Source organism: Henckelia pumila, unplaced genomic scaffold (genome assembly GCF_033568475.1).
Source record: "Henckelia pumila isolate YLH828 unplaced genomic scaffold, ASM3356847v2 CTG_461:::fragment_3, whole genome shotgun sequence".
Lineage (NCBI taxonomy): Eukaryota > Viridiplantae > Streptophyta > Magnoliopsida > Lamiales > Gesneriaceae > Henckelia > Henckelia pumila.
Window position 1 is genome coordinate 8,863,900 of NW_027331831.1, and position 72,089 is coordinate 8,935,988.

General features: G+C 32.9%; 4 protein-coding genes across 4 annotated transcripts; 1 reads left to right on the forward strand and 3 right to left on the reverse strand.

Annotated features, from left to right (window-relative positions):
- Nucleotides 1-1,283: 1,283 nt before the first annotated feature.
- On the reverse strand, nucleotides 1,284-4,494 carry LOC140872164 (uncharacterized). The gene is made up of 5 exons (XM_073274946.1): nucleotides 4,358-4,494; nucleotides 3,584-3,785; nucleotides 3,171-3,259; nucleotides 2,742-2,849; nucleotides 1,284-1,643 (listed from the first exon to the last, which is right to left on the reverse strand). Exons 2-5 carry the CDS (start codon nucleotides 3,759-3,761, stop codon nucleotides 1,422-1,424), a joined length of 597 nt encoding a protein of 198 aa, XP_073131047.1. The 5' UTR covers nucleotides 3,762-3,785; nucleotides 4,358-4,494; the 3' UTR covers nucleotides 1,284-1,421.
- An 11,082-nt stretch (nucleotides 4,495-15,576) lies between these two features.
- On the reverse strand, nucleotides 15,577-20,937 carry LOC140871682 (actin-related protein 3). The gene is made up of 8 exons (XM_073274311.1): nucleotides 20,425-20,937; nucleotides 19,788-20,253; nucleotides 17,756-17,902; nucleotides 17,119-17,211; nucleotides 16,846-16,965; nucleotides 16,543-16,653; nucleotides 16,205-16,429; nucleotides 15,577-16,095 (listed from the first exon to the last, which is right to left on the reverse strand). Exons 1-8 carry the CDS (start codon nucleotides 20,472-20,474, stop codon nucleotides 16,015-16,017), a joined length of 1,293 nt encoding a protein of 430 aa, XP_073130412.1. The 5' UTR covers nucleotides 20,475-20,937; the 3' UTR covers nucleotides 15,577-16,014.
- Nucleotides 20,938-31,781: 10,844 nt separating this feature from the next.
- On the forward strand, nucleotides 31,782-35,195 carry LOC140872225 (protein terminal ear1 homolog). The gene is made up of 5 exons (XM_073275028.1): nucleotides 31,782-32,726; nucleotides 33,125-33,773; nucleotides 33,960-34,079; nucleotides 34,206-34,347; nucleotides 34,659-35,195. The coding sequence occupies exons 1-5, from the start codon at nucleotides 32,048-32,050 to the stop codon at nucleotides 34,995-34,997; spliced, it is 1,929 nt and encodes a 642-aa protein (XP_073131129.1). The 5' UTR covers nucleotides 31,782-32,047; the 3' UTR covers nucleotides 34,998-35,195.
- A 25,156-nt stretch (nucleotides 35,196-60,351) lies between these two features.
- Nucleotides 60,352-61,701, reverse strand: LOC140872313 (vignain-like). The gene is made up of 4 exons (XM_073275133.1): nucleotides 61,257-61,701; nucleotides 60,934-61,172; nucleotides 60,712-60,852; nucleotides 60,352-60,606 (listed from the first exon to the last, which is right to left on the reverse strand). The coding sequence occupies exons 1-4, from the start codon at nucleotides 61,699-61,701 to the stop codon at nucleotides 60,352-60,354; spliced, it is 1,080 nt and encodes a 359-aa protein (XP_073131234.1).
- Nucleotides 61,702-72,089: the final 10,388 nt, after the last annotated feature.

Genomic DNA, 72,089 nt, shown 5'->3' on the forward strand with positions numbered 1-72,089 from the left:
CATATGCATGCTAAGTCCTTAAATCAAGAATGAAAGAAAATATTTTTATGAACGAAGTGAGATGGTTGTGACTATATGAAAGTATGTGTTTGGACGAGCTGAGAGACGTCTTGGCTTCCCTTACCAAATTTATGGGTTTGGACGAGTTGGGAGAAATCCTGGTTTTCCTTACCACCGTATGGGTTTGGACGAGCCGGGAGAAATCTTGGCTTCCCTTGCCACCTATAGGGCAAGACGAGTTGGGAGATATCCTGACTTCCTTGCGGCATAGTATACTGCAGCCATGATCGAGATCGAATGTTCAGAGTCACAATCCAAGGATCTAAGTTCAAAATTTATATGATTATGTTTCAGTACAGTTTATGCAGTTACATTAATCATGTTCGACTTAGCCATGCATATGTTATTTTCATGTTCTCTTTCTTTTCAGAAGTCTTTTTGTTTAAATATAAGGACACAGTATTTTTAGTACAAGTTATTTTTAATTGTGTGTGCATGTATGTATATATTACTCGTTATTTCCCCCATATTCTTGATGGACCCCAAGGCTCACTATATCTACTTGGTGCAGGTATAGGTTATCATGGAGATTGAGGGGCAGGACTATCGATTGGACTGCGATGCGGGCACGACACATCCCTCTGACCTATGTCAATCTTTCGCAAATGTTTATCTTTAAAGTCTTTTATCTCGTTACTCTAGTAAATGTAAATGTAAAGATATTATTTTTAGAATTATTTGTGGGCACGCATGTATCAAATCATTAAACTTTTGGATGTTTGGAATATCGAGTCTTTTTCTCAAGTTTTCGTTTATTTTTTCTCTCGGTCTAGTTTATTTAATGTTGTTGGTTGGGTTGTTATATAAATAGATAGATCAAGCCGAAAAATTCTTTGAAAATCCATATTTTATTCAATAATTAATTATTAGAAGTAAGAGGTCGTTTCAAATTTATCTATAGTGTTTGGCCAAAATCCCTCTTTTTAACTCTGCATCATTGATTCCACTATTATTAGTGAGGAATGTTTCATTTGTATTTATAAAGATATGATACATAATTCACATGGATGTAGTAAGTCTCGCTTGGGCTGCTTTAACGGTAATCTCTTTAGTGTGGGAAGATGGATGAGAATGACTTTCAATGGGAATGAGAACCAAATATGGATATAGGGAATGAGATATGAATGCTCATTATATTCCCACCCCATTCGCTAATACCAAGCATAACCTAAAGATTTACCATTTTGTCTCACACAGAGCTAGAATAGCCAGAAATACCAGTATAATACCAAACCATTCATTACCATAGCAACACAAATAGTGTAGGAAATCCTCGTTCGTTATCTAGATGGGCAAAATGGGAAAAAACACAATCCCCCACCACCTCCTGAAGAAAATATCATTACTTCTGATGATTGAACTCAGTTCCTTCTACCTTTATTACGTCTGGAGGTAACTACGGTCCATCCATCAACTACTTCGGGTACATTTTCTTCGAGGCTAGAGCTTCCATCAGTTACGGTGTTCTTTTGATTGAGGATAGACTGGCATTCTGGTGCATCAACCTCCATTTCAGATGTGGTAGCTTCCCCCAAAATCTCATCATCATCATCTTCACTATCATCTTCGTCTTTGGAGCCAGCCTGACAATAACCAAGATAACATTTCAGAAATTACAATGACTAATACTAGATTTTTTCAGAAATTACGACGACTAGCACTAGATTTTTTTGTCATTGCCTGACCAACGATGCAAAACGAAGTGAGAGTAATTAACATTGATCCATGTATATAAAAGTTGAACTTTGAGATACATCTCAACAAAGAGATCATGAAATCATGAAGATCGAAGCATTTTTAACTTGCCCAAAATATCATAAAAATTCATACCAAGTTATAGGTGAAAAGGTATTCTTTTTTCATCAAGTGAAACATCAAAGTAATAAAACTAGTATCTATAATTGAATGATATCTTCGGACTCGTGCATACAATTGATGAGTGCAATTTACACATTCACAGAAATTTAGTTGAGAGTTGAGACATCGGGAGACTAAAAGCAATAGAACTTGAAATTTTGAAGTGGATCTAAAAAATATTACCAAAACATCCTTTTTATCTATTTGTCTTTTTTGTTAAAAAAATTGAGTTGGGAGTTTATGGCAATTTGGGCGAAACATATTTGGAAAACAACATTGATCAAACTTGTTTTTGAAAAATAGTCCTCTAGAGGATTATTTCTAGAAGAAAAAAAAATTTAACCAAGGTAATTTTACCAACTACCCCATAATTTGTGCATACACAACATTTCATACCAAAACATAAAAGACAAAATATCTTGATATGATTGTTCTTCTCGTATACAAAGTGACAACTTGGGGGAGATAAAAATTAAGTGGAAGCATGGAAGTTCAAAATGGACAGCTATATTCTCATATCGCATGGCAAATTTAACCCAAGTACCAGAATCACAAATGCTTTTTAAATACCCATAGATTAAATCGTTAAATCTCATGGTATAGTTTCCCCGTCCTCCCTTCGTCGGGCGGTGCTTGTAACATGTAACAATATATACAAGCATGTTACCCATCTCTTAACTCATGGTTGTGAGAAAATAAAAATGCATAAATCTGATAACTGCTTCCTCACTAATAAAACATCTAACAGAAAACATACTAACCAAACAAACTTGAATTTTTTTTCCCAAAGCGAAGAATCAAGCCCCAAAAAGAGCGATAATTACCTGTCTGACATAAGAAATACGAGGAGCAACTGCTTCCTTCAACTTCTTAATTGTGCTGAAATTGCCTTCTAAGCACTCTTCACGCATTATCATTAACTTTTCTGCTATCTGCAAAATATGGAAATTGTGACAACTGTTCGTCAGCCATTGTATCGCCAACAAATAGGAAAATTTTCAACCGATCTTAGAGAAACTGAAATATTGAAATTTGAATCAAGTTAGCACCCAAACCATACATTATAAAATAAAATATTGACAGTTTTTTTATGCACAAATTCAAGCTTTCTAATAACGTATGATGCAAGGAACATGAAGTTTACATATGAAAATTTGCTTGGAGCTACTATCGAGATCGAGATATTTTTCCTTCTCCTATTCATTAAACACAAAATTAAGGTGTCTGCGGATGTGGGTGTATTGAAAGATTACCTCTTCAATGCTACCATCTCCTATCTCCGTATTGAGAGAAAGCATGAATTCATCAAGCATATCTTCTAAATCATCAATGTATACTTGTTCTGCGCAATGAAGAAATCAATAGTGACAAATGGAAATTGAGTTAAAATATATATACTCACATTCATCAGCAACAAGCATACAATTTTTAACTACTACACAATTCAAGCTTGAACTAAAGTTTCGATTCCATCAAAGTTTCGAAAGAGTTTTAAAATGTATTTGGAAACTCAAATGAGTTCTCTGAAACTTAGCATTCTAGAAAACATTAAATTCAATTATTTCTACTCCATTTACACAAATTTTTAACATCTCAAAGAAAACTTAACGAAATTTTAACCTATGTCTCTAAGAGATGTAAGAATATTAAAACTGATTAAAGATACCTTTGGATTGACAGAGGCGATGAAAAAGATTGAGGCCGAGCTGCTGAGATTTCTGTAGTGAGTCATGGCCGCCCCAATGATTCTCCACGGCCATTTGAAGAGCGGCCCATCGAGAAAGCACCAATTGTATTCCCTCTTGGAGCTGCGCCGCCGCGTCTGCCGTCAATGTGCTGTTCATCTCGTTCTTTACAGCGATGCGCGGCTGTTCGTGAATTTGTGTTTTGAATCCAAAGGGGAGAAAAAAAAATATCATTTGTGAGGCAGATTTTTAGATTTTGGGCTTTTTTTAATTAGACTCAATGTGATAACAAAAAAAAAATTGTTGCTGATATATTTTACCCAGTGTTCTAAAATGTGCAACACAGTAAGCGGGCGGGGCGGCTACCCACTGCCTTGCGCCTAGGCTCCTCGGCAGTTTTTTTTAATAGTCTAAATAGTAAATACCTTGGACATTCATGAGTTTACTGTGAAAGTGTTCCTCTCATTTGCACTTACATCTCAATTATTTATTATTGATTAAAACTAAAAAAGTACCAACAATTTTGCTTTTTCATATCTTAATTGATAAGACAATCAAGAGCCGGCATGGAGAAAACCTTAAACCCACGAAATCCTCATATCACACGCTCAAATAATAATGCAAATAAAAAAGATATCTATCTTTTAAATTTTTAATCGATAAATGTTAGCTCATAGTGCACCATTATTTTTCTGTATGTGAAGAATGAAGATTATATCATTCAAAATCAAATATGAAATTAACATATCTCTTACCTAACGGCAGGAGCGACGGCTACCGATGGGAGAAGTTGGCCGGCGGTAACAAGGGCGGGTGGCGGCAGCGACGGAGTCTGGAGGCTAGAGAGTCTCTGCAGTCTCTCGCTGGGTCGGTAGCAGTTTGAGAAGAAATAAGAAAGGGGGGAATTGGGGCGCAGGGGCGGAACCCATTATTTGTTGGGCCAAGATAAAAATAAAATAAAAAGCCTAGGCGGCCCAATGGGCCCAGCGCCCGATTAGTCTCCTTACGCCTAGAGGCTACCATTACGGGAAAAGCGGGGTAGTGATTAGTAGAGTTTTCATAATATTTTATAAAATTTCAAATTTTTGTGAAGAAAAAAGCTGAGAAATTTTGTTTAGAAGCTATCCAAAATACTACCTTAGACCACGCTTTTTGGAATATTGATTTTACCATGTACTTTATCTTCTTTTGAGAGTTTTGATCTCCGGAAAGTGTGGAGTGAATTTGTGGGCGATTGATAAAATATGTAGTGTATTTTAACATTCTCTATAACCAAAAAATAAATAATAAAAAAAACACACTATTGTATTTTATGAGTCGCCCACAGATTATTTACACAATAAAATGTTAAAAGACACTAGTGTAGTTTAGCAGTTTCTTACAAATTTCCTGCACACTTTCGTGTGTGGTATCAAAATTACTTCTTTTGAAACATTATTTAGCATAAAAGTTGTTTGAAATTTGATGTTTGCGTTAAATATTTTCGAAAGAAAAAATTTAGGGGTGTAAATTCAGGTAGGTTCGGGTCAGGTTGACGTAAGGTATTAGCAAAAAAAAAAAAACATCACAACCCAAATCGAGCCGAATCCAATTGAACTAAAAAAACGACCGACTTGAACCCGACTGAACCAAACTAATCTGATTAACCCGAACCAATCCGATTTACTTTTTTATTTTATTAAAATTAACAAAATAAAAATTTAAATCATAAAATAATAATATAAGTAATATTTTAATTTAAACACATAATAACAATATTTCGCTTATATATGATTTAAATTTGAATTCTAATTGTAGAAAATTTAAGGTATACTTAGTACACAAAATAAATATTTTCTTCAAAAAATCAAAATTTTACAAAATAAATATGACGTGACGATATTTTTCGCGTCAATGGGTCCAATCCGATCTGACCCAAACCTGAGAACCCCCAACCCAAATCTCAGACTTTTTGTTTATTTTTGACATCCCTGTAAAAACTCTTATATGATTGACGATTTCATTAAGTTAATTTTGTGTGATAGAGATCTTATCCATAAAAATATTAATTTTATGTTCAATATATATATATATATATTTATTGTTAAAAAATAAAAATTTATGGTAAAAAGCAAAAACTTCAAAACTCAAAATATATCAAGCTCTACACTTTATAATATTTTTCTCTCAACTCAATTTTATTTTTCATCACAAATAAAGACTTATTTATAGATCCACATTTGAGATTAGTCCAAAAATTAATACATCATCATCTACATCATCACACACTAATTTTTCACATTTTACAACTCAATATTCAACATTCAATATTCAATATTCAACATAATAATAATAATAATAATAATAATAATAATAATAATAATAATAATAATAATAATAATAATATATTTTTCAACACTCCCCCTTGTGATGATGATTGTGATATGACGACAGTCTTCATTACGTGTTTTATACTGCCTCGTTAAAAACCTTACTAGGAAAAACCCAGTGGGATAAAAACCATAGTAAGGTAAAAAGAGTGCAGCCACGTAAACTCTCCCTCATGTTAACATGAGTGATTCTTCACATATTCCGCAGATTGCGCATCCCATTGTTGTATATATGTTTTCTGAATATCGTCGTGGGAAGTGCCTTTGTGAAGAGATCTGATGAGTTCTCACTTGATTGAATATAACAGATATCAATATCTTTATTCTTCTCAAGCTCTTGAGTGTAGGCAAAAAACTTTGGGGGTATATGTTTTGTTCTGTCACTTTTGATGTATCCTTCTTTCATTTGAGCAATACATGCAGCATTGTCTTCATACAACGTCACAGGCTTCTTGTCTACTGATAATCCACAAAAAGTTTGGATATTTGTGTCATTGATTTTAGCTAAACACATTCACGGCTTACTTCATGTAGCGCAATAATCTTAGCGTGATTTGATGAAGTTATTACGAGTATTTGTTTCTGTGAACGCCAAGAAATTGCGGTGCCTCCACGAGTAAATACATATCCGGTTTGGAAACGTGCCTTATGTGGATCAGATAAATATCCAGCATCTGCATAACCAATGATACTTTGATTGGTGTTTTTGAGTACAAAAGTCTCAAATCTGTCGTTCCTCGTAGATAACGAAATATATGTTTAATTCCGTTCCAGTGCCTCTTTGTTGGATATGAACTGAATTTTGCCAATAAATTTACAGCAAAAGATATATCTGGTCTAGTGCAATTTTCAAGATACATAAGGGCACCAATGACACTTAGATATGGTACTTCTGGATCAAGAATAACTTCATCATCTTCACATGGACGGAATGGATCATTTTCTATGTTTAATGATCTTACAACCATTGGAGTACTTAATGGATTTGATTTATCCATATTAAAACGTTTAAGGATCTTTTCTGTATAATTTTTCTGGTGAACAAAAATTCCATATTCTTTTTGTTCTATTTGTAAACCCAGACAGTACTTGGTTTTTCCAAGATCCTTCATTTCGAATTCTTCCTTCAAGTACATCATAACCTCTTAAATTTCTTTATTCGTTCCAATGATGTTTAAATCACCGACATATACAGCAATAATTACACATCCGGATATTGTTTTCTTGATGAAAACACAAGGGCATATTGGATCATTTATATATCCCTTTTTCATCAAGTGCTCACTTAGCCGATTATACCATATTCGGCCGGATTGCTTCAACCCATATAATGATCTTTGCAATTTTACAGAATAAAATTCTCTGGGTTTTGAACTTTGTGCCTCAGGCATCTTAAATCCTTCAAGGATTTTCATGTATATATCACTATCAAGTGATCTGTATAAGTAAGCCGTAACAACATCCATCAGACACATTTCCAAATTTTCAGACACTGTCAAACTAATTAAATATCGAAACGTAATTGCATCCATAACAGGAGAATACGTTTCTTCATAATCAATTCCAGGCCTTTGAGAAAAACCTTGTGCAACAAGTCTAGCTTTATATCTGACTATTTCATTTTTCTCATTTCACTTTCGAATAAAAACCCATTTGTATCCAACAGGTTTTACACTTTCAGGTGTGAGGACTATAGGTCCAAAACATTGCGTTTATTTAGCGAATCCAATTCAACCTGGATGACATCTTTCCATTTTGCCCAATCATGACGAGTTTTACATTCACCAAAGGATTTTGGTTCATGATCCTCGTTTTCATTTATGATGTCACATGCCACATTATAAGAAAATATCTCATCAATATCTTCTATATCTTTTCGGTTTCATATTTTTCCAGTATTAATATAATTGATAGAGATTTCACGATTCTCATCAGTTTGTGGTTCTGACAGAACATTTTCATCATCAGGTGTTTCTTTTGGAACACCATTTTTTATTTTATGATCATCGTGTTTCTCTATGCATTTTCTTTTCCGAGGATTTTTATCATTGGAACCGGCCGGCCTTCCACGCTTCAAGCGTTTTATGACATCATGAGTGTCTTCAATTTGTTTCTTTGGAATTTCAATTCGAGCTGGGGCATTTACAACATGTATATATGATTTTGTTACCCCTTTTGTGTCTGCAAATTCATCTGGCATTTGATTTGCAATTCTTTGCAAGTGCACAATTTGCTGTACATCTTTCTCACATTGTTTTGTCCTTGGATCCAAATGTAACAATGATGGTACATACCATGTGATTTCTTTTTCGATGTGTTTCTTTTCTCCCCCTAACATTGGGAAGATTTCTTCATTAAAATGACAATCAGCAAAACGTGCTGTAAACACATCGCCTGTCTGAGGCTCAAGATATCGAATGATTGATGGGCTATCATAACCGATATAAATACCAATTTTTCTTTGAGGACCCATTTTTTATCGTTGAGGTGGTGCAATAGGCACATACACCATACATAAAAAAATTCTCAGATGAGAAATATTTGGTTCTTTACCAAATGCAAGCTGCAATGTGGAGAATTTATGATATGCACTTGGTCTGATGCGAATTAATGTCGCTGCATGTAAAATTGCATGTCCCCATATAGAAATAGGGAGTTTTGTTCTCATAATCATTGGTCTAGCAATCAGTTGTACGTTTAATCAATGATTCAGCTAATCCATTCTGTGTATGAACATGAGTAACAGGATGTTCAACAGTAATTCCCATTGACATACAATAGTCATTGAAAGTTTGGGAAGTAAATTCTCCAGAATTATCAAGTCTTATTTTCTTGATTGTATAATCGGGAAATTGATTCCGAAATTTTATTATTTGAGCCATTAGTTTGCAACTGCCACATTCCGAGTTGACAATAAGCATACATGTGACCATCTACTGGAGGCATCGATCAATACCATAAAATATCGAAATGGTCCACATGGTGGATGAATTGGCCCACAAATATTACCCTGAATACGTTCAAGAAATATGGGTGATTCTGTTTGGATTTTAGCTGGCGATGGTCTTATAATAAGTTTTCCAAGAGAACATGGTTTACATTGAAACTTATTATTCTGAAAGATCTTCTGGTCTTTCAATGGATGACCATGCGTATTTTCAATAATTCTTCGCATCATTATTGAACCAGGATGTCCCAATCGATCATGCCAATTGATTAATATTGAAGAACTATTAACCAACATATTTGATTCGATTGGCCTTATATGTGTATAATGCAATCCAGTAGGGAGCATTGATAATTTTTCAACCACATATTTATTTCCTGATTTATATGTGGTAAGACACATATATTTCTGATTTCCATCAGTTATCATCTCAGTATCATATCCATGAGAATATATGTCATTAAAACTCAACAAATTTCTTTTCGATTGTGGTGAATATAAAGCATCATTTATCAGAAATTTTGTACCATTTGGTAACAAAAATTGTGCTTTACCACAACCTTCAATCAAGTCTACAGGACCTGATATTGTATTCAACATTGTTTTTGTTGGTTTTATTTCCAAGAAATATCTTTCATCTCGCAGAATAGTGTGCGTTGTACCACTATCCGATATGCAAATTTCCATGATATTATTTCCATGTTTGCTCATAGCATTTTCAATATCAAACTTCACAAAAATGCAATAAAGAAAAATTAAGTTCAATACAAATGCAAAATATAACATGATTTATAATACAAGAATGCATGAAAAATACAAATTTGTTACAATCTAGTTCCACCAATCTTTAATCAATGTCTTCGAAATCATTCAAAAAATCTGCAGCATTGAAACTAGTTGAACCAATTAAATGGTCACTATTTTCAACAAAATTGGTCTCTTTTCCTTTCCCCTTTGTCAATTCTTTATAGAGCTTACATAGGTGCTCAGGGGTTCGACAAATATGTGACCAATGTCCTGGAGTGTCACATCTATAACAAACACTCTCAGTTCTTTTTGAGTGATTTTCATTTTCACTCGTATTTTCATGCTGCCTTTTTGGTGGGTGGTTCGTGACATTCTTTTGAGATGAGTTATTGAAGTAACTATCTCGATTATTTTCATATCAACGGTCGCGACCACGACCGCGATCATTTTTACGTCCACGCCCACATCCTCGACCTCGTCCACGACCAAAATCTGGTCTATGCCTTTGATTTTGATTTTCATTTTTCATTACGACATTTGCTTCAGGAAATGCCGTTGATCTAGTGGGTCGGGATTGATGATTTCTTATTAACAATTCGTTGTTATTTTCTGCCACAAGAAGACATTCAATGTGAAACGCCTACTACTAATAAAATGCGGAAAAACTTTTTTTTTTATTTTATTTTAATATACTAAAAATAATACCATACATATACGCCCATACATATATGTATATAAAAATAACATACTTTTCTTAAGTAACCTAAAAAAAATATTAAATAAATAAATCCTTAAAAATGTTTCATGCATCAATTTAAAATAATAAATAATACTGCTGAAAAATCTCATACGCGGAAACAATAGTAAAATAAATCATGTTTCAAAACTCAATGCAATAATCTAAATAACTGCGACGGTCACGGGGTCCACTGCCATGCTCGCTCATACGTCCTCGCCACCGGTAGGAGCTACATAGACATCATCATACTCACCTGCACCATATAAGCGTAGTGAGCCTAGAGGCTCAACATGTCTAATCCTTGATAACGAGGTTTAAAATAATGCATCACATAATCATACTAATACATATAACTTACGTGGACATGCATGCATGATCTTAAAATAAATGCATCATACAAATTATTCATCATCAGTCGTACATACATCATAACTAATCATACATAACATAATTGAGCATGTCATAATCATAAAAACTGAGTATGGTCATATCCATGAATGTGACTAATAACTGTGCCGACTGATCAGTCTAGAAACCATCGTACGTGGCGGTGGATAAATCCACCTCTATGCTGGTAGTAAACTACCTCTGTGCCAGTGGTAAAACCACTTCTATGCCGGTAGTAAAACTACCTCTGTGCCGGTGGTAAACCACCTCTGTGCTGTCACACAACTTCAATTTCCATAAAAATATTTTTTCATGCTCAATTCATAATCATAAACACATCATAAAATATTTCATGTATGCATGCACTTAAAATATGTCCGTAATATATATTTAATTAATTTTAATAATAAATATACTTATACTTAAAATAAACTTCATGCATAAAAAAAAGAATTAAATATATATTCCGGACTTAGTTAATTTTCATGGGTTGGTCCAGACTGCTGATCACTCACTCTAAGCCCATTAAACTTAAATAAAATCCAATAATCATATTTTAGCCCAAATAACTTAATTAAACTTAACTTGACCTAAATAAAATATTTAAGCCCAATTACTTAACTTAAGCCCAATAAAACTCTAGACTGGCCCAAAATCCACTGACTGGCCCAAAAATTCTCATGGACTCCTAAGCCCATAAAAAATCATTGTGCTAACTTAAATAAATTATTTAAGGCCCAAATAAAATTATTTGGAGGTCCAAATAATTTTCTAAACATTAAACTGGCCCAAAAACCAATTAAACTCTTAATTACTTAAAAATTAAAATACCCGAGCCCGACCCACCTAACCCGGACCCGGACCCTAATGACCCGATCCATGACAACACAGACCCAACCCGGACCACCCAGCCCAAGCCCAGCCCGAAATAAAACCCAAATGTTCAAAACTTAACCCAAGCATATTTCTGCACAGAACCAACTCCGTGCAGCTGTACTAATTCCTTTCTTTCTCTCTGATCAGACAATATTTGACCATGAAACCACTTCTAGAACTTAGATAACATCAAGACGTTTCCATCAAGCTAAAAATAAGCCCAAACGGTGGTTCGAGGAAGAAGAACGAAGCCCTGCAACAGGCTGTTCTCCCAGCTCGCGTCCAGCCCTGAGCGGCTGCCGTAAATCCGATCGTTCTCCATACTCCTGCCATATATTTCCATGAAACCACTTCTCAATCCTAGAAAACATCTATGGGGTTCAAACCCTTCAGACCTCATCCAAAACCATTGCCTGAGGAGTGAGAACGAAGCTCTGCACCAGACGCCTTCCTCCTCCTCGCGCGCAGACTGAGCAGTCGCCAAACTTTCGTTCGTGCGGCTTCCTCCGACAACCAAAGACCGTGAAACCACTTCCAAAACTTAGAAAACATCTAGGAGGTTCTAACCCAACAAGCTTTACCCCAAGTTGTGGTCTGAGGAAGGAGGATGAAGCTCTCTTCCCCAAAACCCTAATCTGCGTTCCTGTGCAGAAAACTCCATCTTCGATTTTAGCCTACCCCAGCTTCAAATCCCGACTTAGCTCTACCCTAGGGACCCTTACTCACCCTCTGAACCATGGACCATCAATTGGTTCGAACCCATACCATAAAAACGTGATGAACATGCATCAAACAAGAGCAAACTCATGAATCAAAGGAAAAACCATTAAATTCTTGCATGAACTCATAAAAATCAGTGTCAAACTCATACATTCTTATAAACGTGAGTAGTAGCTTATATGGTGGTAAAGAAAAGGAATTAAACATGCTTTTTAAATTGATTGACGAAAGTGGATGCGTATACGGGTCCCCGGGACGACGAACGAACCAAAATCTTCAAAACTAGAGCTTGATCGGCTATGGGAGATGAGTTTTCTGCTAAGAGGCGTGAAAAGGGGTTGAAGAAAAGGGTGGAGGCGTCTGATGGGGTTTGGAATAGATTAGGGAGTGTTTTAGGTTTAAATTTTGGGTAGATAATATATTAATAATAGATATTACTCAAAATAAAGATATTATACCTTAAGCAAAATCTTTAAAACTCTTAAAAATAATAATAATCTATACTAAAAACCATTATCCCGAAATTAAGACTTAAGAGATTTTTAAATATTAATAAAAGTCAATAAAATGATTTATTTTGGCTAAAAATAAACCCCTAAATAAATATATAATTAAATACTAAAATTTTCTTGACAAAATACCTTAAAATATTATTTTAAGGCTCATAAACTCATAAAATATTTTTGGCTAAGAATTTTGGTATCTCGTCCGTCCACGGTCCCGTCTACGCGATCAAATAACTTATTTACTCAAAAATCTAAAAATACAATAATTACGGGTTAAATGCTAAAATAAATTTTAAATCATGCATATAATTCACATAATAACACATAAATGTCATTTAAACCAAATATAAATTTTTAAATAATTATTTCCCTAATTATGCATGCGAATTTACGTATTAAAATTTTCGGGTGTTACACAATGAGTTCAGAATATCTCGTAAAACCACGCACTCTATACTGTTGCTGTAGAGTTATATTTGATGCATGAAATGTGAAAAATGTTTTCTCAAGCATTTCCATCTCTATGACTTCAAGTCCACAGAATTTTAATTGCGAGACTATTCGATACATCGCAGAATTATAATCACTGACTTTTTAAAGTCTTGGAATCTCAACGTATTCCATTCATCATGGGCGGTCGGGAGTATCACTTCCCTTATATGCTCAAATCTTTCTTTCAACACTTTCCATAAAATCATTGGGTCTTTTTCTGTGAGATACTCACATTTCAACCCTTCATCAAAATGTCGGCGTAAGAAAATCATTGCCTTTGCTTTATCTTGTGAGGTTGATATATTAATTTATTTGATGGTATCACTTAGACCCAATGACTCAAGATGCATCTCAACATCAAGAGTCCATGACATATAATTTTTTCCAGTGATATCGAGTGCAACGAATTCAAGCTTTGCCAAGTTTGACATGGTGGTACTAGAAAAATAACAATGCATTTTATTAGTTAATTTCCATTAATATGACAATACAAAATAATGGAAAAATAAAAATTACAAGTGCGTATACAAATAGATAAAAAGTATGTGGTGGAAAATCGCTGGTGAGTACAAGACTCGTGAGCATGATGATCATAATCGTTATGAAAAATAGTCTTATAAATGTCATCATCTCCATCTTCGAAAAATCGAGTAAAAATATTTTGAGAGAAAGAGTGAATTTTGGTGTGATTGAAAATAAGTTTGAGTGAACATATTTATAGGCAAAAAACTAGCCGTTTGTGACCGTTGAGGGTAAAGAAAAAATCGAGTATATGTTGAATAAAAATTCGTGATAATGATACAATGCATATAATGATAATCATAATTAAATAATTATGTATATCATATCACATTATTATAAGGTCAGTGTCGTAGACAGCCTTTTATATAATATTGTGAAATTATACCAATATAGTTAGTATAAAGCCAGGTATAGTATATCATATCACATTATTATAAGATCGGTGTCATAGACAACCTTTTATATAATAACATGAAATTATACAAATATGATTATATTGTTTAAGAACCTTAGAAGCTTTTATACTTGTCGTATTCCTTACCGGGAGTGTGGGATGTCGTCTTAACATCCTCCCAGGATTTATAACAAGTTTTGAAAAAAACTTATTTTTTTTCATAACATGATATTATATATTAATATATACACAATAAAAATATATAAACAATAAAATAAAAATTCTTACTTGTTGAATATTTTTGACTTTTTCTTGTATTTTGAAGCGTCGGAAATTATAGAGAACCTTCGAGCGATCATGCTGATAACGTGTTGTGAAAAAGTAAAAATTTATGGTAAAAAGTAAAAACTCCAAAACTCAAAATATATCAAACTCTACACTTTATAACATTTTTCTCTCAACTCAATTGTATTTTTCATCACAGATGAAGACCTATTTATAGATCCACATTTGAGATTAGTCCAAAAATTAATACATCATCATCTACATCATCACACACTAATTTTCCACATTTTACAACTCAATATTCAACATTCAACATTCAATATTCAATATTCAACATAATAATAATAATAATAATATATTTTTCAACAATATTTATATATTTTAGCGTAAATATTAATAACATATATAACTTGCCACTATAAAAAGATCAACCATTTTCACAACAACTTGCCACCGTCTGATAGAAGACATGTTCTTTGAGAAAAATAAAAATTTTAAAGAAACAAAAATAATTTGAACAAACTAAAAAAGTTGAGACATCTGTCACATCTTCCGACAAAGACAAATTTGACTAGAAGATTTCACTTTTCAGGGTAGATTCGAGCCTACGTTGGTCTGCCATTTTCCGTAATAGTTTGATATAATTTACCTAGTTAAAGAGAGTCAAAATCATAAATAATTTGATAATTTCACAATATTAAGGTATGCAATTAGGGCTGATTTTTCGATATAACGTAACAAAAATATCGATATGAAAAAAATTCATATCGATATCAATACCGAAATTTTAAAATTTTGGTATGAAAAAAATTCATATTGATACCAAAAAAAATTCGATATACCGAAAAAAGTCTGGATATCAAAAAAATTTCGATACGATATTGGTATAATTCGGTATTTTTGTACGGTATGTCAACCTTATATGCAACAATGGATGATACTGCCAGAAAACTAGTACGATGAACTGAAACAGGGAAGATGAATGGTACAAGTGTGTAGTAACTAAAATCATCATCAAAAAAATGTTTACATTATCCCAAAATATATGATTATATTATTCTCCAAGAAGGAAAATATATGCTATCAGACCGCAACACAGTGACCAATCAGACAGACAATCCAGTGACAGAACTAATGAATTTCAAGGATTTAGAGTCGTTCCTCCCAAAGAAACAACAGTGGCTGCTTCCCTTTGAAAAGAACACAAGAAAACCTCCATTTTTCACACTATAGACTGAAATCGTATAATACATTGCTTCCTGGAACCCAACATGTGAGAGAGATGAAAATTGAGCACATTTGGCAGCAGGACTTTCAAAAAATCAAACCCCGGAACAAGATGGTGTGATACGAACTGACCCGTCATGTTCCAAGTCCAGCCATAGTGAAAAATGCCTTTGATATTTTTTAGTTTGGTTCGTCTTAATGTCAATACATTCCTTTGAATACAGGATTCGTTCTGCATATGCTCGCTCCATGTTCCTCGTACTCTGCTTTAGTGTGGCATGCCTGAGTCGAGCAAAACAAGCAATTTCCGACGTTCATGTCAACAAAAGACGGAAAAATTGTGCCAAGTATTGTTCCACATTGAACTCATATTTGGGAAAATAAAATTTACCGTGAAAAATTCGGAAGTGGAGGCAAGTACCGAGCCTCCAAACCAAACTGCATATCTTTGGATAGGATGGCTGGTGACATTTACTTCCACGGGTTTAGCCTTTACTTCTCCGCCAAGCCGAGCATCTGATGCAAGAACTCGGGTGTCAACAATCTTTTTTAGGTCCCGCTGCAACCTTCTGTGGAAGTCTTTAAACATGGTCGATCCACCGGATAATACAACATTCTGCAATATCATGAAAGCAACTCTCAAAAGTCCCCAGAAGCAATGAAATCGAGAAATGAGGAACAAATAAAAAATATAAACACAATAGAATTTGATCAAATAATTATTGGCACCTTGTACAAGGCTCTTCTTGTATCTATTGGTGCTGACTGAATGCATTTGTCAATAACATCGGGTAAAGGGGAAGTGAAATCACTGCTATAAATTTCGGGATTGAAGAAGATCTGCAAGCAAAAGCCAAACAAACCATCAGATGATAGGCTGCCGAACACTTTACGTGGAATTCTAAAAAATGATGTTCCAACATGCAAAGCGTGAGCCATCCTTCTCAGAAACTTTTTAAGGAAATTGCCACATTGTGTCACATATCGTACTTGTATAGGTAGTCAAGCTTAAAGTGAGTGAATAAAGTAAACCTCAGGGCCAAGGAACCGCTCATAGCCTATGTCACAAGAATATGGAGCCCCCGTCTTTGGCTTAGTACCTCTCCACTGCTTAATGTATTTTGCCGGTTCTTTGTCATGCTTATTGAACTCCTGAATTTATCAAAATCAAAGACCAGTTAAAAACTATTTTGAATGTCACTGAAAAGTTAAATATTATAAAAATATTTCTTAGCAATTGCTAATTTAGGTATAATACATGGAAAATTTGATCCATACTGAATACTGTCATAGAACAGACTATACCTTGACAATGTCGGAAGATGTGTAACAATGCATTTCCTTCACCTTCCGGGCTACTTCGAAGGACTCCTCAGGTGGAACATGTTCTCCTCTTTCCTAGATGAAACTACATCAGGAGTAATGACAGAAACAGTACAGGAATCACAAAACGTAATGGTTCACTAGACTTCACCTCGAGGATAAGCAATACATCTCTCAAGATTCAACAAAACAGCAACAAAAATAAAGCATCAAAATTTTGTTCCTTGAAAAAGACATCTCGCAACATAATTTTCAATGAAATATTAAGAAAAACAAGATATTCTTGGAGACCATGAAAAATGAGCAAACAGAAAAGAGGACAGATTTTAAATCATGGTGAGTATTTCGTCCTGCTTGCCAACTGAGATCACTCTTTATAAGCTTATAATTATGGGTCCGCAATCATGCCAGTTGTGAGCACGACATTCGTAGAAAGGTAAGTTGAAAGATGAGGCAGTAAAGCAATTATCAGACCAGTATGGTGAAAAGGAAAGAATGCAAAGCTCGACAATAAAACAATTTCCTCTTATTCAAAATTTACAGAAATCTTCTTCAGAAAATCAATGGATATACTATCAATAACATTACTGCAAGACGTGAAATAATCAAGAAGCCGTACCCGCATAAGCTGCTGCACAAAAAGAGTGACATCTTTTCCTGCAATGGGAATCGACTTAATGCTGCTTCCAATAACATAACCATCGGCAACTGGTACAACATGAGTTGCTCCATCTCCCACATCCACTACAACTCCTGTCATCTCACACTAAGAAAAAATGTTTAAGAAGATTAAGTAGGCAACTATGCATGATGGTATTAGGGAAAACCACAGTTTAATATGATAAAGAATTTTTTCTACTGGTTTTCTGTTTCTTATGCTCATCATATCTATGCCACTGAGAGGCTGCAACTAAAAATTGCATGGAGAGAGACTGAGGGAAGTGTAAATGCACGATGCAGATTAGAAATGTGACCTCTGATTTTTTTTAATGTCAGATTCAGAATATCTAAATTTTTTGCAGTCCAAAGAAAGTATAAAACTTCAAAATCAGTGAATGGCAGAGTATTTTCAAATAACCTATCCACATTAGAAATACTACAGAAAAACACAAATCTTTGCAATATCGAACCCTCTAACGTCCCTACTCAATGGCAAATACAAATTCAGGAGTTGATGATGCACATAACAAGTACAACCGCCCGATTTGTTCAGTGCTACAGCTAACAGCCTCATCCATTAATAGAACGATCGTTGATTCAGATCTCATCCCCTTCCCCCTTGCTAAAAAACGAACGAGGAAGTCGGCCACTGCATTTAAAGATATGAGAAGAACATTCCATAAAAGAATATCAAACATCTCTACAAAGACTTCATGTTGGACCCTTGTTCCCAGCGTGGCACCAGATTTGATTAGATGAGCACACAATATGGAGTTAACGGTATTTTTTTTTACATCGGAAAACTAACGGAAGATGAGGATCATTCCTGTACCCTCAAAAGAATAATTTCCACCATACGTCATATAAATGCCCAAAGTTGTTGCAACAGTAACCCTTTCTGTTAGCTTATAAATTCAAGTGGTGTTCCATCTTAAAATGCTTCTAATGGGTGGTATAATCTCATGGGTTTGTTTATAAGCTACTCTTTATTAGTTTAAATGTTCGAAGTGGGAGATTTTAACGTTGCTGACCCCATGAGAAACCGACGTTTACGGCGGCCCACTCTAGATAGCATTCACACACTTTCAGTATTCAATGCATGCACTATGCACCTTAGTCCAACCTATAATTATGCTTTTAGGATACAACTGTCGACACTAATCCGATAATAGACCTTTTCTAGGTCACCTCTTCCGCTACGACATATATTTATGCCTTTTTTTACAAGATTATCGGTACTGATCTGATGGTAGTACTTTTCAAGGTCAACTCTTCCGCTGCATAGTCTCTCGAGAGCACCAATGTTAGGTTATAGAACCAAGAGGTGTTCCAGCCCAAAAGGCTTACCTAACGGGTGGAATAACCTTAACGTCACGGGATTATAAGCTACTCTTTGTTAATTTTAATGTTAGACGTTTGACATTTGTAACACTTTCTTTGACAGTATACTTTCTCTCAAACTTGTTTTCCTTCCATGATTGATTGCTATCTATTCTCTGTCATATCAAGCTTCAATCCTACAAAATATTAAGGCTTCTTATCACTTCATCTGTTCATCACCCAAATGTAAAAAAAAAAAATTTACTTTAAATGTGGCCTATACTAATACTTTTGTGAATGATAATTGACAGATTATTCACAGCTTCTGTACAAGATCAGGCGAGTCAGTATCCTTTAAGAAAAGGGGCCAGCTCTCAGACCAAAATGTTCAGACAGACAGCAAATACAAAGACTCCATTCATGTTAACAGCTGTCTATATGCATGTTCAGGCAATTCGATCGGACACAACTTTGTTGACAATTAATCAAATAAAAACTTCCCAGCTCTTTAAACCACTTCTCACAGTTTTAACGCAAATTCTGGATCTGTAAGTTTTATGACTCAATTCTCCAAACAACAGATCATCAAAAATCACAAAAACAAATCAAACAATCTAGGGAAGGGAAATAATTGATTTTATAATTCCTAAGCAACCAAAATGAATCCTAACCTTCGATGTTGTATATCCAGCAGCCAAAGCAAGCACAGGCTGCACCGCGATATACAGTCCTGGAACATTAAATGTCTCAAACATGATTTCCCCAGTATACTCTCGACTCTCCGGAGCTGTCAACGGACTCTCTGTTAACAAGAAGTAGTGATCTTCCGGATTGCAGCGCAAATAATTGAATATACATTGCTGCCAGAATCTCTCCATTGAGTCCCAATTATCCACCTGACCATTCTTGATAGGATAGCTCAAGTTATAAATGCTATTAGATTTAGATCTAGAAAAAGCTTCGTCTCCTATATTAAAATCCAGATCCGCCATCACACCAGCACTATGCTGCGCCAACCAATTGCTTCCCTTAGAAGAAGTAGCTCGAGGCTGGTTGAGAAATGACTCGTTTACTGCAACTACGGTAGGAAGTATAAAACTCGGCTCTACATTTCCAGCAAAACCCAATTTCGAATACCTGGAAAAACAGGAAGGGAAATAAAAAGTTCAATCTTTTAAGCAACCCACCTCAAATGAACAAGTACGGCCAATAGCAGAAAAATCAGCGTAATCATCAGGGCATTTCATCGAACACTTTAACTAATTTAGCATAAAGATTGAAAATAAAAACAAAATTTTAACTAATTACCCAGTTCCATTATCGATTACCACAGCCGGGCGACTTGTGGCAGGGTCCATGCGATACAGACAAAAGAATCTGCTGCCGAGTTCTCTGAAGGGATTCAAGGAAACCGGCGATCATGGTCGTTGAGATACCAACGACAGCTTTATATCGTCCATTTCATCGCGAAAACATCAAAATCACCGCCGCCGGAAAAATCATTCAATCATGACTGCCGCCTCCACATAATCAATCGGAGTCAGCAGCAGCTTGGAAAAAACCGATTGAGATGATCCCTGCTGCTCGAAGAAAACGTTGACAATGAATTCCGGGACAGTTATCCCGTGAAAAATGGAAACAGCAGACGAAGAATTACGTGGGTTTAGGTGGTGTTTATGGAAATCTTTGTTGCTTGTGTGGGTGTTGGGTGGGGGAGAAGACAAATAAACGGCGGAGGAGTGCAAAAGAAGGGGTGTCGGCTCTACGGAAATTGAAATGGATCTGAATCTGACGTCAGGTGGGGTGGACACCAAGTTAAGGTTGGTGCAGAACTTTCTCCTTTTTTTTTCATAAAAATGGTTGACCCGAAATGAATTAGAGGCTCATTGACTTTTGCGGATGGTAAATCGTGACTTTTGCGGATGGTAAATCGGGGATGTATACGAGCGACAAGAACATAAAGAAAGGAGCACATGACCTATGAAATCAAAATATATCATTTTGTAACTATAAAATAGTATTTGTAGAATATTTGTTCGATCATATATTTATAATTTATTTATTCTTACAACAAATTTAACAAAATTTGTAACAAAATTGTGAAAAAAAATTATTTTTATAAAAACGTTATAAAATTCATGTTCAAATGAAACTCAAATATACATTAATTAACAAGAAACAAAGATATGTTTTTATTTAAAATAGTTTAAAATTACACTAATGTTGTTGCATTATTACGCGTTGCAATAAATTTTAACCCACCCACATTATGGCATGTTATATATATTTAAGAGATGTTTCATCTCAAAAAATTTGCTTGGTGGGTGATATAAACACATGGATAATATTTAATGTAACACATATATATGTAACATTGAACCAAAAAAAAGGCATTGTTAACATAAAAAAGTTCAAATCTTTTATTATAATTTTGAACCAAATGATTTGAGGTTTGGATTCGAGATTAAAGTAGTGTTTGTGAAAGTTTCTAGTACGCACTTATCAGTTTTATTAAAAAAATACTAAAAAATATTTCTTAAAAACTCTTTCAAATACTACATAACTCCGTTCAAATCCTTCTAACCGAGTTCCGAACACAACCAAAAAGAATCTAACGAAAAATAAATTATAAATTTATGGTACTCTCAAATTTTGGAAGAATGCATTCCGTGGGAAGAATGACGGGTGAAAATAATATTAATGGTAGGTATTGATGGACAAAGAGTGGGTACCTTTTTTAAAAAACAAATACAAATTTATTTATTTTAAAAAAAAATTAGTTGTGTTGTTTATAGAATAGAATCATAGATACAGGAATTATAGTCCAATTATTGGATGGGCTGGAGACGGGCCCACGACTAGCATCTATTAAGCTCTATGCTAAAGCCAGTTTGGGACTAAAGAAAAAGGGCAAGTTCTTATGCTGGGCCAGATTCCCGAGGGGTTTGGCCCAACAATAATAGGATATGTCCATTTAACAAATAAGGCATAGTACACTACTCCAAAAGCATAAGCATATAGTTCAATATGTGGAACATTGTTCGCAAAAACAAGTTCATGTTTTCGAGTTGGTTAAGTAACCAAGTTCTTGAAAAATGGTTAGGAATTCGATTGTTTTTACCAATATTTTCTCGGACGAATCTGTCCCACAAGGCTTCTCCAAGACGGTTTATTTGACTAACATAGTTTGTTGGCTATTGAGCAGTATACAGTTTCTCACATTAATATATATATACATATACATATATATTTATTATTTATCAATAGATCTAAATAGAGTCAAGAAAAATGTTAGTGAACATAGTTTAGATTATAGAGTAAAATTTAATTTGGTACACGAACTTTTGGTTAATGTCAAATTAGTACACGAACTTTTTTAATGGCTTAATTGGTACATGTCCGTCGGATTCCGGTCAATTTTCGGTGACATTTATGTAGAATGTCCAATTTACCCTTTATTACAAAAAATGCATATTTTATTTTTGATTTTAATTAGATATATTTGTATATTATATTTTATGCGTAAAATTGATTTGATTAAAATTTTTATTTGTACATAATATTTATTAAATTAGATTGATTATATATTTCAACGAGAAGGATTAAATAAATTATATTAAGACACACAATATCTAAATAATTGTAAATAAATAAATTGATATCATAGAAAATAAATAAATATTTTTTTAGCTAAAATTCTGATTTTTGTATACATAATTTTCTCAATAATATTTTGAAAAAAAATATTAAATAAATAGTGATTGTGAAAAAATATTTTTTAATATTTGAACTATGTAAAAATTTATTGAATATATATTTTAATAAAAATATTACGTAAGTTTCACTAAAAATTAATTTAATTTTCAAATCATATTTATAATAAAAACTCATCGAAACAACAATTAAACTTCGCTTAACGTGACATATTTTTTAATCAACAAATAAAAAATTGAATTACGTTAGTTCGAAAGTTTATCCCGTTCGCACCAAAAAATAGCAGCTGCGGGTTTCCACATCATAAAAAAACAAATAAAAAATTGAAATTTTATTTAGTCACAACAATTTTATAAGAGAACATGACTAATAAAAAATTTAAAGTCGTTCTCGATTTTTATTATGAATAAAAATGATGAAGTTGGTTTTGAAACTAAAATAATATTAATATTTTAATTAATTTGTATCATTAAAAGACTATTATACCCTTTTGTTCATCATAATTTGGTCAAAATCTGGTGAACATGTACCAATTAAGTCATTAACAAAAGTTTGTGTACTAATTTGACATTTAATCAATAGTTAATGTATCAAATTAATTTTTACTCTTAGATTATATATGCATCACATGCGGAAAATAAAGGTGATAAATTTTTATATATATTGGAATTTATATTTAAAAAAAAGTCAATTAATACTTGATATTTTCTTAGTTTGGCAAATGTGAAACTGGCAAAATGAAAACAATGAATTAGATAATGAAAAACATACACAATGAACACGTACATAAAGTTGTGGGGGGTTTGGCACCGAGGCTACATTCCCAACCAAGATTCCACGAGCACTACTGAAAGTGGTGGTACATCGATCGAGTATGACTAAATATTGAGTAATTTTTTTTTCTTTTTTATACATTTGAAAATAATTTTTTTAAATATTTAAATTCAATCTAATTGAAAAAGATTTCACATTATAAGTTGAAAATATCGAGAACTATAGGTAATTAAAAATAAAATAATATACCACACCTATTAAAATTGAACGGAAAAATTAATGACAAAAACCATGCACATATAGAAATATTTTGATAACTGACGTTGGTCAAATTATTTTTTAGAAAACTAACCCTCTTTCGAGATATTTGAAGTATTTATAAACTACACTAGAGGAAGCTAGTTTTCTAAATAAATGATTGAATTTGGCATTTAAGTTGTACGTACGTAGATATCATATAATACTTTTTTCTAAAAAAAAATAAAAATAAAAATAAAGAAACTTAAAAATGCGAGTGGGCTAGGAGTTGTCTCCATTTACCCATCCTCTAAATGCGCAATTACCTATAAAAATATCACAAGATTGAAGACAAATGTAGGACAAGAGTCTCAAGATTCCCCCATGCATGACCTGCCTGTCTAGGGCAAATCATCAGTACTTGATGATATAGTGGAGCACCACCGGGATCGTGGCGGCCGCAGCCGCTTGTTTCAGCCGTGAACGAGTGACGGATCGGGGAGGAGGGCGGAGATGTAAAGTTTTACGTGTGATTATTGATTTGATAAAATTCCATAAAAAAATTTTGGTGATTCCCTCCAATTAGAGGGGGAGATGGTGGAAGCATCCCTAATAACAAGGGAGGCAAACATGGATGGTCTTTTGGAGCTTTTTTTGTCTGTGTTTTTGACAATTTTTTTATTATTTATTTATTTGTTTGAGGTTTCTTGGCAAATGTACACGTGCGCTAGTGAGTTATGGAGCAAACTGAGACCTTTTTTGTGTTAAAATTAAAATAAAAACAAGAGTTATTAGTGGCTTTTTAACTGTCCTTTTCGCCTACTTTATCGATGGTAAATAAATAATAGGAAAAATAATTATTATATAAATAATAATATGTAGGACGATAAAAGTTTTAGAAAAGTTCGGACATGCATCCTTCAAAACAATTAATCCATAAAATAATTATAATAACTTTCTCAATTTTATGACGTTGTTTGGAACACGAGGACATTGGGTTACGTGGAGTGTGTCTTTTTTTTTTTTCTTTCTATATTTAAAAAAAAATTAATTTTCTACTCCATATATACTAATATACTATTTGAGATACTGATATACATAGTATCATAAATCGTTGAGTATTATAAATACCCTACGTCGAATATTTAAAATAATGAAGAGTATTTATTGGGTTAATAAACTAATATTTGTGCTCTCATTGACGACCTAGAAAAATACTATCATTAGATCAATATCGATAATTAAAAAAAATTTCATATTAAAAGTTACATTATATCAGTGTCAACAATTGTACCAAAAAATGGTATATATTATGGATTGAGTTAAAGTACATTATGCATGTATTGAATTATTTGAATACTTTAATATGTTTTTTTTAAAAAAAAAACTATCAAATTAATACATCACATTGAATATAAAAATTAATAAATAGTAGCTTATAATAAACCATGAAATTCTACCAAATATTATACCATTTTTTGTTATGCAAATGCAACACCTCTTGATTTAACGCCGACTTACAAATTTATACTCTTTCGTAGAATACAATTAGCAATATATGGGAAATTTTTTTAAAGGTCGTTTTGTTTTTGTTTTTGTTTTTGTTTTTGGGGTTTTTTTGTTTAAGGAAATGGTCGCTTAATTTGTTACTAACATATTTGCACAAACGATGTGTGTGACAAAAGTTTTTTTATACTTAATTTCAATTAAAAAAATCTAATAAATTTATAGCAATAAAAATAGATAAATAAAATGATTGTATTGTATATTAAATAGAAATAATTAAATAAAAAAGAAAAAAAATAGAGATAGAGATAATGGAGAGAAACAGTTTTAATGTGTGTGTTTTTTTAAAATATTTTTTTAATATTTTGACATACCAAGAGACCAGCTAAGGATCTCTTACATAATAATAGCATTAGATATTTATATATAATATATACAGATTTTTTCTTAATTTGAATATGAATTTGTCAATTGCTTCGTCTACATAACTTTCAGGAAATATCAGGTTGATTCAATTTTTTTTTGTGCATGCACATTTTACTTTATATAAGTATAATTCTTACTTTCTATTCATAATATATATATATAATAAGTCCGTTTTAATATAAAATAAGCAAAAGTTTTTTTTGTTTGAACCCATAAAGTACAAGTTTTAGAACTGAACTGGTTTTTTTTACCATGTTAAAAAAAAAAAAGAGCTGGTTTTTTACTACCTATATTCTTATAAACTTTTTGCAGGACGTAACGTCAGGTGCATGAAATTTGTATTGAAGAATGTTGGGGCTTTATTTGGTTTTGTTTTCTGGATCAGGGGAAAGAATTGTGTCCAAGTTATTCCTCACTATTAGTCTATTAGTACTGATACATGTAAATATTTTAAAAAAGGGGAATTGCTGTAGATATATATATATATATGTATGTATGTATATATATATATATATGTATGTATGTATGTACGTTTAAATGAAGTAAAAAATATCCTATATAAGAACAAAATATATGGTTTTATACCAAAAAAAAAAACTGCATTATAAAAAAGTAATAGGTTCCACACGTGTAAAAATAATGTGGAATATTATCCATATTGTAAAGTATAGAAAAATGAATAAACACAGAAAATGAACTGCACCAGCTACATTGAGATTATAATAAATATAAAATAGAAGAAAAAACCAAAACCAAATCGAGACATGTAATATTTTCAGTGATCTTAAAACAAATTCATCATCTCAAATTGGTGCTTCGAGGATCGAGATGGATATCACAAACGGAAACTAGGATAATAATGTATGGAGAGAAACAAGGAAGTTGTGACGTGTCCTGACTGTAGATATCGGGTGAGTAAAAAGCCACCGATCAATTTAGGCTAAAAAACAATTTGGATGTAAAAGTTGTTAATTAAAAAATGTTTAAATAAATTCATATTTTTTAAAAAAAATTATTTTACTAAAAAAAAAAAAAACAAAACAAAACCGTACGTGTGTTTGGATATAAAAGTACTTTTGTTTTAATTTTTAAATAAAACTACAAGCAGAAGTCCAAAAAGACAAAATATTATTTTTAAAAAAAGTATCACCAATTTACCCTTATTTTAATTGTCTTTTTAACAATTTTTTTAAACAAAACAACACACATTTAAAAAAACACAATTTTTTAAAAAATAAGTGTTTTTAATCGGTTGACTTCCCCAACCAAACTAACTCCAAATGAGCATTTTTTTGTCTTGATTGATCTAATATTCGACGCACTCAGATCGTGTTCGCGCAATTCGGGCTCTTAATTTAATTTGCACCCTCATGTACATACGTGTACGATATAGCTTATTGAATAATCAATCTTACACCCTCAAAAAATATAACTCAATATAAGCTCGCTCATATAGTCATAAATACTAATTTTATTTTCCTATATGTTACAAAATCGTTATACTATGCTTACACCATCCATCCGATTACGTCATTGCTAATGAACCTGTTTAATATGTTGTTCAATGTCCATTCACATAATTAAAAGGAAAAGCCTTGTAATAACACGAAATCCACCAAATAAAGAGAATTAAATAAATTAAAATCAGAAGGAGAATAAATGAATTAAGGTAGTTTTATCGTATGCTTGAAAACCCTACGTTACCATGGTAACCACTTTAACGGAAAAAGAAGTGATGCAACATAGATCTTATTTTTACTTTTTTTTTGTCAAGTCGATATTTGAGATGTTAGCACTCGTCTTAGAGGTGAGAAAAAATATTGAATTTTTGGTATATCGAAATTACCATATTGAAAAAATATCGAATTTATCGAATTTTCAGTATATCAAAAATTTCTATACGGTAATGATACGAAATTTTTTGGTACGATAACGGTATGAAATTTGAAATTTTCGGTGTATACCGGTATACCAAAATATCGAAACAATATAAAAAAATTAAAAATATATAATATTTATAAAAAATAAAATTATAAATTTTTAAAAATACAAAAGTTTTTTCTGGTATAAAACGGTATATAGCGATACCGTACCAAAATTTTGGGTTACCGTAAATTTTAAGTATGATCGGTATGCTATTTATATGTATCAAAAATTTCAGTATACCAAAAGTTTCGGTACGGTCGATATAACATTTTCTTATACCTAATTTTCGATACGACATACATACGATATACGATTTTCGGTACGATACGATATAATATCTCTAATCTCTAATAGGCAACATATTACATATATTAAGTTATTCAATTATAACCAAAATTTTGAGGTGGGAGCATGTGGTGAGCGATGACTTCGTGTTTAGCATATAATATAATATATTCTATATTTATATTATCTATTCTATCTATTTTATCTATATCTATCTATATTATTAAGTTTGAGGCATATATAGTAACTATTTTTGGTAGGTTATGTTATACCAATTCTTATCTTCAAAATACTCTTACTTCATAACTGCCCTAATTATTTTTAAATAAAATAAATAGTAATAAATTAATAATAAAAAACGTAACATTAATTATAAATTACTCAAATCTTATTATATCTACACTATCTATTAATTTCTTATAAAAGTTTGTTATACATAAATAAAAAATTATATTTTAAATAAAAATTTAATTTATGTGTACACATCATATGCATACGTTTATTAGTTTTTATAATCCGTGATCTCATCTCTTTAGACCCCACTAAAAGCTTCATGGTGCGACAAAAGCAACTTTTACGAGATGAATTATTTGGGTCGAGGAATCGGACCATTTGATCCAGTTTTCAACCAATTTAGTTTTACACACGCATATATATTGCGTTTAAGGTTATTAACATGGTTGGTTGTTGTTCGCCGTTTTGTTTTGTTTTGTTTTTGTTTTTGTTTTTTCTTTTTCGTCTCTGTCTTCGAGGCCTTAAATTTGAATGGATATTTGATACAATGATTTCTCTCCTTCTCCTGTGATTTTTCCTGTCAAGGATTTTTCTAGTAAATCTTGATATTTTTATTCGTGTTTTTGTTTTCGATTTTTAACAATAACAAAAAAATATTATGAGCCGAATATCTTGCTCGATTTTTTGCACAAAAAATATTATTTTTAAGTTGAAAGTATTACTTTTTTAATTATATATATATGGATCGGTAGCCCGACTCATTAATAATTATTCCTAACATCATTTTACAATATATCTATCCATAATATAATTAGAGCTGTGAAACGGGCCAACCCATGGTGGAGTGGGCCGAACCACCATTCTGGTGGGCCGGAAATCCTCAACTCAACCCAACCCAACCCAACCCAAGGTGGGTTGCGGGTTAGGCGGGCCGGCCCGCGGGTTGGTTCACGAAAAATAAAAATAAATTAATAAATGTCAACCCAACCCACTTAAATTGTGTGGCGGGCCGGACCTACCCGACGAGCCTAACCTAAATTGACGGCTCTAAATATAAAATTTAATAATGACATAATATCGTTCAGTTGTAGTATCAAATATATATATATATATATATATATATATTTAATCTTAATAGCATATAAACAATATTTATCCATCTATTAATTATAATTTTACATCAATCAAATCATTAATTATTTATATTATATCAATCAAATTATTGAATTTAAATTACTATATTATCCCTAATAAATAATATTATTTATATTTTATTTATTGTTAAAATGATAAAATGGTAATTTACCATTTTTATATAAAATTTAATCAATCAAATCAAATCAACTATAATCTATCAATCAAATCTAATATTATATTCACTATCATTTCTTATTTATTTTTTATTACAATATATTACTTAACTATATATTATTTATCTCATTATTCGTAACAAACATAGTGCGTAACAAACATAGTGGGCGACAAGTAAAGGATTCATTGATTCAATAATATCTTCCTATTACACGTTTCAAACAAAAAAATAAAATAATATATATCTACAAATGAATAAAATTTTAATCGTTCGATAAGTTTCCAATTATATATAATATTGTTTTTAATGTAGACAAAAAACTTATATGTTTACCTCTGTACGGTTAAATATGTAACAGAGTCGAGTAAAAGACTACTGAAATAAATTCAAAGCACAAAAGAATTTGATTTTTGAATATTATGAAGTGTCGTGTCATTACCGGCAAAGACCTGAACCTAATTTGTACGTGTATGCATGAGCTCCATGTATATATGTATTCATAAAAGAAAATTCATTATATAATTGTAGATTATCAGCTTCCAAAGTCGAAGAACCATAGCCGAACGAGTTAGATCGACTGAATTCGACTCGACTTGATTCGACTCGAGCTCGATTTTGATAAAATTGTGCACTCTTGAGTTGTTTGAGAACTCTCTCAAACCAAACTCAAGTTTTCGTCTACAAACTAAATTGGCCCGAGGATTTAAAATCATCTAAATATTAATTATAGAGGTGGAAGCAGTATTTTATTGATATTATTGTAATGACAGTTAAATTTAGAACTAGAATTTCTGGTTGTTATTATTCAGCTAATAGTTCTATTCAGAAATAAGAATAAACGAATTTTCTCAATACTTATCCAAACATCACTTGTACTTTTTTTAATAATTTTTTTTAAAAAAATTGAACATATTTAAGCGGTTTTTTCTAAAATTATCGGAATTAACTAGTTCCAAATCTGCTACGGACTACAGGAATTAAATTACAAATTATGTTTCTATCGTGACCATTAATTATGCAAAAACTGTCACTGAACCGAGTAGACAAGCTGTGCACATATAGACAACATTTAATTTTTGTAATTTTCCCAACTTTAATATATATGCAAGGACAATAAATTAAATAAAATGAAATGAAATGCAATGAGCAGAGAAAAAGAGAGATGAGAGGCTAGACACAAAACGTTAATATGCACACCAAAAAAAGCAAGAGCATAGTACTATTCATGTAACATATGTAATTATGATTTCCCTTACTTTTGACAAAATATACGTATTTGCCATGTCGTACCTTCTGCAGATCTCGACACGTGTACGGTCGGGGATGAGGGTCCTCCTAGGAATAAGTCAATGGGAAAATTGTTAGTATATTTTTATTTTTATTTGGGATATATTAATTATTATATTATAATGTATAATAAAATAGGTAAGTGTGCTGATTTAGCAATAAATATATCATGTAATATTAACGTGCTCGAAACATTTTTCAAGTCAAGGTTGCCTAGACGGGAAAAAAAATTGTTATTAGTTTGAAAATTTTATTATTATGTTTAGAAAAAGTATTTAAAATTGGATTCATATATGACAATCAATTATTAGTACGACAGAAAATGTTATACGAAATGTTGTCGAAGATTTTCTAATCTCTACAAACTTAAGAGTTTCAGTAATGTCATGTATGAACGAATTTTATTAATTCAAGTAATTTTATTTACCTTCAATTTTTTTTATATTCGGAATCAAAATTTAAAAACATATTAGTTGGCATCTATTCTTATTGTGATAATTAAAACGTTATACGTCGGATCTTATCTGTAACACTGTTCGTAAATCAAATGAAATACTATCTTTATAATGATAATATTCTTTCATTTCAAAATTTTAAATTTTTCGACTTACTAATTACTTTTATTATAAGTGTGAATGATAAATTTTATATGCTCGTGAGATCAGTCAGTTCGACTCATGTCTAAAACGATTATTAATATTTTTTCATTAGTTGATATTGTTACATACATTAAAAATTATGAGAAATTCTAAGATTTATTTATAAATAGTTGAGTGTGGAGACCCTAATTATTCATGGACAAACAAAAATAACTTTTTATAAAAAATAGTTTTTTTGGGGATATTATTTGTTTGTTTTATTTTATTTAAAAAAAGGCGAACTCGTGTAAAATAGGATACCCCCATGATTTCTTGATAATAACATTCTCCCCCTCCCTCACTCTCTCTCTCTCACACACATACCAGGCCAGTCCACCACTAGACACAGAAAAGGGATTCAATATAGAGTCTAGAGAGAGAAAGAGAAGCTGATAGATACAGAGTTATATGCTTATATACATGAAAGATTGTCTCCAGAGAGACAAGGAAAGAACCATAGGATATTTGCTGAATCTTAACTACGCAAGATTCTCGAGACATCTATATATCCAACGTTTCTTTTTGCAGGAACAGACTCGTCGGAGACTCTGATTTTTGCGTCGGTTTTCAAAGCGAACCGGGTTTTCTGACGATGAACGAAGGCGGTTTCCGGAGTTTTCCGGCTCACGGCCACCTGGATCCCGGTGCTCAAGAGTTTTTCCCGGCCGTCGGTGTGCGTTCTTTTCCGCCGCAGGTTTACTGTCAGTACCCGCTGCCGGTGTACGACGGCATGGGATACCCGCCGCTGCCGTTTTCTTCGGTTCCGGCGTATGTTAGCGTTCCCGCCGATCCTACGCCGCCAGTTTCCCTGCCTCCTTCCTTGGCCATGCCGTCAAGAACTCTGCTGCTGAGCTTGGTGCCACCTGGCGTGAGCGAATCAACGGTACGGCGAGAATTGGAGGTCTTCGGCGACGTGAGGTCGGTGGAGATGGAGCGGCGGCGGGAGGGGTTGGTGACCGTCCATTTTTACGATGTGAGAGATGCGGAGGCGGCGTTGGTGGCGATTCATGATCAGCACATGCAGCAGCAATGCAGGCTGGGGCGCCACTACGACGCCGTGCTGAACAATCCTCTGGGTTTGATGGCGGTCCCGCCGCCGTTGCCACCTCCGGCTGCGCGTGGTCTGATTTCAGGACAAGTGGTGTGGGCCCAGTTCTCCATTCCAGTAACTTCGTCTCTTCCCGATGGAAACAATCAAGGCACACTTGTTATATTCAATGTCGATCCCGTCGTTTCGCCTACTTATCTCCGACAGATTTTCGAAGCCTTTGGTATGATAATAATAATAATAATAGTACTATGTTGATTCATATTCTCCATTTTAGTTCACTTTTTTTTTTTAATCTAAACATTTATCTCCCAAGATTTCTTGATTGGAGACATTATTTTTCGTGTGGTTAGTTCTGTACAAGTGTTTCTTGGATGTGTTTAACAGAGGTTTCAGGTTGTAATGACCAAAGATTCATGAGATCTACTGAGATTTTGTGGGGCAAATTCTTGTTTTAAGTGTGCTCCTTGTTTGATGGGTCGTTTTCTTGACTGCATTTATGTGAAAAAAGAAATGTCTTTTGTGTCATTCTAAGTTGACCCAAAGATTTTAATTAATCAAACCGACGGTACAAAACTTGATATTTTTTTAATGTTTTTGTTACCACATTTGCCTTGGAAGGGCCCATCAAGGAATTGAGAGACACGCCAAGGAAGAGGAACCAAATGTTCGTGGAGTTCTACGATGTCAGAAATGCGGCAAAGGCAATGGCGAGCATGAATGGAAAAGAAATCGGTGGCCAACAAATTGTTATCGAATTCAGCCGCCATGGTGGCCAAAACAAGAAATATTATTCCAAGTTCCCTCAAAATGGATCGCTCTATTCTCCAAACAATACCCACACATCATCAAGAAACTTGCAGCCACCATCGTCCCCGTCAACTCCACCTACGCCGCCCACGGACCGGAGATTCTCCGGCCGGTTCGCACCGACTCGCAGCTACCAATCTAAAGTAACCCCTGGAGGAGGGAGCAGCGGGAGCAAGAGTACTTCCCGTGGATCATCACTTCATGGATCGATGGCAGCTGTCACCATTAGCGGATGTGATCAGAAGATGAAGTCCCATAATTATAAGAAAAATATATCATCATGTACTACTACAGTAAAGGGCGGCGGCGGCGGCAAGGCGTGGAAGGGCGGCGAAGACGGCGGGAGACAGGGAAAAGATTATGATCCTCGTTTCCTGATAAAGGTGGATGCAATAATGGAATCCAACTACAGCGATTCTAGAACTACGGTCATGATCAAAAACATCCCCAACAAGTACAGGTAAGTAATCATCGTCTTGTCTTTCATCCATTCTTTCAAGTTTGCTTGCTTGTCCAGCCAAAATATTCTGATTCTACCATACCCCCCCACCCCATTTATTCAATATATCTTTATATTTTAATAATAAATCATAAATATAATATAATTTGAATTATATTAATATAATCTATTTATATGAATTGGCAGTCAAAAGCTGCTGCTGAACATGCTGGACAACCACTGCATTCACTGTAATGAGCAGATTGCCGACGGCGAAGATCAGCCCTTGTCCTCTTACGATTTCGTCTATCTACCCATCGATTTCATGTAAGCTAAATCTATAATACCATCTTTGTAATATTTTTGCAAATTTTTTCTAATAATAAAATGTGATGTTTGAAATATTTTTCTAGAAATATATATTTCATGATCCATCGTATGGTTTTATTTCAGCAACAAATGCAATGTGGGATATGGGTTCGTGAACATGACTTCCCCGGAGGCAGCACTTAGACTGTACAAGGCATTTCATCATCAAAGCTGGGAAGTTTTCAATTCAAGGAAAATTTGCGATGTTACCTACGCAAGATTACAGGTAATAATGGCTTTTAACGAGGCTAAAAATTATCGATAAATCTCTTATTTAGTGTGTTACACTCTTTGGATTGATTAATTTAGATGTCCATTGAGGTTGAAAAAGAAGAAATGGATTTTAAGATTTTACGTACTTTATAATTGGTTTTAAACATATCATGGTTTTTTGGATCATGTTAGAGTGTGTTATTTCGACTCGAAATTGAATGGTTAATTACGAGTGATGGGAGATGTTAGGCAATCATGCATTTGATGCTAATTTCTAAGGTTCTTGATTTGTGTGTGGGCATGCATGGGATGTAAAAAATGAAGGGATTGGAAGCATTGAGAGAACACTTCAAGAATTCAAAGTTCCCTAGAGATGCGGAGGAGTACATGCCGGTGGTGTTCTTGCCGCCTAGGGATGGGCGGAGGCTGACAGAACCGGTGCCGATAATCGTACATGCTGCCGGAGATCCAGCAATAGTTCGTTCTTCTATGCAGTCTACTTCCATCGGCAGTTCGAAGGATAACGAGTCCGAAGCTCCGACAACTGGATCAAATAGCTATGGAAGCTCCGACGAGGAAGGCAGGCTTCTGGCAACTGGATCAAATAGCTGCGGAAGCTCCGATGAGGAAGGCGGCGGCAGTGATCGCAGCGGAGAACAATGAATGATCACTGTATGAGGCCAAGATTTCGTGGATTATTTGTTATGGCCTTGAATCGCTCGTGAACGGAGGGCTTTTGTGCTTGTACAATATTTACTTAGATAATTAATGTTTTTTGTATTAGCCAGTCAGTCATATATCTCCCTGCTTACTTTGTAGCTACAACTTATTTTAGGGAAAAAAAACTTGGAAAATATTGAGTTTTATAAGGTTTTTATTGGCGTGATTTTTTTATTTTTATTTTTTTATGAAGTGGCCGGGGACCAAAGAGTTGATTGCGAGCTATTATTGATATTATTTTTTTACGGTGGGGATGAAAATATATTTTTTATATTATGACTAATAAGTGAGATCACTTGAATGGATTTTCCGGCAACATAGGGGAGGAGGTTTTAAACTGTACGTGTTGTGTGTGTGTAGCGTTCAAATAATTATTAAAATATGATGATTTTCATTATTTTCGAACATGAGAATTTTCATTATTTTCACGTCAATGAATTTTCATATTATTATTTTTATTTAAAATAATGTAGGATCTAAAAATTTTAAGTTATAAACAAAATTGATCCGTCTTACTAACAAAATTTACGAGATTGTCTCATGATATATATATATATATATAATATAATATAAAGCTAGAAAAGGGTGTTATTTCATTTTGGGAAAATCTGCAGGGTGAGAATAATGCATGCAAGTAGAGAATTACATAGAGATGTATGGTCAACGCAAGACTCCTATTCAATCATATATATATATTTCCATTTACGACCCTGTGCTCTGTTATCCGCGTAAAAGAAAATGAATTAAAATTATATATTTTTTTAAACAAAGGAATTAAAATTATCAATATATATATATTGACTTCCGTAACTGGAGTCTGGAGCCTACGCAGATGGGGCTTCAGCTCCAATTTCTTGAAACAGTAAATCAAAGCTGAAAATATGTCAAATCAGAACTAAAATTAAAAAAGGGAGAGACACCTGTTAGATGTGTTTACTCAATATGTCGTTTCAACTCATATTCAAAACATATTTTTCATGTAAAAAAAACATATATTTTTAATAGTAATAAAAAAAACGTAATTATTTTTAATACAAATAAATATTTTTATTTACGTAGAAAAAATAGTTTTATAAATTGAATATATCTCGTAAAATTGATTAGTGTTATTTTTCATTATTTTTTGTTTAAATAAATAATATATACGGAGTGTTATTACTCATCGATGTATACGTGAAACAGTGGATAGAAAATAAATAAGTATATATATATATATATAAGTTTTCAGTTGCCCAACAAATTCATTCTCACTCCATTCTCAACCACTGTGGGTTTTAGTGCTGCAAAAAATCAAAAACAAAAACAACTAAAACTCACCATCGGGTTTTAGTGGTCGGACATGAAGTGTGGAGAAATTGTTGGGCAGCTGAATATATATATATATAAAAGTTCATGTTTTTTAATTTTTATAACTCATATTTTGGGTTTTACAATTTAATAAAATAGATATATATTCATATTAGAGAATAAAATAAAATCATAAATGATTTCTTATTTTAAATCATTTAAAAATAATAACACTTTTTTTAGTTCTATGAAATAAATGTTAAAAATAACCGAGATATATTTAGTCAAATAAAAAGATTTCAACATTCACCACCAAATAATGTATCTTTTTCCTAATTAAAGGTAACAAATATTAAGATTTTTTTTGAAATAAAAGTAGTAAAATAAATTTAAAGATTAGAATCAACTACAACATAAAAAAAGACGAAAGAGTAATTAGACTTTTTCGACCAGACAAAGAACCAGCTGTTCGAGCTAACTGATCATTAGCTGTTTGATTTGCTGATCTACGAGCAAGAATAAAAGTACAAATAGTGCAAATCCAAAGCTATAAATCTACAGTTTTCCACGATAAAACTCACACTCAAAATATCAGAAGTCTTAGTTTTCAAACTTCGATCAACATCTAAACCTCCGATTCAACAATGATATTCAACTGATATTAAGATTTAATTTGAAAATATACAATTAACAATACTAACATTTGAGTTTCCATTTTTGTCCATAGTTGTGTATATTTAAATATATGTTTTTTAGCCAATGACTACTTGGTCTAATTGCACCACCTTTCCCAAATTTGAGAGAGGTCATGGATTCTAAACTTACAACCGGTACATTTAATTTTGAAAATATAAAATTAACAACACTAACATTTTAGTTTCCATTTTTGTCCATACTTGTGTACATTTAATTATATGCTTCTTAGTCAATGACAACTTGATCTAATGACACCATTTTTCCCAAATTTGAGAGAGGTTTTCATGGGTTCTAAACCCACAACGCTACCCCTTAGTCAAAAAAATAAAAATAAAAATAAATAAATATATATATATATATATATATTTCTTTCTTCTTCTTTTTTTTAAGCTTATATATATATATGTGTGTGTGTGTGTGTGTTTTTCTCAAACTTATATGATGAGTGATAATGTATTTTTGAAGATTAAAAGTTGAAATTAATTTTCCAATATCTGAGAAAAAATATATGAGACAAAAACTTAGTGATCAACACAACAAGCTAACCCCCCTTCGTGGTTTGGGAATTTTGGTGAGACAAAAGGGATCATAGAGGTTCAGACTCTTCCCAAAATATTAAAGAATAAAACAAACCAAATTTGTGGTAAAATCAAACCAAGATGTATTATTTGGTTTGGTTTTCAGACAATCAAGGTTTGCATCGATTTTAAAATTAATGACACCACAAAATTTGATTGAACAAGTTGTATAAAAATAAATCAAACCAAATCGGTCCAAACCAATTACATTAATATAAAAAATCATGTAATAGATTCTGTTAATTTGGTGTTATTTTTGGATATAAGAATTTTGGTATGTGTGTGTGTGTGTGTGTTTTTTTTTTTTTTTTAAATACATGTTGTTGTTGTGTTTTGTAACAAAACAATGGTATTGAAAGTTTATTCATTGCATATTTTAGTCCAGATAAACGTAACCGCAACACTAAATTTTAGGTTTTTTATAAGCTGTAGAATTATATGGCATGCGTAAGTAATTTAATATATAGTTTTTCCTTGCAATCAAATAAATTTCTTCTATCAAATATTGATTTTTTATTTTTTATTATATATTACCATATCTCATTAACTATTTGTCTATTTCACTATAAACTCAAACTTAAAATTAGTCATACAAACCAACCAGAGATAGTTTTACTTCTTTTATCCGATGATTGATTTTAAACGCTCTTATGTTAAAAGTTATATTTACGACATTCATAATTAACTGTATACGTAATTTAGATTTTACTAAGATGAACGTCATTTTAATTGTTTCGACTTGTTCTTTTATACATTAATTTTTTTTTTTTCTAAATCGATCGAATCTTTCATTCGAATGTAGTATCATATTTACTTTCAAAAAAAGAATGTGGTATCATATTTTACCGAAAAATAAAGAATTAAACAATAAATTAAAAAATTAAAGGGAAAAAAATATATAAATTAATGAAATTTTGGATACAGAGGGAGGCAATGCTTCCACTAATAGTAATAGGAGCGGCGGGGTTGTCTTTTAACAGTACCGTGAAGGAAACGAAGTCCCCAAAAATATAAATAAAATATTAAATCGTGTAAGTAATATTATTATAATGTAATAAAACAAAACTCATTATTATCTTGGATTTTGACGGCTGCTCACAGACAATACAATTTACCACCCACTTGCGTACGTGACAAGAAATCAAAGATAAGCCTGTATTATTTCTTTCCCCGCAAATAAATTTTTTTTTTAATATCAGCTAGTAATTGATTTCATCTTTTAATAAAAAGAGAGTATGTTTTTGGAATTATTTGCACTCAACGCCCATGTGAAATATAAAAAATGTACACTTTTTTTTTGTGAAATTTTAATATGCATCTTTAATCCTGACTTTTTAAAAAGTTAGCAAATTCGTCCCTTCAGATGAGTTATTGTTGCGCACGCGCCCCTCATGCGATTGAGCAAAGATTTTGATATTTTTTTGGCATCAAATACCCTTCTGAAATATTAAAAATACATATTTGACCCCTGTGAAAATACTTTTTAAATTTATTCAACCCATAATACAAAATTTTTATTAAATCTAATTATAAAATATTTAACAAACACTTTTCGTTTTATTAATTTTATTTTAATTTTAAATTTATTATGATTATATAATTATTTTCTAAAAAATATTATTATTTTATCTTATTATCATTATTTTATTAAACTTTCTTTTTGTTTCCAACTTCTCAATTAAAAATGCATTCATAAACGAGATTTAAAAATACCTAAAAGTACCAAAATATTAAATCAAAATGATAATTATGAGCATATTAATTTTCAATTTAGGATTATGGATTTTTGAACCAAAATCTAAATTTTTTAAAATGCATTGCAGAATTTGCATTAAATAATAATACACAATATTTATTAAGATCTAATTATAAAATATTTTTCAAACATTTTTAATTTTATTTATTTTTTATTTTTAATTTAAATTTATATTTTTTAATTAATTTATTTCTAAAAAAATTATTATTTTATCACATTATCATTATTTTATCAAATCACTTCGTGTTTTCAACTTTTCCATTAAATATGATTTATAAATAAGGATTTAAATATCTAAAAATAACAAAGTATTAAACCAAATGATAAGTTCATGAATGTTACTTTTTCGATTTAAAATTATATAAGCATTTTATTTTTTAATTATTTATTACAAATTATGCAATGCATATTCTCAAAAAATTTAAATTTTGGTTCAATAATATATAGTCCTAAATCGAAAAAACAATATGTTTAAACTTATCGATTTAGTTCAATATTTTGGTACTTGAAATTATTTAAATTATGAATGCATGTTTAATGAAAAAGTAAGAAACAAGAAGAAGTTTAATAAAATAATGATAAAAGATAAAATAATAATATTTTTTTAGAAAATAATTATATAATCATAATAAATTTAAAATTAAAAATAAAATTAATAAAACAAAAAGTGTTTGCTAAATATTTTATAATTAGATTTTAATAAAAATTGTGTATCATGGGTTGAATAGATTTAAAAATTATTTTTACAGGGGTCAAATATGCATTTTTAATATTTCACAGAGGTATTTGGTGCAAAAAAATATCAAAATCTTTGCCCAGTCGCATGAATGCGCAACAATAACTCATCTGAAGGGGCGAGTGTGCTAATTTTTTAAAAGGTTAGGGCTGAAAATGCATATTAAAATTTCACATGGAAGAAGTGTACATTTTCAATATTCCACAGGGGTGTTTAATGCAAATAACTCTATGTTTTTTATTTGCCCTTTTTTCAAGGAGCTTCTATGCTCCACCGGGTGTTCTTCACCCGGTGGATCTTGGCCCTTCATGGGGCATGGGGCTCACAAAAATGTGTGGGCCCCATTCCAATGAAGGACAAATGCTGCACTGGGTGAAGAACACCCGTGTAGCATAAAAGCTGCCCTTTTTTCATATGTCAAATAGAATTTTTGGGCTTTAAATATATATAGTAATTGCATTGAACAATGTTAAAAAAAATTATGTACAAGAAACATATCCGTCGAACACTCTAATATATAAATAAATATGCTTTGGCCTTTGTGTCTCTTAACGTGTCCGAATTTTTGAAATAGATAAGTTTTTAATTAAAAAATCGCAGTTCAACATTTTCTCGGAAGATATTATATATCGTATAGAGTTTGTTCATTTACAATTTTAACTAATATGTTTTGTAAGCTATTGCGTTAATTTAAAGGCTTACCTATACATAAAAGATGAACGACCACGAATTCCATCGTTATTCACACTCTTTTTTCTGTTAAATAAACTCCATTTTTTATTTTTATACGTACATTAGTTGACAATTATACCCTTATTTTGATTGATCTTATTTTTAGTAAATTAATCAATAGTATTAATTTCTAAGCCAAGTTACTTAAAATATTAACCACTCAAAATTATCGTGTAATTTGTATCCTTAAATAAATAAAAACCCAAGACAAAAATTAGAAGTATGATTCACTTAACTATTTATTGGTTTTTTTAATTTTAATTAACGGATTATTTTATTTATATACAATTATTCTTTGTTTGAAACAAGTAATGTTGCTTGAATTCTGATGTTTTAATATGTTATATTATATATTCAAACGAAAATAAAAAAATATGTTATTCAATCGTAATATCTTATAAATGATATATTTCTAATAAAAATTTAAAATAATATATCTTGATAAAATTTATAGTTGAAATATTTTTCAAATAACACTTTTTCATTAAATAAAATCAACAGATATATATATATATAATTCAATATATTATTTATTATTTATTTACATAAAATTGATAGATTTAAAATAATAAATTATGTTATAAATATAACGTTGATAGTCATTTGATAGATTTATTAAATATTATAAAAATAATATACATGCAATATTATTTTTAATCACAAATTGTAACATAATTTTTATTTTTCTAAGTTTTAAATTTTAACAAGTTTTTGATAAATTAAAATTTTTTATATATCAATATCTTACATTTTTTTATGAGTTTAAGGTTTACCAATATTTTGTGTCATATTAAAATTTGATCTAAAATATGTATAATATCACATTTTTTGATTAAAATATTTTTTTTTGATATTCTATATTTTATTTAGGTACGATAAATTTTTTTGATAATTTTTAAAAACATTTAATTTTAATTGTCGATATACAAAATTGTATTTGATTTTTTTCTGAAAGTAAATCAAAATTTTAAAATATAAGAAAAGTTTGTTTAAGAACAAATTTGTTTAATTATAAATTGCATATAAAAAATGGAGTGTAATCAACACTTTTTGGAATGTAAATAATATATATATATATAGTTTTGCATTCAACATTTGAAACTGACATAAAATCAGAATCCTTGTGGCCTGAGATCTCCATTGACATAAAAATTGGAAAGAAATTCGATATTTAGCTTAGTGTTTTTAAAAGTACAGCTTGGTCTGTAGCGTTGGGCTAAATAGCGTACCGCATAGAACAAACTATTAATCATGTTTGAAAATTATTTAATATACTTAATTAAAAATAGAAATATGCTTATTTAATGTCCAAAAACAAAAAATCGTGTGTATTTTTTCAATGAAAAACAAGACACACAGTTGTTGGATATTTGACTCAATTTACAAGCAAGTCCATCGAACAAATCCCACGAACATGTTTTTGTTCCTTTTGCGGTCCTCGAAATATTACTAGAATATTTCGATCACGATTCACGTGCACACTTTCGAATTACCAGAGAGAATATTTGGTTGTGTGTATTGTGTTGTGAATTCGTTCAATTTCGTGTGTCTTCCAATTGAAGGATTCTTATATTTATAAGTTTCTCAGTTTTGCCTAACTAGAATTTTAGTCAACCTCAACTTGTAGATGCACTTTGATATATCAAATATTTTATATCAAATAATATATTATGTGATAATATTATTAATATATATAATCTTTTAAATATGGTATATCTTAAATACCAAATACATAAAAAAAAATCACAATAATATCCAATAACTCCCACTCACACACATTTTGAATAAATGAATATCAGTTGCTTCAACACATTATCTCATACTATAACACATTCTTTTATACAGAGAGTAAAAGCGTGCGACCAAACGAGAACAAACAATAAGAAGAATTATATTAAGTCATCGCCAAACTAACATAACTCATCAAACTCCAAATCTCGTTTTATATACCCCAAACCATGTGGTCGCATCAGACCAAGCATCTCCGACCCCTCATAATTAATATAGAGCATGCTCTGCTCTCTCGATTATGTATCTATGCTCATGACTCTGTCAAGAATAAATCTCAACTCAGTCGACCGACCAATGAGCTAGACCTGGCCAAGGGCCGGGTTGGGCCCGGGCCTGGCCCGTGGTCAACGGGTCGGTTAACCGGGTCAACGAGCCCGACCCAAAACCGGGACTGGACCGGCCACTAGGCGGTTCGGTCCCGATTTTCCCTTAGGAAAACCGGTAACCCGGCGGGTTGGACACGTGGCGCCCATCGGGGCACTAGATGATCCAACGACCACTAGCAAGTGGCCGTTGAAACCCGCCCGGCCCGACGGGTCGGCCCGCCGGACCCGCGGGTCAACCGAATTTTTTTTTATTTTTTAAACCTATTTGTTATCTATAAATACCCCCCAACCTCTTTTCATTTTGTTTACACAATTCTCTCTTCATTCTCTCTATTCTCAATTCCTTTTAATTTCTTGAATTATCAAAAATATCAAGTTTCGATTATTTGTTTATTGTCAATTGTTGATTTATTTTCATATTTATACAATTACAAATGTTCGGAGCGGGATCAAGTCGTAGGGGTGACAAAGGAAAAGGAAAGAAAAAGAGCATCATACCACCCGAGATCGAGTATCCTCAATTCAATGTCGATGGATTTGATCTTGAATATTCCGATGATGAAATTCAAAAAATTCGACAAAAGGCGCAACAAAGACAACAAGTTGAACAACCACCACCACCACCACGTCATCATGCAAGTCAAGAAAGTATGAACGATCCGGCGGCCTCTCAAAGACAAACTCGAGCGGTGCCTCGCCCGACATCCGATATCTTCACCAAACACTTCGACAAGGTAACGCTTCCCTCCGGTGATTTGAAAGCCAAATGCAAATATTGTTCAAAATGTTATAAATTTAAACAAGGAGGTGGTTATGGAACTTTGACGCGGCATATCGAGAAAAATCATCCGGTGGAAATTGGTATTGAGCATGGTCAAACTCAAATTCCGGCATTCTCTTCTCAATCGGGAAATGAATCTCAACTATTTAAATATAACGAAGCTAGATTTAGAGAAGAAACGACTAAATTTTGTGCAGTTGAACAACTTTATTTTAGTTTTAGCGATAAATTATCTTTTGATAATTGGCTTTCTACCAGTGCAAAGGCTTCTATTAGACGTATTCTAAGAAATAGTCTCAAACGCACAATGAAAAAGTTAGTCGTTGATCAAAAGAAAGAATTAATTAAGGAATTTTATAGTTTGAATAATAAAGTTTCTTTGTGTTCCGATATTTGGAGTGATCATTGGCAAAGTTGTTCATATATGGGTATTACATGTCATTGGATTGATAATAATTGGAACATTCAAAAAAGGTTGCTTGCATATAGATGTTTCAACGAATCACACACGACACAAAATATTTCGCAACTTATATTTGTTATTTTATAAGAATATGGTCTAACTACCAAAGTTTTTTCAATGTCTTTTGATAATGCTAGTGCAAATATGTAACACCCAAAAATTCGTCACGTAAATTCGCATGCATAACTAAAGGATTTTATAATTTTATAATAATGTGAAAATGTGTTAAATTGTTTTTATGAGTGATTATTTAAATTAATTGATTTATTTGCATGTTTTAAATATTGTTTCGGCATTTAAATCTGTATGATGTGATTTATGAATTTATTTGAAAAAGTTTATTTTATGATCGCGTAGGCGGGACTGTGGACGGACGAGATGTTGTTTTCACCCAAAATATTTTATGAGATTTTTAAGAGCCTTAAAATATTATTTTAAGGTTAGATTTTATGGTATTTATATATATATATATATATATATATATATATATATATATATATATATATATATATATATATATTTATGTGTCCATTTTTTATCCAAAATAAGTCATTTTAATGACTTTTAATAACTTTTAAAATTACATTTAATTATTATTACGGGATTTTCATTATGTACCTAATCTATATTTTTTATTTATGAGTTTTAAATATATTTTATGGTATAATTATCTACTTAGCTTAATTAGTGTAATTTAATTTATTTTAACCTAAATTATTCTCCCTAAAACTCTATCCCTATCTCACGCCAAAACTCTCTTAGCCGCCTCCATAAATCTTCAGAAAATTTTCCATCGTCAAGAACGCATCACACACAATTTTCTTGAAGTTTTTCGGCAAGGATTTTCAAGCCGTTCGTCCCGACGAGCCCGATACGCGTTGATTTCTTTATTTTGGTCCAAATCTTCAATAAGGCACGCTTGATTTCCATTCTTGAACACCGTTTAGATCATATTAAACTATTTTTAAGATAAATGATGAGATTTTTGCATGTGTTTCAGATTTGAATGACATTCTTCATAGTTCATGCTTGTTTTTCACGTTTTTATGCATATGGCTCGGTTTTGGGCATGTTACATGGCTAGGGACTGTTCGAATTGCTGCATTATGGTTTGGGGTTGTAACTAGAGTCCTTAAGGTTGGTTTGCCATGGGTTTCAGTCATGGGAGTGGTTGGAAAAGCTGCTGAGCGTGAGGTTCAAAGGATGGGGGCCGGGGTGGACTGCCGCACAGGCATGTAGGAGGAAGAAGGGTTCGGCCTCTTCTTGCAGGGTCTGGGCTCGAGCCAGGCCTGGTCCATGGGTTGAACCTAGACCCTGGGTGGTCGAGGAGCTCCGGCCGTTAGTGGCCGGAGCTGGTCAGAAAGTCCAATGATTGTGGACTGCACAGGTTGCGCGGCACTTTCGGGATTCCCGGAAACGTGGTTCGCTAAGGCTGTATAAGTATCGATTCAAAGCGAGGCATGGCTCGTTTGAACTGCCCAGACGCGGGCTACGTATGGGCGGTGGAGATCCGGCCATTCGGCGGCCGGAGCTGGCCGACAGCAGGCCATAAAGCCTGCTGCTACACGGCCGATAATAAAGAGAATGGGGGGGGGGGGGGGAGTCTGTACGTGGGTTGGGAATGTGGGTTTCTTTTATTTATTTATTAATTTGGGTTATGGGTCTTTAGGTGGGCCGGGCTTGGGTTTTGGATATGGGTCCGGGTCGGGTCACGTCTTGATGGGTCAAATTTAATTTTAGTCCGAGTCTAAATTTTTATTATTTGGGCTTGGATATTTTAATTTAATTAATTAAGAGTTTTAGTTAATAATTAATGGGTTTGGGCTTGACTTAGTTAATTCATTGGACTAATTTAATGTGTTTTATTAATTATAGAGGTGAGCCCACTAATTTGTCATGGACCGTGTGATCCATGAGAATTATTGGGCCAAGTTGAGTCGGGTTTAATAATTTTATCGGCCTAGTTTATAATTAATGGTTAAATAATATTTTTATTAATTAAATTTTAAGTTAATTAGTTAATGGGCTTAAATTATGTTTTAAGCAAGCTCATTAGTTTCTCATGGGCCTGGGGCCCCATGAAGCTTAATGGGCCAGGTCAGGTTGGGCTTTTGGTTTTTGGGCCAGTCTAAGAATTTTTTAGTTTTAGTCTAGTGGTCAGCAGCTCGAACAAGTTCTTGGAAAATAAATGTCCGTAAATATATATTTAATTCATGCATGCATTTTTATTAGATATATAAGTATGATTTTTAAGAAAATAAATTAAATATATATCAACGGGCAAATTTTCATGAAAATAAAGAAATAATGAGAATTTTTATGTTCATCCATCATTAAGAATTTTCATGATAAGTTTAAGAGCATGTTATGAAAAATATTTTTATGGAAGTTGAAGTGAAGGTGGAAAGTAATGTGGTTGGAGGCCGGGATACCTGGGCCCGGTGACCTTCCTAATGATGTATAAGTATGATGAGCTTATGGATCCAGCTGAGAGGGCTGGTGAAGTGGCAGCACAGAGGTGGAAACCCCACCGCCGCGTACGTTGATTTAAGATTGATCAATCGCTTAGTATGATGCCACCGACATGGATACGGCCTGTTGAGAACTAAGAAATCATGATAAGTTATTTTATGAGATTTATTAAGTATGATGATACATGTTTAGCATTATGATAAATCAGTATAATTATTTTTATTTCATGTTTATATGCATATAATTTTAAGATCATGCACGTATATTTATATTCACGTATTTTATATGATGTGTGCTTGTGTGTGGTTTCAAAATACTTCTAGTATTAGTGAGCTTATTGAAATATGTAAACCATCACTAGGTGGCAAATTTTTTCATATTAGATGCACATGTCATATTTTAAATTTGTGTGTTCAAGATGGGCTAAAAAATTTAGGCACACATATTCAACCAATTAGAAACGCTATTCATTATTTATGGATGCACCCCCAAGTTATGAAGCAATGGAAAAAAATTTGTAGAGTAAATGGTATGAAGCCTAAGCAGTTTGCACGAGAAGTTCCAACTCGTTGGAATTCAACATATAAATTGTTATTATCCTCTTTTGAATATAAAAATTTATTATGTACATTTTTTCATCAATTTGTTCAAGCTCGTGATATTTATTTGTTTTCAAATCAATGAAACATATGCACTAGTATTTGTGAAATTTTTAAAGTTTTTAATGATGCTAGTGACCAATTATCCGGTGTTTATTACCCTACTTCGCATTTAGTTTTAACACATTGTTGCAACATTGCTTGTATTTTTCATGAACATGTTAATTCTAATGATAGTGCTTTATCTCAATGTATTCTCGTCATGAAAGCAAAATGGGAAAAATATTTTTTGCTCATCCCTGAAATTTTTTTATGTGCTTTTGTTTTAGATCCTAGACTTAAATTTGATGACTTAAGCGACATGTTAACATTATATTATGAATCTTTAAAGCCTATTGCGAAAACGATTCCTTCTATCTCATTGATTTTGTTTAATATTAAAAACTCATTTATTTGATATTTATAATGAATATAACATCAAATATAATGGATAAATTGTTTCACATGAAACACAAGCCACTGCAACTAGTAATGTTACTTCTAAATTTACTAAAGCACAACTTTTATTAAGGGAACGGACGAAACGTCCAGGAGGATCCTCAAGTTCCAGTCAGGAACTTGAGAATTATTTTACCACTACTTTTGATTTTAGTGATACAGATGAGGAAAACTTCGACATTTTGAGATGGTGGTTGCAAAAAACACAAATATATCCAATTTTGGCTATAACGACAAAAGAAATTTTAGCTTGTTCGGTTTCAACAGTTGCAGTGGATCAAGCATTTAGTATTGGAGGAAATACATTGGACGAGAGACGTTCTAGCTTAAGGTCGGAAAATTTGGAAGCCCAATGTTTGCTCAATGATTGGTTAAAAGCCGCTACTCGAACACAACATATTCAAAGTGATGAAGAAGACCAACATGATACCAAAGGAACATCCGGAACTACGACGGGAGGAAATGCGAGTGAAGTAGAATAAAATGTAATAGATTTGTAATATTAAGTCATAAGATATTAAGATGTTGAAATTCTAATATATTTTTTATTTAATAAATGTAATAGATTTTTATTATGGATGTAGTAACTCAGAAACCATTTTAAGATAATAATATGTTAAACATGATTAAGGGTTGGTAATTAATCAATTCCGAGGTTCAGTCGGACTTTAGAATTAAGAATTTAAATTTCATGTTTCTGAGTCAGTTCGGACAATCCGAAGATAACTTCGGACGACCCGAACTCGACCATCGGGGGCTCCGAAGGTGATCTTGTTGCCTTCGGAGTTAAGGCACGTTCGGACGATCCGAAGAGGACTTCGGACGGCCCGAACTCCCTTGTGCCAAGCAAGCAGGATTACTCAGCATGGTGTTTTGACAAGTGTCGGATTTAGGCCACTTCGGACGACCCGAAGAGACGTTTGGACGGTCCGAACTTGACGTGTCTCCCATGCAGACAGTGAGTTGGAACGGACGATCCGAACTCAGCTTCGGAGGATCCGAACTCGTCCGGAAATTTTCCTATAAATAGGGCTCATTCGATTTCATTTTGAAATACGAATTTTCGAGTTTCCTTCTACAGTTATATAGTGTGAGATATACACTTGAGGGCCCTATCGGTTATAATAGAGTTCTGGAATAACCAAGGTGTGGTTATAGTCATCCGGGACTAGCGACTCCAAAGGGCTAACTACGGACGAATGTATGGTCTGGGAATCTATTTAAGTTTTGGGAGTACTTATTAGCTTAGTTAAGACTTATAAAACTTGTGTAGTGATACAGTGAACTTTTGAATATAGGCTTGGAACCTAGGATCCTACTTTACTTGAACTAGCCTACAGGTACGTACACATTGACTGAGATTGCCAGCGAGTATACATGTTTATATGTTGCATTTATTTGGCATTATTATATGGCATGATATATGATTTACCGCTTTCTATATTCATATGTCATGTGCATATACACGTTGAGTCTATACCTTGTTATACCTGACTATAGAGCCGCTCAGCTCTATACTCGATAGTCTGTCACTGAGAGTACCGCGACGGCGGGGGCATTTATGTCTGTCTACTCTGGTGTACAAGACGAGTGTGGTTACACCCAGAGGTTGATCCGTGCGGTGGCAGCACTCATGTGGCGCCGGTACTGAGCATGATTTTCGGATGACCCGTTACCAGTCATCATGTTGCATGCATCATATATTTACGTGTACTCATGTTTATGTACTGAGCGTTAGCGCTCACGTCCTAGTTGTTATCTTGGACACCCTATTACATGGGGCAGGTCGCAGGATGGACGGAGCTGATAGTTCAAGGCAGGACTAGGAAGCAGGAGCCTTGAGAATTTTATTATACAGCAGGATTCGATATAGCTGTATAATGTTTACTGTTTAAGTTTTCGATTTGGTTGTATCACTACAGATTTAAGCCTGGATTTTATTACTCAGCTGATATGTATTTTATGGTTTTGTTTCCGCATGTTTTACTCTGTTAAGTTATTTTGTTGTATTAAGTTTAATGTATGCTATTAGTTGCCAGTTAGTAGGTGATACCATGCAGGGTCACTACATTTTTGGTATTAGAGCATGCTTAGATTTTGGGATTAGTAATTGGGATTTAGTTTAGTCTTGAGTAATTCTTGCGCATTTGGGATTTTAATGTGCAATTCTTTTCAGGATATGGCTGACGAGAGTCACGGTAGTGTTGGCCAGGGAGGTGGTCATCATCATCGTCACCATCATCATCAGGATGATCGACATCATCTTCATGAGGGTAGACGTCGCTACACTATCAATAAGTTCATGCAAGTAGGACCGAAACCCTTGGTGGGAGGCGAGAATCCTGAACAATCTAGAAGCTGGATGTCTAAACTCGAGAGTACTTTTCGAGCTTTCGATTGCACTGAGGAGCAGAAGCTGGAAGTTCTAGAATTTGTTCTAGAGGATCGAGCACGTTTTTGGTGGGATGCCAAGGCTGCTCAGGCATGTACTGAGAGAGGACAGGTGACTTGGGGGGATTTCTGTCGGGAGTTCCAGAAACTGTATTTTCCTCCGGCTGTTCGCCAAGCACGATCTATGGAGTTGCTTACTCTGAGGCAAGGATCAATGACTATTGATCAATATCAGCAACGATTTCTTGATCTGCTACCTTTCAGTCCTCATATCAATGAGAGTGATGCGTCGAAGTATGATATCTTTTTACAAGGTTTGAACCAAGATATCTACTCTCAGGTTGTCGTCTGTGATGACCCGGTATCTTTTGAGACTTTGGTGAACCGTTGCCGTCTTGTGGAGACTAGCAACAGGCGGGCACAGTTGATGATGCCAGGACAGCCTAGTGGATCTTTTGAGCCTCGAGCTCAATCTGTTGTGCAATCTGTACCTACGTCTTCTTCTACTCCTAGTACTTTATCTGGTTCTCGTGATTCACGAGGTACATTTCATTTTGGAAAGAAGAAGAAGAAGAAGGAGGAATTTTGTAGCTATTGTGGAGGGAAGCATCCTGCAGCTTCATGTCGGAGAGCTACTGGTGCTTGTTATATTTGTGGTCAGCAGGGACATCTACGGAGAGATTGTCCTCAGCGTATGAGTTTTGCTAGTGGATCGGGATCCTAGGTTGGATCTCAGGCTTCTATTTTTCCACGTCAGCAGCCAGCACCACAGAGTTCTTCTGGTTATCGTCCCCAGACTCAAGGGCAGGTGTTTGCTCTGTCTCAGGAGCAGGCTACAGAGGGAAGCGATCGCATGTTGGCAGGTACCTTTCTGTTATGTGGTATTCCTGCACTTGTATTAATTGATACTGAAACATCGCATTCCTTTATTTCTAGTCTCTTTGTTAAGAGACATAGATTACCTTATGTATCATTAGATATGGATTTAGTTGTATCTACTTCGTTGGAGCAAGAGATAGTAACTAAGCGTCTAGTGATGGGTTGCCTTCTAGAGTTTGAGGGTAATGTGTTATCGGCTAACCTGATGATATTAGCGATGACAGATTTTGATTGTATTTTGGGAATAGATATGCTGACTTTGCATCACGCTACTGTGGATTGTTATCAGCGTCTGGTACACTTTCATCCGGATGAGAGTGATAGCTGGTACTTTTATGGTGAGGGTGCGCGACCTCCGATGCCACTTGTATCAGCTCTGAAGGCATGTCATGTCTTGGAGTCAGGTGGGGAGGGCTACCTCATTTATGCAGTTGATATGTCCACGAGTAGTCCGGGTATCGATCAGCTACCGGTTGTCAGCGAGTTTTCTGATGTATTCCCTGATGAGATTCCTGGTTTTCCTCCGGTTCGAGAGGTTGAATTTGGTATTGATCTAGTACCAGGAACTACGCCTATATCCCGAGCACCTTATCGTCTAGCACCGTCAGAGATTAGAGAATTGAAACAGCAGTTACAGGATTTGCTTGATAAAGGATATATTCGTCCGAGTGTTTCTCCGTGAGGAGCACCTGTATTATTTGTCAAGAAGAAGGATGGATCGATGCGATTATGTATTGATTACAGGCAGTTGAATCGTGTCACCATCAAGAATAAGTATCCTTTGCCGCGGATTGATGATCTGTTCGATCAATTACATGGTACTTCTGTTTACTCGAAGATAGATCTGAGATTTGGATACCATCAGATGCGGGTACGAGACTCAGATATTTCTACGACTACTTTCAGGACCAGATATGGGCATTATGAATTTCTGGTGATGCCATTCGGTTTAACGAATGCACCGACAGTCTTCATGAATCTGATGAATCAGATATTTCGAGAGTATCTGGATAGATTTGTCATCGTTTTCATTGATGATATTCTTGTCTATTCTCATGACAAGGATGAGCATGCACAGCATCTAAGGATTGTTTTACAGACGTTACGAGATAAGTAGCTGTATGCGAAATTGAGCAAGTGTGAATTTTGGCTTGATCGGGTAGTGTTTCTCGGTCATGTGATTTCTAGTGAAGGAATATCTGTTGATCCTAGTAAGATAGAGGCAGTGCTGAACTGGTCTCGTCCGACGACGGTTGCTGAGATTCGTAGTTTCTTGGGTCTAGCGGGATATTACCGTCGGTTCATCGAGAATTTTTCACAGTTGGCCAGGCCTTTGACTCAGCTTACTCGAAAAAAAGTTTCCTTCATATGGTCCTCGGATTGTGAGGAGTCATTTCACGAGCTGCGTAGATGTCTTACTACTGCACCTGTGCTAGCTCTACCTTCTGGATCAGGAGGTTATGTTGTCTATACTGATGCCTCTGGTCAGGGGTTAGGATGTGTTCTGACACAGCATGGACATGTTATTGCCTACTTCTCGACAGTTGAAGATACATGAGAATAATTATCCAGTGCATGATCTCGATGTTGGAAAACGGTGTTCAGATCAATTAGAATTTATACTCGGTGCAGCGAAAGTTTAAAAATTTTATTTTATTAATATGGAACGATTCCATATCTGGGTATCAAAACTTTTACGATTAAATTTGTGTAAGTAAAATAAATAATCACAATTAAATATTTTACCTTTGTCAAGCAAAAGCTTGATTGTGGACTCCAACAGAATTTAATCTGCTCTTTTTGTAAATCCCGGGAACTGATGGCGTCACGATCTTTCTACGGAATTAGGTCCACGAATGAAAACAGAAACCCTCTGATTGACTGCACTAGAAATCATTCAGAAGTTTGCGTAGAGAATAAACAGATATGATCTGTTAATTCAGAATTGTAATTTTTCACAAAAATCACAAGACTGAATTTTCTCCGAAAAGGGACAAGGATTTTCGAAAAACCCTTAGAAAATAATATGTGGTGTTTTCGAAAATTCTAATAATTAATTGCATGCAATTTTCGAACACTGCACATATATTTATAGATAATTTCTAGTTATAATTGTATCAGGACTCTAACTCCTTAAAGCCCACAATCCATAACTTAAGCCCAACAAGCCAAGCCCGTTGTTATAGAAATTAATATAAAATTCATCGTGACTCCGATTGATAAACTAATTTCACCAATGTGCACAGAAACCATTTCTGCATCTTTTAGAGTCAAGATAATTTTTCTGAATCCGAATTCAGTGATTTCCAAAAATGCCCATCCCTATGTCATTTTAGGAAATTCCACTCCCTTTAGTTAAGAAGTCCAACTTCTCTTTCATTAAATTTAACTCTTTAAATTTAACTATCTCTACTGGGTTTTAGTAATCCATTACTTGTGTAACCCTCAATGGTTCAGGAATACAGCTAGCCGTGGGCTCACAACTCCTTGTGACTCGGAACAACAATTTCCGACTTACCCATCGAATCATGGTAAGAGCGCCTAGCAACATCGCCCCATGATTCCCTAGGTATTACTGATAGTGCCTGCAAGAATCAGTAGATTTTGGTTAGCGTACAGTACGGTCCCTTCAACCATATATTCCGATCGAATCAACAACCATTGGTATATCGAGAGTCGTTCGAGATTCGATAACTATGCATAACATCTTGGAGATCAAATAGTGACATCGCATGTATTACTAGGAAAACTCATTAACCTAAAACACATCATGTACTCTGGTCAGAGATTCATCACACTAATATCTCCTCAGATCGCATAGGATATCCACACTCGCAAGAATGTGGTGAATCCTTGACAACAAAGCATCGACTCCTATATGTGTCGTAACTGTACCCAATCCCGACACATGATGACCCCAATAGAGTCGGTAAACGAGTCAAAGCACAGTACTAGCATATAGAGTCTCAATGATGTTTCAAGTAATAAGGACTAATGGTGTACAACCAAAACCGCGGACTTTTTCCACTCGATAAGTGATAACCACTTGGAAAGTCCGAATATGGTAGTTCGATCATTCATCATATGAATATCCATTTGCATGCTTTGAACATCTCTATGTTCCATACCAATGAAACGTGGTACTCGGCATCGCAAATGCTAGTCTCAATCTCGAGCGATCCTTATCCTTATTTGCGGACGACTCAATTGACTAGGAACAGTTTAGAATATACAGTGAATATAAGATGTGTTTCATGATAGCCATCCCCATGTGCTACCACATCTTACATACACTATAGTATATTCAAGGTCTTTATCAAAACAACAATAGTATATCATAATATAACATTATGAAGAAAGATAAAGTCAATGTCATTATAAAAGTGTAAATTATATTAAACAAAAGATTGTTTTACATAGAGTCATAAAAGCCTTTAGCCACAAGTTGGCTAACCGGGCACCCACTCTTTCACTCGAGTTAGCCGCCATTGTATTTGCGCTCAAGACTTGGAGGCATTATCTTTATGGCGAGAAATTTGAGATATTTACGGATCATAAGAGTTTGAAGTATTTATTTACTCAGGCGGAGTTGAATATGCGACAGAGACGCTGGATGGATCTTCTGAAAGATTATGATTGTGAAATCAAATATCATCCAGGTTCTGCCAATCTTACTACTGATGCCTTGAGTCGGCAGGTTAGACTTTCTGCACTTCAGACTAATGAAATATCTCATATGATTCAAGAGTGTTGTTCATTGAGTTTTACACTCAAGCACAAGAAAGGGAGGAATGAGATTCGATTGTATACTATTCTATCTGAGCCAGCATTGTATTCTCGAATCAGAGATGCTCAGATATCTGATGTTAAGACTCAGCATTTGGCACGTCTAGCCAATGGAGTTAATACATCTGGATTCCATTTTCAGGCAGAAGGTTTATTGTGCTTATCGAATCGGTTGGTTGTACCTAATGTCGCGGAGCTCAGGAATGATATTCTTTCTCAAGCTCACAGGAGTAGATTGTCAGTTCATCCTGGAAGCATGAAAATGTATAAGGACTTGCGAACTAGATTCTGGTGGAAAGGGATGAAGCGAAGTGTGTATCAATTTGTTTCTAGATGTTTGGTTTGTCAACAGGTCAAGGCTGAACATCGACGACCAGGTGGATTACTGCAGAATCTTGAGATTCCCGAATGGAAGTGGGAGCACGTGACTATGGATTTTGTCACCCATTTGCCTATGACTACACGTCAGTGTGATGCTATCTGGGTTGTCGTTGACCGTTTGACGAAATCAGCACACTTTATTCCTTACAACCTGGAGTATTCTTATGATCGCATGACACGCTTATACATCCAGGAGATAGTGCGATTGCATGGGATTCCAGTGAGCATAGTTAGTGATAGAGACCCGCGATTTACCTTACGTTTTTGGGGTAGTTTTCAGCAGGCGTTGGGCACCACTCTGAGTTTGAGCACTGCATATCATCCGGACACTGATGGGCAGTCAGAGCGCACTATTCGTACGCTGAAGGATATGCTACGTTCTTCTGTTATGGATTTTGGCTTATCTTGGCAGGATCAATTACCTTTGATTGAATTTGCCTACAATAACAGTTATCATCGTAGTATTAATATGGCACCTTTCGAGGCATTGTACGGTCGACGGTGTCGTACTCCGTTATTCTGGGATGAAGTCAGGGAACGGCGAGTCGAGGGTCCTAATTGGTGCAGCAGATTGTAAAAAAGGTAGATTTGATCAAACATAGGATCAAAGTTGCTCAAGATAGACAAGCCAGTTATGCTAATATTCACCGCAGGCCACTTCAGTTTGAGCCTGGTGATGAGATTCGGTGTGAAAGGCAAGTTATCTCCTCGTTTCATTGGGCCTTTCCAGATACTGGAGAAGATCGGAGATGTTGCATATCGTCTGGCATTACCGCCAAATCTTTCCAGTATACATAATGTTTTTCATGTGTCGTTGCTTCGACAGTACATAGCTGATGAATCTCATGTGATTCAGTCTACTGATATTCAGCTAGAGCCAGATCTGTCTTTTGTTGAACGACCAATCCGTATCCTAGACAGGAAGGAGAAAGTTCTTCGGAACAAGACTATACCACTTGTGATGGTACAGTGGCAGCGCCGAGGCGTTGAAGAAGCAACTTGGGAAACTGAGAGTCGTATGCAAGCGGAATATCCTGAGTTGTTTGCTTTGTACTTTTAATTTACCATGTAAGATGTAATTACAGTTATTGTAATAAAACATGGTTTGATGTTTCATATTGTTATCTTGATTTGTCTTTAGATGTTATTTCGCGGACGAAATGTCTAAAGGTGGGGAGAATGTAGTAACCCATAAACTATTTTAAGATAATAATATATTAAATATGATTAAGGGTTGGTAATTAACCAATTCCGAGGTTCAGTCGGACTTTAGAATTAAGAATTTAAATTTCATGTTTCTGAGTCAGTTCGGACAATCCGAAGATAACTTCGAACGACCCGAACTCGACCATCGGGGGCTCCGAAGGTGAGATTGTTGACTTCGGAGTTAAGGCACGTTCGGACGATCCGAAGAGGACTTCGGACGGCCCGAACTCCCTTGTGCCAAGCAAGAAGGATTACTCAGCATGGTGTTTTGACAAGTGTCGGATTTAGGCCACTTCGAACGACCCGAAAAGACGTTCGGACGGTCCGAACTTGACGTGTCTCGCATGCAGACAGTGAGTTGGAACGGAGATCCGAACTCGTCCGGAAATTTTCCTATAAATAGGGCTCGTTCGATTTAATTTTGAAATACGAATTTCCGAGTTTCCTTCTACAGTTATATAGTGTGAGATATACACTTGAGGGCCCTATCGGTTATAATAGAGTTCTGGAATAACCAAGGTATGGTTATAGTCATCCGGGACTAGCGACTCCAAAGGGCTAACTACGGACCAAGGTATGGTCCGGGAATCTATTTTAAGTTTTGGGAGTACTTATTAGCTTAGTTAAGACTTATAGAACTTGTGTAGTGATACAGTGAACTTTTGAATATAGGCTTGGAACCTAGGATCCTACTTTACTTGAACTAGCCTAGAGGTACGTACACATTGACTGAGATTGCCAGCGAGTATACATGTTTATATGTTGCATTTATTTGGAATTATTATATGGCATGATATATGATTTACCGCTTTCTATATTCATATGTCATGTGCATATACACGTTGAGCCTATACCTTGTTATACCTGACTATAGAGCCGCTCAGCTCTATACTCGATAATCTGTCACTGAGAGTACCGCGACGGCGGGGGCATTTATGTCTGTCTACTCTAGTGTACTAGACGAGTGTGGTTGCACCTAGAGGTTGATCCGTGCGGTGGCAGCACTCATGTGGCGCCGGTACTGAGCATGATTTTCGGATGACCCGTTACCAGTCATCATATTGCACGAATCATATATTTACGTGTACTCATGTTTATGTACTGTGCGTTAGCGCTCACGTCCTAGTTGTTATCTTGGACACCCTATTACATGGGGCAGGTCGCAGGATGGACGGAGCTGGTAGTTCAAGGCAGGACTAGGGAGCAGGAGCCTTGAGGATTTTATTATACAGCAGGATTCGATATAGCTGTATAATGTTTACTGTTTAAGTTTTCGATTTGGTTGTATCACTACAGATTTAAGCCTAGATTTTATTACTAAGCTGATATGTATTTTATGGTTTTGTTTCCGCATGTTTTACTCTGTTAAGTTATTTTGCTGTATTAAGTTTAATGCATCTATTAGTTGTCAGTTAGTAGGTGATACCATGCAGGGTCACTACAATGGAGATATGAAATATTTGATTGAGATTATTTAATGAATATGTCTTATTAAAAATCTGTTTAAAAATTTAAAAAAAATTAAATTTCGAAGGTACAGCGCTGGGGCGCTGCAAATTTTTTTATTTTTTTAAAAAATAGCACGGGTTAGCCCGGACCCTGAACCGGCGGTTAACCGGACCCGGACCCGGACCGGAACCGCCGGTTCACCGACCCGGACCGAAACCGGCCATTGGCGGGCCGGTTAAGGGTTGGCTAAAAGCCAACTCGGACCCGACGGGTCCGACCCAGACCGTGGCCAGGTCTACTATGAGCCATAGCACAAAAGGATGCGTTATCATCTTAGTTTTTCCTCGGCACACAATGCCAATAAGCTTGGGCTTGACCGCTTTCTTAAACATGCTCCTACAGGTCGAATCAAACAAGACCATTAGATACATGCTAAAGTTACGTAATCAAACTTACATGCCAAAATATAGTTTCAAAGACTATTTTTCAAGATCAACAAGAGTCACAAGACCCATCAATTATGGCTTTTAATTTTTGAAAAAATAGCACCGTAGAGCACGTCATTTACACTATACCGTGTTTTTCCTAATAATAGAATATGTTATTCGTGCAAAACACTAATGTTGTACCATATTTAACATGCACAACTTTTAGCTTCAATCTAGGTAATTTTCCGCTCCGATTTGGATACTCTGACCACCGATCTAGAAAACCGAAATGTTGTAGTGTCCAAAATCTCCGGTATGAACCTTTAAACCCCTCATTTATCCCGAAAAAGAATAATATATATGGTATATGTTAATGGTATAACAATTATTTAATACTTAAATATATTTTTAATTTAGTAAGTGGCACGTTAGTCAAAATTTTATAAGTTCAAGAATATATTAACTTACTGATTTTTTTATATAATAATTAGGAGCTTCACACGTGTCAGGAATATTATATTTATGCTTTGCCGCGTTGGCAAAGTGGAATTGGTAAAAATTGTGAAGAACGAGGTTTCTATTAAATTAAAATATGTATGTACGAACGATATACTATATATATGTATATGGCATAAAAAAATTAATTGGACCACTGTAAAAGGAGGGTCAAACGAAGTAATGGAAACTGTGGGAATAGGCAAAGGCGTGCTCTACTTTCTTGGGATCAAGGCCACACGGTTGCAAATTTTCTATCATTTAAATCATTAAAATAAAATAAAAGACTACTTATTTTTTCTTTGGCCTATGCATCCAACATAAAATATAATTTTGTATGTTGTAAAAATATTTTGTGAAATACAGTGATGTTAAGAGTTTTTTTTTTATTTAAAGTTAAATTTTGGGTTTCAATTTCTTGTTATATTTTGTTTTTTTTTTAATTTTAGAAAACGGGTTTTTTGAGAAAAAAAAAATGGTTTGAGAGCTAGTTAGCTAGTGTTAAGCACAAAATTTTTATAATACAATATATAATGTATTTGGTAATATAAACTAATACAAGCAAGCAATTCCTTGAAAAACATTTAATGACATACATATTGAAGTTGGTGTACATAATTCAAAGTATACACTGCAAAATATACATCTAATATTTTTTCATATTGAATATTTCGTGAGAGATTATCTATCTATAAAGTTTTATTCTACACATGGTGAGATATCCATAGACTATATATATGTTTATATCATGTGCGACATAGATTTACTCTATGCAATTTGATGTTATTAATATCTTAAAGCACCGTTGGGTTTGAGATATATGGTATAAGTAATATATAGATAAGTAGTATAATGCAATAAAATTAAATAAGAAATAATAATTGAAATAATAGTTAAAATAATATTGGATTTGATTGATTGATTATGGTTTATTTGATTTGATTAAATGTTATATAAAAATATTAAATGACTATTTTGTCCTTTTAATAATAAATAAAATAAAATTTATATTATTTATAAAGGGTAATATAGTAATTTGAATCCAATGATTTTATTGATGTGAGATAAATAATTAATGATTTGATTGATGTAAAATAAATAGTAAATATATGGATAAATAATATGATGAGAAGAACGTGAGATGAGATGAGATGACTTATACATATATTAGTAATACGGTGAAAAGAACGGTGCCTAAGTTTAAATTTGATGGCCTAAAAGAAACCACAACTTTATTTTCATGTTGAAAAACACCCCTTTTTGACTACCGAATATATTTTGGAATATCACTGGAAAGGTAGCATGGAACATATACAAGAATATACTAACTTTACATGTAGATGCATGATAAAATATATATATCTTAATTGTCTATAAATTTTCAATTAATTAATATGAAAAGTAATACAAAAGAAACTTTAAACTATGGATCACAAGCACCATAATCTCATGACACTTTTATTCCTCCGGACTAAACATATATCAATCAAAACGCTAGCAAATCACATGAAACACCTCTAGTATATTATTTGAACCTACTTCGACTGTCTATGAAGTTTCATTCAATCTAAAGTTCATCTTTTGCTGCTGATTTAGGATCATCTGATGATAATTTGATCGGATATGAAGCCTCCATAGCAATCCCACACAGCCCTTCTTTCGCTTCCACGTCCCGTTGCATCCTTATGTATCCTTGTTCGCCCCACTCCGGCCCCCAAGAATTCCTCACTATCCAGTATTTAGTCCCATCTAGAGTTGTCCCGTATCCAACTACGGCCACCCCGTGGTCAAGCTCCGTGCCGCAGTTTCCGGTGAAAACGCCCTAAAATTAATCGAATACCACGTGCATAAATTAGTTATAAGATTAATTCTGTTTCTGTTATGTATTGATCCATAGCGAAACATTTTCTAAGTCATATATATTTACCTCTGAGTAGAACTGCATATCGGTGCCACTAGCATCGATTGCAACAGACACAGGCTGGTTTGCAACGGCTTTCATCAGCGCGTTTTCGTCGTTTGGTGGCACGTTTTCGTGCCCATCGATCGTCACGACGGGTGCATTCATCTACAATAAAGATAAGATGGAACTAAATCCCATAGGTTGATTTCTTGATATTTCAAGAAGTAGAAAAAAAAATGAATTCACCTTTGCTACATCACATTTGCCATCTCTAGCTTTGTAAGGATACATGTTTTCCGCGGTTAGGCCGCCGTGTGTCGTGATGAAGTCGTACGCGTCCGCCATTAGCCCGCCATTGCAGCCGGAGTTATCCTTTTCACGATCACAATCAACCAGTTCTTGCTCGGACAAAGACACTAATCGACCTGTTCTAATCTTGTTTATCCCTTCAACTCCAACCACAGTAGAAAACGCCCAACAACTACCTACATATATAATCGAAACAAAAAAGCTCCATTTCAATCGTAAATAGGCCGAAAACGGAGCGATGAAAAATCCGAAAAACGTACCACATTGGCCTTGATTCTTGACACCAGAGACTGCACCTTGCTTCCTCCAATCAACTGATGCAGGCAGAGTACTATCGGCCTTCCCGTGCATGAACCCGGTGCTAGGCCGACTCCCTCGAATCGCCCTGCGGTGCTTGACGTTCGAGCTGTAGGAGTTTCTGAATTCGTGGTTTGTCACATCAGCAAACTCGTTGAGTTTCAGCTTGTAAGGCTTATCCATCTGATTCACTAAGTGAATGTGGTGCACATTCGACTTGAACACATTGAAACGCCTCCGTTTCTCGCTCAGGTCGCGCGAAACGGTGTGATGGCTACGCCATCTCTCGTACAAGTCCCACAGGCTCTCATTGGAAGCCAAGTCTTTTTCTGTGAATTCTATGCTTTTTGCTAGTCCAATTACCATAGCCATGCAAAGGAAAACCAAAAAAAGCTTCCCAATTGCCATGATCACTAGCTATGTTTTAAATATATGATATATCAAAGTTTGAGCTGAAATTATATGTGAGTGAAGTTTAAGATAATGGGACTAAACTGAGAAGTTTGAGGATGAAAAAAGCTAACTATTGACTCTGTTTATAAAGGGGATGTTATGTACTCGAGACAATTGCCCAGCAATATTAATATTAATATTCTATATGTTTTTTGGAATTGTGGCAGGAAAATTCAAGTTAATTTTAAAATTATTTTCAAATAATCTATAAACTTTGTGAGATCTTTGCAATTTACTTTGCTCGGTTTGCACATCTCTGGTTTTGGTAATGTATAACGTCAAAATTAAATCTTAATTCCTATATTTTTCGATTTTTGAGAATTCTAATTATTTTTATCTGAAACGATGGTGCTACATTACACATGTCGTCGATGTCAATCAACACGTACAACACCGTAGAACAAGAAAAAAGAACCAAAATTAAATTAAAAAATAACTCAAAATTAGTTGTGACTTTATCCATTTAAGTTTGTAATTTTGTGTGCAACGGAATAACAAACATAGCAAGTTTGGCATGGTGTAATGGGGTCACTTCTAAATATAGAAGTTTAATCTTTAACTGTCAACCACTTTTCCTCTACTTTAGCAAAAAGTATCTCACCTACGCAATTACAATGATGCACATGCAAGAAATTTCAGTTCACAAAGACTACATTTTTTATTTACTAATTAATATAGTAAGATAAAAATTAGTCGACTGAGTCAATAACCTCATATTTAGATCTTGCGGAGAGGAGACAAAAAAATCTAGTTATATATCTAGTGTACTTCATATCTTTTGCATTTTCCCCTTATTACTGATTTTCATTTTGATAAACAATATCAGTAAATCATTATTTGTTTTTTGGGTGATGCTATAAATACACGGAAGGTTATAAGTTGGGTTACATATTGCACTTGAAATTACATAACTATTCTTGATGTATTTTGGAAAGAGATTTTTCAAATAAAGTGGATGGATAATTTTGTAATTTCATGTGTAGTGTGTAACCCAACGTGTAACTCAATATGTACATGTATCATTTCCCTTGTTTTTATAATCAAGTCTACTCGCTAGCTATAAGTTTAGACGCAATAATAAATTGTATTAAACCTAATTGTTAATTGTCAAGTTCTAAATTAGTAAAATAATAAAAATTTAAAATATTTAGTAATATCCAAAATTTTGGCTAGTCGGCTAATTTATGATTCAACTGTCAAGTAGGGGTGTTCATCGGTCGGTTCGATTTTAATTTGTCTAATTTCGGTTCGGTTTTTCGGTTTATAAAAAATGTAATCCGAAGTCAAACCGTTCTACTTCGGTTCAGTTCGGTTTTTGTACTATAATTGACCGGTTTATACGTTCGATTTTGTCGGTTTGATCATTAATAATACATAACATAATAAAAAAAACATAAATTTCATTCAACATGTAATTTAAATACCCCAACACACAACTTAAAGTTATAATCATAGAGTGAAGAAACAAAAAAAAATAACAAACAATATAAGGACAAACATCCAACCACAGTCTTATAATATTTTACAAAAACAAAATAAATTTTGCTACGGTTATTCCGATTTTGATAGAATTATTAAAATTAATAATATAAATACATTGTAAAATATAATATATTTTTTACATATTTTTTAGTAAAAAAATTAAAAATAAAGTTTAAATGACTTACATAAACTACAATCAACTAAAAATTACATAAACAACAATCAATTAATCAACTATAAATTACATAAACAACAACAATAAATAAATAAATAACAATCAACTAAAAATTATTCAAAATGATTATTCATTCACTAAATATCATCTTATAACATATATAATGTAAATATAAAATATAAATAAAATTATTAATCTAATTCAATTTTGGTTTTTTTGGTTGGTTCGGTTTTGACATATATAATCCAAAACCAAACCAAATAAACTTCGGTTTTAATATTTATATCCGAATTAAAAAATACGGTTTTCGGTTCGATTCGGTCTTTGATTTTTTCGGTTTGAATTTTCGATTTTTTCTGTTTTATCCGAAATATGAACACCCCTAACTGTCAGCATATATAATTTTATCCTTATCAACATTTTTCTTACTTTATTGTAATAGTGGCAAAACCGAAAAAATTTATATATTACTCCATATTGTTATTATTATTTTAGTATTTTAACATGTAATTGAAACTCAATTGCACAAATATGTATGATAGGATTATTCTTAGTTGTTTAAAAATTTCATATTTAAACATTTTCTCATCAGTGTGATGGATCATATAATTTTAATGTAATAATTATAAAAGTTTTTATCCGTAAAAAATTGATAACGAAATACTTGATTTGCAAAAAAATAATGTAATTCTGTAAAAGTAAATATTTAAATTAAATTTATGTAAATAATCCGAAAGGATATTTGAGTAAAGAACTCAAAAAGACAAATTAATTGGCCACAAATAAATGATGAGGGATGACATCAAAGTGATTTGAAAAGTTATAAGGTTGTGCTTGGATTGAGGTATTTGATTTGAGAGTGAATTTCAAATTAATGGATTTGAAATCCATTGATTTGAATCCATTGTTTATTAAATCTCTTGCTTGGAATAACATGAAATTTCAAAGTGAAATTTTAAATTCATTGATTAGTTGCTTGACTAAAAATTTAAGGATTTCAAATGATAGAAAAGTTTAATATATTATTTTTTATTCTTTATATGTTTTGAAATTAAAATTAGTATTAAGATTACAAAATAATCATGTTTAATTAATTTAAAATCATATAAATTAAAATTTTATTTATTTTAATTAGATTAAATCCTAAATTTACATAAATAAACTTTAAACAAAATTTTATGCTTTTCTAAAAAAACAAATATATAAATTATGAGTAACACTCTTGTGAAACGGTCTCATCCGTGAGACAGGTCAATCCTACCCATATTTATAATAATAAGTAATACTTTTGGCATAAATTGTAATACTTTTTAATGGATTACCCATACAAGAGACCCGTCTCATAAAAATGATCCTTGAGACCGTCTAATAGGAGTTTTTGCCATAAATTATTAAACTTCAATTTCTTTTTCGTCATACTAATAGCATAAAAAATATTTTTCTTGCAATAACTCTACAATAAAATCAAAATTCAGTAACTTATATTAATCAAAAAAATATTTATAAAATATGTTGGAACGATAAAAAAATAATACAAAAAACTTTAATACAAATTTCAAACAATGGTTTTTAGGAACGAAAACACGAAAAAATTCCAACAACTAAATTCTTCGACGAGCTCGATATTCTTCATACATCTGCATCGCCAAAGTTTCTCAAAACATTGTCCATTCTCGTGTTAACTCTGAAAGGTGCAAGAAAATCAGGATCATTTTATATACAACATCAACAAAATAATATTCATCTAAACACAATTTACAAAAACATGATATGACTATCTCAACATGATATAATATTGACATTAACATATATATATCAATCAAGTTTCGCATATGCATGCGGGAAAATAAGCAACAAATTCAAACCCCAAACCATATACTTTATACAACTATTGCAGCAAGAACATGTATTTTGTTCCTGTATTGGGGCTGTGCAATGCCCTATGATCCCACACAATTAATTATTTCAGCAAGAGTTTGCGCACTCTACCAACCCCAAACTGAAACTATGAAACCCGATTTTTATCACATTTATGCGCTTATAAGTTATAGCAACAGAAAGAGCAAACTGAAAGAACAAGAAACAAAAAATAAATCAAGTGCAACAGAAAGAAAGGACAAGCTGGACCAATCAAGCTACTTTTTTTCCTGACAAATATTCAATTCAAGTACTTATTATAAGCTAATAATTCAAGATTCAAGCCGATTTCCAAAGCCAACCGAAGGACCAACGACGATTTTATCTTAAAAGAGAAGGATGAGTTGGCCAAAACTAAACTAAAAGTATCCATTTTATAAAAAGACAAACCACTGAAAAGAGTCTTCATTCAGTCTATGTCGAATATCTTTCCTGCCTTTCCTTTCGGAGGTGTGCATGTCTGTCAGAGGAAAGTCTGTTGATGTGGAAGAATTACTAAAGTAAGGCTGCGAAGGACTCTTATTGTAGTGTGAGCCTTGAAAATGAATTTGAAATTGATTTCAAATATGAGGGATGAATATGGATTTTGTAAAACTAAAAATTAATTTTTAAAAAATCAAATCAAATAATCGTTTGGTTTTAATAGATATTTTTCTAAAAAATTGCTTTTTTAAGCTACAATTTTTAGCTTTTGAAATAGTTCTAATTTTGACTTTAAAAAATATTTTTTTAAGCACTTAAATGACCATTCAAACACCTTTGTTAACCAAAAAAGTATTTTTTATTTTTTTTTAAAAAAATACTTTTATGATCTGACTTTTGAAACCAAACGGGGCCAAAATCAAAAAATTCAAAAGTGTATAAAAGTCCGCACCGGATTTTTACAGGCCGAGGGTTGTTACACTAACCGGGCCGAACTAATCTTTGAGTGGGTCTCGGCCCAGCCATTCATTTTCACCTGTACAGACATAATGGGAGTTATAATTTATAAATATTTATTTAGATATGTAAATTTCAATTTTATTCATGTGTTTACAGGAGGAGCGTGGCAATTTTTTTTTTTAATTTTGTTTGTGGAAGAGGATTTTTATAATCGAGTTCTAAACTCAAAACTTTCGTGTGACAAATGAGCTATAAATTATTGACGTGATATATTAGTCATGTATATTTTAATTCAATCAACAAAAAAAAAGACTTCTCAAAAGTCAAATTGTGAGACGAAAGATTCGATGTGACGTAAGAAATTTTTTGATTTTTATATCAAAAATATTAATTTTTCACAGAAAATCTACTCTATTTTTTGATTTTTTATATTAAAAATATTAATTTCTCACAGAAAATCTATTCTTAGATCATGGCGATTAACTTTACTCATGAACATGTTATTAAATGATTAATATCATTGTTACAAATTTACAATTGTGTGTTGGGTGGGGTGTTTTTTGTTTTAATTAAACACATATAACGAGGGATTTTTTAATCATTAAACTTCCCAAATCAGATTTCTAAAAATTGCAAATCTCTAAACAAATCAGATTTCTAAAAATTGCAAATCTCTAAATACCATCATATCCATCACTTATCCCTATGAACGGAAAGACGGTCAAAGGCAAATGATCCAAAGATTTGCTATTAGGGATTTTATAAAACTTAATTTTTTTTTTGAATCATATAAAACTTAATTTAATTTGGGGCTATGATTGGAAAATTTTTGGTAGAGGCTTTAATAATTAAAATTTAATCATGTAATTATAAAAATTTAATATGAGTATTAGTTATGTAATTAGTGATTATAATTAGGAAAAAAAATGATCGTTAGAACATTAATTACGTGTCCTTATATTAATATACAATGGATATTATATGAAAGTTACATAACTTAAAAAAAATCATATTTTTATATATGTGACTGAAATTGAAATTTTTGAAATAGATCACATGATGATCGTTACCTGGATCGAGATTTTCTTTATTCAAAATTTAGAAGATAAATAATGAATCTAAATATTTGGTCAAATTTTGTCAAAAAAAAAAAATATTTGGTCAGATTTTACGTTCATGTTCATTCACACACACTGACACACATATGTCAAATATGAGTATAATAATATATGATACGAAATGATATGATAAAGCGTGTAGAAATGTATGATTTTGTTTTCTAAAAGATTGAATAATGTTGTCTTCTAATAGAAACAAGATTCTCATTGAATATAATCGACGGCAACTTTGAAAGCTGCATGTATGGGTAACATGAGAATCATGAGATAGCATATAATTAATTATGTCGGACGTAATCATAATTAATAATAATAAACATAAAATCATTCAATTTCACAAATATAAATTGGTGAAAGTTTTAATAAGATATCTACCCATTAATAAGTGGGTGTGATCGACTGCCTTCCGGACAAGTATTCTATTTCAAATTTATTAATTTTAATTTTTTAAGAAGTATTTCCCATATATACTAGACATATATTTATTTATATTTTTATATAATTTTTTAAAAGTAAAGTGTTCTTGTAAATTGAAAAATCATGTAAGAGACCAAATCTAAACATATTCAAGTAATGTTGAAAAGAGTTTTTAGGAATCACTTCTCAGCTTTTATATAACAAAATTTTGAAAAGTTTAAAAATTTTGTTTAAAAAAAGCTAAAAATTGTTTTTTAGAAGCTCTAAACAACACTACCTTAATATCTCAATATCAAAGAACAAAAAGATTCTTCAAAAAAAAAAAAAAAGAACAAAAAGAACAAAAAGAAAAACTTGTTAGAACAATAATTTGGGTTCAAAAGCTCAATTGAATCATTGCTGGGAAAGTACGTAGCCACGACGTATAAATGCATCTAAATTTATACTTCTTGCATGATATATAATAAGAGACGTGCATTCTCTATGAAATTTGTATAAAAGTCATAGATATATCTCTTATATTTGTATACCACTAATAAAAGTTCAACCCCTTAGAATTACTACCTTTTATCGATGAAGTTCTTTTATGATAATTTCAACATTACTTTATTAATTGATGACTAATATTTAAAATTTTTAAAAATATTATCTTCTTCTTCTTCTCATTCTCATTTTTATACAAGGAACGATATAGCAGTTTCAAATTGTGTTACACTTTACTCAAACAAGCTTTATTTGCACAAATTATTAAAAAATAAACGAGATAAACATCATGCATAAATAAAATAGAATAAATAATAGACAAAACATTCGATTAATATATATATTTTTAAAAACAAAAAATCATCAATAAATTCATTCATCGTGTTTGAGATATAATTTATTGTCGATTTTTTATATAAAAAAATAGAAGAATCGATTTTTTTTTAAAATCAATGAATTCGTCTAATTTTTAATAATTTTTGCAAATGAAACTTATTTGAGCAAAGTATATTGTTAATTAGGTTATAAACTCATGAGATGACATGAGATGACTTGTCTATTAGGTGGTTTGACCTCATTAGTTTATAAGCAACTCTTTATTAGTTTAATATTTTAATGTGGGATATCGTAACATTGCTGACCCCTTGAGAAGCCGACGTCGCGACGGCCTACTCTAGACGGCTTTCACTCACCTTTCAGTATTCGTGATTGCATGCATCCATACACCTTAATCCAACCTATAATTTTTCTAATTATCGAACACTGATATGATGATAGTCCTTTCCTACGTCGCCCCTTCCGCTACGTCGGCTTTCAACGAGAGAGTCAATGTTATGTTATAAGCCACTTTTTATTAGTTTAATATTTCAATATGAGATATCGTAACATATAATATAACACGGTGAAAACAGTGTAGCAAGTGATTTCTTCCCTTTACGAACCAACCATATATATGCATAATGTATGTCACGATCCACGAGTTGAAGTATCGTATACCACTTGCCACTTATAAAAAAACGGATCTTCCAAAATGTATAGTCATTTTTTTTTTAGTTGAAAGAAAATATTGTCACAATTGATCGGACTCGAGATCTCATTCAATACCAAAGACCTTGGTATCGAATGAGTTAAAGTGTTAAACGTCTTCGTCCAAATGTACCGTTAATATCAATAATGTATCATTTTCATTTTTCATAACATGTACGTGTATCGTAATTATTAAATAGTGGTTGTTGGGACGTCACTCTGGGAAACCACATGTTTATATTATAAAAATATATACAGTTCTATTTAATTTAAATGATTGATAGCGGATCGCCGGATCCTTTACACCGATCGTATCATAGAGAAGATATTGAATATTATCTCTAACTACAGTCCATGCAATAATATTGTTTAATATTCCAGAATAAAACATCTAAAATTAAATTTATAGATATATAAATAATATAATGTTGTGGAATAAGTAATAACTGGGATGTGCATGATTGTAAGTATTTGTAACTAATATTGTTCTCTACATACATTTGGAGACCGGAGATTTTGTATGGACGCTTTATATACGTCGGTTTAAATATTGTATACGATAGGCTAATCGTGTAAAGATTAGGTTTCAGAATATTTTGGTTTATCATCTGAGACATTACTAGATTGTATAAACTTTTATTTTTTTGAGCTCTTTTGTAAACTATGATTTTATGGGATATTCATCATAATATAATGCATGCATGTCTTGTTCCTCAAAAGTAAAAAAAAAAAAAAACTATTTATAAAACTAATGAATTATTTTACATACGCTTTTCCCAATGGTACAAGTATATCTGTCAACAAATTTTTTGACTATTCGATTTTTGAATCTGTCGCATCTGGTCGGATGGCTCGGATCATCATTGCAAATCAAATTATTTGACTTGCAAAAAGATTCGCGTCATCCGTACCCCATCCGGCCACTTTCTGAGTGGGGTAGCATCTAGAGATTCTCGATTTTCATGTACATAATATACTTGTGTTTAAAATAGTATCTCAACTATTGGATCACAGTAAAATATTTCAAATAATAATGATAAAAATAATTTGATTGTCAAAATCAATATACCCACTATGATACAGTGTTTGGAAGAGTTTCTAAAAAATACTTATTAGTTTTTTCCTTAATAAAATTTTAAAAATTTTGTTTAAAAAAAATGAAAATTACGTCGTAAAAGATCTATCAAACACTATTTACGTATTAATTGAAAATTTTAAAACATAATTTAAAAGTCCTTCTAATTAATTACTCTCTCTCTATATCTATATCCTGGCATGACATGGAAAATTGTTCCGAAAATAATTGCTACAGCTCGTACCTTCCATATGCAATGTATATTATTTAATACGAGAGATTGAATAAATTTTGACTTCCCGTTATACACATTGTTAATTATTAATTAATTTTATAACATAAGTTTGACCCGACAGCACATTATGCAATCTTCTCAGATCGTGTATAAATACGATAAAACGAGAGTAAAGTTTGAGAATACCTTTACAAAGATATTGGGAGATTTCAAATCTTAAAAAAAGGAATCTATATATAATTCATCCGTTCGATATCAAATAAAGTTCGTCCCATATGTATTTTAAATACTTTAGTTTATAAACTATTGCGTTAGTTCAAAAGATTTATCTATAGTGCACCGAAAGGTAACGGTTGCGGGTTTTCACGTCCCAGTGTGATTTATCTAACTAGCGTAGTTTGCAAACTATTGCGTTATTTCGAGGGTTTATCCAAAACACACCGAAAGGTAGCGGCTGCGGATCCTCACGTCAAAAAAAAACAAAAACAAAAACAAAACAAAACTATAGCATTATAAGCTCCAATAATTATACCAAATATGAATAAATTTTCAAAAACAAAAAACAAAAACAAAAACTTGCAAAAACGTAGCATATGACCTACTAACAACTACAGCACACCAAATATTTGGTGGGCCTAAGAGTGGGTTATCAAATTTATAAATAAACACAATTATCAATGGCTCCATGGCAAGATAAAAGAAATGAAGCTTGCATATAAATTACTCAGACACAATCTTAACCTTGATATTAAAATGATAACAAAAAATGGAAATAAGGGACGACGCTAGGATTTTTGTCCAGTATAAACAACAATATACTATAATAATTAATAAAGCCAAAAAAAATAGTTGTGGCTGATCGATTCCAAAAAAAAATATTTCTTAAGATTTGAACACAATCTGCACAAAACAAATAGCAACTGTTAATTAATGTTAAAATGTCAGAAAAATGTCGAAGAATAGTATGCACAGAACTCGCAATAAAATTTTTTTGATAGGAAATATAAACTCTATATTTGAAAAATAAACATAAATTCATTCTCGATTGCAAAAAGAACACAAAATTTTAAAATGTTTGACTAACAATGAAGAAAAAGTAAAACCTAATTTTTGGTGAAATTTTAGAATTTATAGAGAATATGGAAGGTTAAATAGTAAATAGTATGAACGGGAGGGATTGTTAATCAAAGCGTATGATGTTTGTGGCTCATGAGTATAAAATATTATACAGAAGGATAATAGGATATAGACTGTATATATCTGGGTAATAATAACAAGTAAGAATTTGAGCCTCTAAAAATTATAAAAAAGAAAAAAAATTGTTATTATTTTTGGATTCAGTATATATATATATAGGGTGCGGGGGATCCATGTACATCCGTGTCCAAAACAACTCCGATTATCTTGAAATTTTCACGGTAAGGTCGTCTCGAAAATGCGAATCCAACGATATATCATATGATACAAATTTCAATCTCGGTGGTCGGAAATGTAAAGGTAAAACTGCAATTTTGGTCCTGTATATTTGTCACT

Coding starts and splice junctions, on each gene's coding strand:
- LOC140872164 (XM_073274946.1), bottom strand. CDS start 3,761: ATGAACAGCACATTGACGGCAGACGCGGCGGCGCAGCTCCAAGAGGGA. Junction 2,850..3,170: donor GAGATGGTAGCATTGAAGAG/GTAATCTTTCAA, acceptor CATATTTTGCAG/ATAGCAGAAAAGTTAATGAT. Junction 1,644..2,741: donor GTATTTCTTATGTCAGACAG/GTAATTATCGCT, acceptor GGTTATTGTCAG/GCTGGCTCCAAAGACGAAGA.
- LOC140871682 (XM_073274311.1), bottom strand. CDS start 20,474: ATGGACCCTGCCACAAGTCGCCCGGCTGTGGTAATCGATAATGGAACT. Junction 20,254..20,424: donor GTAATCGATAATGGAACTGG/GTAATTAGTTAA, acceptor CTGTTTTTCCAG/GTATTCGAAATTGGGTTTTG. Junction 16,430..16,542: donor CAAGAAGAGCCTTGTACAAG/GTGCCAATAATT, acceptor ATGATATTGCAG/AATGTTGTATTATCCGGTGG.
- LOC140872225 (XM_073275028.1), top strand. CDS start 32,048: ATGAACGAAGGCGGTTTCCGGAGTTTTCCGGCTCACGGCCACCTGGAT. Junction 33,774..33,959: donor AACATCCCCAACAAGTACAG/GTAAGTAATCAT, acceptor ATGAATTGGCAG/TCAAAAGCTGCTGCTGAACA. Junction 34,348..34,658: donor TTACCTACGCAAGATTACAG/GTAATAATGGCT, acceptor TAAAAAATGAAG/GGATTGGAAGCATTGAGAGA.
- LOC140872313 (XM_073275133.1), bottom strand. CDS start 61,701: ATGGCAATTGGGAAGCTTTTTTTGGTTTTCCTTTGCATGGCTATGGTA. Junction 61,173..61,256: donor CAAGAATCAAGGCCAATGTG/GTACGTTTTTCG, acceptor TTATATATGTAG/GTAGTTGTTGGGCGTTTTCT. Junction 60,853..60,933: donor GCAAATGTGATGTAGCAAAG/GTGAATTCATTT, acceptor TCTTTATTGTAG/ATGAATGCACCCGTCGTGAC.